At 42.7% G+C, this 70173-nt stretch overlaps 3 protein-coding genes and 1 long non-coding RNA gene across 6 annotated transcripts; all 4 read left to right on the top strand.

The window, feature by feature from the left end:
* The first annotated feature begins 4441 nt into the window (after positions 1-4441).
* On the top strand, positions 4442-12778 carry LOC113143896 (syncytin-A-like). 2 transcript variants are annotated; one of them, XM_026329527.2, is made up of 4 exons: positions 4442-5277; positions 5558-5685; positions 5814-7650; positions 9197-12778. In XM_026329527.2, the coding sequence occupies exon 4, from the start codon at positions 10298-10300 to the stop codon at positions 11591-11593; it is 1296 nt and encodes a 431-aa protein (XP_026185312.1). In that variant the 5' UTR covers positions 4442-5277; positions 5558-5685; positions 5814-7650; positions 9197-10297; the 3' UTR covers positions 11594-12778. The 2 variants fall into 2 exon arrangements, with proteins under 2 accessions (XP_026185312.1, XP_026185311.1); XM_026329526.2 differs by having other exon boundaries at positions 5814-12778.
* A 19517-nt stretch (positions 12779-32295) lies between these two features.
* On the top strand, positions 32296-37365 carry LOC113143903 (leukocyte surface antigen CD53-like). Of its 2 annotated transcripts, XM_026329541.2 has the most exons (8): positions 32415-32652; positions 33045-33129; positions 33744-33932; positions 35271-35345; positions 35429-35530; positions 35623-35724; positions 35855-35944; positions 37279-37365. In XM_026329541.2, the coding sequence occupies exons 2-8, from the start codon at positions 33067-33069 to the stop codon at positions 37348-37350; spliced, it is 693 nt and encodes a 230-aa protein (XP_026185326.1). In that variant the 5' UTR covers positions 32415-32652; positions 33045-33066; the 3' UTR covers positions 37351-37365. The 2 variants fall into 2 exon arrangements, with proteins under 2 accessions (XP_026185327.1, XP_026185326.1); XM_026329542.2 differs by lacking the exons at positions 32415-32652; positions 33045-33129 and adding an exon at positions 32296-32403.
* A 5370-nt stretch (positions 37366-42735) lies between these two features.
* On the top strand, positions 42736-44466 carry LOC113143917 (uncharacterized). Its single transcript, XR_003297100.2, has 3 exons — positions 42736-43571; positions 43852-43979; positions 44108-44466. It is a non-coding gene; the product is annotated as an uncharacterized LOC113143917 (long non-coding RNA).
* A 10907-nt stretch (positions 44467-55373) lies between these two features.
* On the top strand, positions 55374-59133 carry LOC113143907 (leukocyte surface antigen CD53-like). Its single transcript, XM_026329547.1, has 5 exons — positions 55374-55407; positions 58386-58460; positions 58543-58644; positions 58737-58838; positions 58969-59133. The coding sequence occupies exons 2-5, from the start codon at positions 58410-58412 to the stop codon at positions 59101-59103; spliced, it is 390 nt and encodes a 129-aa protein (XP_026185332.1). The 5' UTR covers positions 55374-55407; positions 58386-58409; the 3' UTR covers positions 59104-59133.
* The last annotated feature ends 11040 nt before the right edge of the window (positions 59134-70173 follow it).

Below are 70173 nucleotides of genomic sequence, written 5' to 3' on the forward strand. Positions count from 1 at the left end.
TGTACAGCCTGCCAGAAGGAAGCGGAGCACCCGGGAGGAAATCGATGGGGCAATCGTAGGGTCGGTGTGGGGGGTAACGATAAGGCCCTTTCCTTACTAAGACCTGCGACAGGTCGTAGTAACCACTCCGGCACGCCGGTTAAATCTATGGCCGTCTCAACAGGGTTACTCTGGGTAATAGTGGGGGTCAACGCCGCCCGGAGGCAAGTACCATGGCAGCGCTGACTCCACTCAGTGATCCTACCGGTAGCCCAGTTATGTGAGGGTTGTGGGTGTTGAAGCCACGGAAGACCTAGTACCAGGGCTGATCGCGGTGCTGGAATAATTTTAAATGTGATCTCCTCGCGGTGATTACCTGAGAGGATCAGGGTCAAGGGAACGGTAACATGTGTGACGTGGGCAAGGAGACGACCGTCTAGGGCGTTGGCTCTCAAAGGGGAGGGCAGGGGGCGTAAGGACACCCTATCCGCTGCGCCAATTCTGCATCTAAAAAGTTGTCGTCCGCCCCGAGTCGACCAGGACGGACACGGGAAATGTCCGCCGATCGACCAAGAGGACGGCCGACAAATTTACCCTGGGGCATACCGGGCGATCCGACACCCGACTCACCAGCACCCCCAGGCTTACTGATGAGGCGGCCGGTTTTTTGGCCGTTGTGGGCAATTTCTAAGCACGTGACCTGACTCACCACAGTATAGACACAAACCTCCCTGGAACCGCCTCCGCCGCTCTTCCGGGCTCAGACCAGCATGACCCAGCAGCATGGGTTCCTCCAGGTCCGAGGAGGTGGTAGTGGGGTCGGAAAAGCCTTGGGAGCTGGCGGTCGTGCCGCGGATTCCTGGGCAGATGGCCCCGCGGGCAACCGTTCCCACTTGGCTCTCTCTCGTCGCCTCTCCCGGATGCGACCATCCAGGAGGATCACCTGGTCTATAAAAGATGGAAAATCGGGAGCTTGGTCCCTGCAAGTTAGTTCATCTTTGAGCTGTTCGGAAAGTCCACGTTTGAACAACTCCCGTAGGACTGGTCCTGCCCACCCCGTGCATGCTGCCACCGTCCTAAACTCGATGGCGTAATCCACCACGCTCCTATTTCCCTGGCGTATGGTGAGGAGCCGTGTAGCGGCGTCCCCGGCATAATCAGGTCGGTCAAACACTTGCCTGAAAGCCTCAAGAAACTGGAGTAGTGTCAGGTTAGTTAATGGCCTGGACGAGGACGAGGGCCAGGTGGCGGGCCCGTCTGTGGCGTGTCAACCGACACCACAGGAGCTGCGGGAGAGAGCTGCGTGGTTAGAATCCGTACCTGATCCATCAGCTGGGTCATGTGCGTAGCCATTTCCTGGTTCATCTTAACCAGGCTGCGTAGAGTATGATCGTGCTCTCCTAGCAAGGCCCCTTGCCGGGAGAGCGCCTCGTGCAGAGCGCTACTGCTCAGGTGTTTGCCGGGCTGGGAATCCGCTGGGTCCATTTGGCCAGTTCTTTCTGTTACGTCACTAATGACGGAAACGGAGAGGACCCAAAGGCAGATTCAAAAACAGAGTCAGTTTATTATAACACAAATTCACTGGAGGTTAATCCACACATAAAACTCTCCAGGTGCTCAGGACAGTCTTTCCTGAAAGTACAGGGCGACGAATGCCTGGATCAGACTGCGTGGCTCCCAGGCGACAGGGGAAGGCACACCCCAGGAACTGCTGACATGCAGGGACCTGGAGAAATAGAGAACAGGTAAGTTTTTGGCTGAGCTGATCCTTTCACTGAGTGAAGCTGGCGAGAGGCTACCGCGTGTAGATAACGGGAAGAACTGGCGACGCTGGAGAGGTGAACCGGAGCCTTTATTGACGATGGTGAGTAATTGGGACCAGGTGATGCTCATCAGCAGCAACTGTCTCTTGTGGCACACCTGCAGACAACACACCCTGAGGTAGAAAGGAGACAAGGGTAATTAGAGGACTGGTACTGCCGCCTCCTGACAAGTAAAGGTTTGATTACTGCAGTCTTAAAGGCCTGTGGTACGTAGCCTGATACTAGAGATAAATTTACCAAGTCTAATAAAGATGAGTTCATTAATGACAGGGTGCCTTTAACCAGTCTAGTCGGGATGGGGTCTAAGAGACACGTTGATGATTTCGATGAAGCAACTACTGATGTAAATTCAGAGAGATCTATGGGAGAGAAGCAGTCTAAACATAACTGAGGTCCTACAGATGATTCAAGAGCTACTGTAGTAGAAGATTCATTTATTGCAGGTATAGGAAGCATCTGCTGAATTTTATCTCTAATAGTTGTGATTTTATTTGTAAATAAACATAAATTCATCACTGCTGAGAGCTAAGGGAACACTGGGCTCAACAGAGCTGTGACTTTTTGGGGGGCCACAGAATCAAGCGTTTCATGCAGTGAGGTTACAGCGCTGTCAACAACATGATCAATTTGGTAGGGAGTAGGATTGAAGCAGCTGCCCTCCACTATGTTTATACTTGGCATAGATGTAAATAAAGATGGAATCATTTTCTTAAATTTATTAACAGCGTTGTCGGATAAACATCTGCTGTAGTGGAATTTTCTTCCAGACGCTGCATGATCCATCATTTTAAATTCAAAAGTTATTAAAGAATGATCTGACAAAACAGGATTTGGGGGAAAAACTATTAGATGTTCAATTTCGATGCCATAGGTCAGAACAAGATCAAGGGTGTGATCGAAACAGTGGGTGGGTTTATTAACATTTTGAGTGAAACCAATTGAATCTAATATAGAATTAAATGCAATGCTGAGGCCGTTATTTCCAACATCTACATGAATGTTAAAATCTCCCACTATAATAACTTTATCTGATCTAAGCACTAAATCAGACAGGAAGTCAGGGAATTCAGTTAAAAACTCTGAGTAAGGGACAGGTGGACGGTACACAATGACAAGTAGAACTGGTTTTTGTGTTTTCCAGTTTGTATGTGAGAGACTAAGAGTGAGGTTCTCAAATGAGTTAAAATTGTTCTGAGGATGAAAGTTTAATAATAAGTTTGAGTGGAAGATTGCAGCTACTCCTCCACCTCGACCTGTGCTTCGAGGAACATGATAATTTTTATGACTGAGGGGGGTTGATTCATTCAGACTGACATATTCATCCTGCTGTAACCAGGTTTCAGTAAGATAAAGTAGGTCAATTTGGTGATCAGTTATCAAATCATTTACTAACAGAGATTTAGATGAAAGGGACCTGATATTTATTAATCCACGTCTGACTGTTCTGTTTTTCTGTTCAATAAGAGGAGTGGTCTTAATTTTTATTAAGTTTTTATGAATAACTCCTCTTCTGTTAACTTCTAATTTATTTGATTTATATGTTCGAGGGGCAGACACAGTCTCTATGTGGTTTGAGGGGGGCGGCGGCTCTAAGGAAACTGCAGAAAAGCGTTTTAGACTGAGTCTCTGCATCCCGGTCCCCACCCTGGATTGTCAGGCTTTAGGTCGGCTAATAAACTCGGCCAAATTCCTAGAGATGAGAGCTGCACCATTCAAAGTGGGATGGATGCCGTCTCTCGCTACCAGACCGGGTTTTCCCCAGAAAGTGGCCCAATTGTCTATGAAGCCCACATCGTTTGCTGGACACCACCTAGACAGCCAGCGACGGAACGACGACATGCGGCTAAACATGTCATCGCTGGTCAGATTGGGGAGGGGTCCAGAGAAAACTACGGAGTCCGACATTAATTTAGCAAAGTTACACACCGACTCAACATTAATTTTAGTGACCTCCGATTGGCGTAATCGGGTGTCATTGCTGCCGACGTGAATAATAATTTTCCCATATTTACGATTAGCCTTAGCCAGCAGCTTCAGATTTGACTTGATGTCGCCCGCTCTGGCCCCAGGAATACATTTGACTATGGTCGCTGGTGTCTCTAGCTTCACGTTCCTGACTATGGAATCGCCAATTATCAGAGTCGGTTTCTCAGCGGGTGTGTCGCTGAGCGGAAAAAATCTATTAGAAACGTGAACAGGCAGGTGATGAGCCGTGGGCTTCTGCTTAGGAGTACGTTTCCGTCGGACCGTCGCCCAGGCTAATTCTCCGGGCTGCTCCGGAGCTGCCCTTGGACCGCTAACAGACCCTGAGCTCGGTGGCTCCACACCAGCTAACGGGGCTGGGCTAGCTGGCTTTTGTTCGAAGGTGCGGAGCCGCGCTTCCAAATCAGTGATCCTCGCCTCCAAGGCTATCAGAACCTTACACTTAATACAGGTATCATTATCGCTAAAGGAGGCAGAGGAATAACTAAACATGTGGCACACCGAGCAAGAAAGAGAGAGAGAGAGGGAGAGGCCATGTTAGCTAAGCTAACTAGCTAGCTAAGCTAACCGGTAGGCTAACGAGCGCTAAGTCAGGAAATAGCAATAAATACCGGTCAAAATAGAAAGGTACTTGACTAGTACGGGAATGTAGCAGTTAATGAATTGTTTAGAGTTTAGTTAGTTTTTAGGTGTGTTAAACTATAGCTAGTCTGTTGCTAGTCTGTAGACGAACTATGCAACACACACAACACGACACGCTTTCTCTGACAGTATGCTTACACAGTTGTCAGGAAAAGTAATGACACTGCAGTTTCTTGGGATTCTGCATAAAATGGTCATGAAATATGATCTAATCTTCACCAAAGCCAGAAATATCAACAAAATCAATATGAAGAAGCTGATAAAACACCTGTCATGATCTTTCATGTCTTTATTTACTGGCTATATGGGCCATCTCTCTCTCTCTCTCTCTCGCTCTGTTACAAACACGATGGCTGTCAGTAATTAGACATACAGTCGAATTACGTGCATGAATTTCATGCATCAGAGATGGGTGTCACATGTGCGCCTAATCAGCTGGCTGTGGTAGCCAGATGCTCTGGACCTTGGAGTGCATTGCAGGGTTTTGTCAGATTGCCGAGTTGGTGCAATACTAAGATGTTTTACCTCTATACTGTTTGCTGCACCTGGGACCTACGGGGCACCTTTAATTGTATTGCTGTTACACTTCAGATCTCCATCAGACATATCTAGTGGTTACATGTGATACACAAAATGCTATAGCTTGCACTAAGAAATTGTTCGCATATACTGTACTGTGTATAATTAGAATCACGTCGACTGTGAATCAACTACAAAGAAGCTGAACTAAAGCCTTCTCTTATATGATGTGTTGCATCTCTCAGGTGGTCAACCTGTCCAAATGCCTCCTTTACCGACTTGGCTGAAATTGTGTCAAGAATCGAACCTGTGACGAGCACTTTAATCAATGGTTAGTAACATTGAAATCATAAGCTAATAATTAGCATGCGCTTATCATTATTAGCTAATATTCAAGCATGCTTTTGATTTACAGTTATAGCCCAGACTTGTATGTGATTATATCAAATCTCTAATAAAGATAAGAACCTGATGGTCCTGATGATATTGGCAAGTGTCTTTTTGTCCAAAAATACTCAAATGCTCTCCTTTGACAAGTTACATAAATAATAATAATAATAGATTGTGATTTAAAATGGGACAAAATGATAATGTCCCTTGACTGTCTTCAGAGGAACCGTCTGATGAATACCAGACAGACTATGATGAGGAGGCAGTGGAAAGTGCGCTGTCTGACTTTGAGGCAGTCAATGCTGGCAGCCAGCAAACTGAGGGAGAGGAGACAGCAGACAATGAAACAGTATGTTATTACGTGTTTTAAGTTAATGTAATGAAGTCTGTGTGGAAGTAAAGCTATATCATAACCATCATAACCCATAACCTGACAGCCACAGAGATGCTAATTTTAACCTTTTGTCTTTTGCACAGGATGAAGAAATTCCAGTACATATTCAGCACCGAACAAAGAACGTGCCACATAATGCAAGATCATGACTGCTTATCAGGGCTTCTGACCATGGTCCACAACACAACACACACACACATATATGTGTATATATATATATATACACACACACACAAACACGATTGCAGTATTTATGTACCCTTTGAACAATGCACTGAGTTTGCATTATCTAACATGTAGCTGATACTCTTATCTAAGGAACAGTCAGATAGCATGTTCAGTGTCTCAATCCAGGACACATGAACAGAGCACCAAACTGGTACGGATGCAGTAACTGACTCAAACCTACTAAAGAGTAGGTGTGTTTTGTTTTGTTTTTTCCCACTTCATATGGAAAATGTGCTTTGAAATGTTTGACAGTTTTATTCGTAGTTGCTTCCTGATATAGATTCAAAAAACACTATTGTGTGTTTCATAATGTTTACATAAAAGAAAAACAGCATATATATGTTTTGTGCATGCAATGCACTTCAAGTACAGCGTTGCCCACTGTACTTACCAACATGCAGTTAATAATCAATGAATGATGTTGGGAAATAAATTTTACACATTTACTAACCTCATTTAATAAATCTTACACATTTACTAACTTCATTTATAACTGTTTGGAAATAAAATCTTACTAATTTCACTTATAATATTGGGAAATAAATTCACATATTTACTTCTTTCATTTATTATATCATTACTCTTATAGACGCTTATACATTGTTACAAAGAGTATAAGACCAAATTGTGAGGATCAAGGGTTACAAACCTTGCCCACTGTGTGAAGAAGCAATCAGATGTGAAGGAGTCTAACACGTACACTCACACATGCACACACACATACGCTTACCCCACACATATACCCAACAACACACACGCACACACATACACAGGTGCTTACACATATACTCACCCACATAAGTAGTTTAGGAGAATGACTAACTGAAATACTATATTTACATGTGTGTTGTGCAATGCCATAGAGATGCTAGAGAATAAATGTAAACAACTTGATGCTGGGTTAACCATCTAACTTTGTAATTACTAACATATGTGTTGTTCAGGGAAAGGTCACAGGGAGAGAAAGGTCACAGGAATAGTTTCTACAGTGTGTATGCATGATACTACAGATAAGATCAGCCTGCAGAAAGAGAGGCCCCATATGATACACTGTTGCTGAGGGGAGGCAAGGTGAAGTTGCCAGGCTGAGAGAGGCCCTGTATGATACACTGTTACAGAGGGAGAGGCAAGGTGTAGTCAGGGATGAGAGAATCACAAACTTCAAGGATGAGTTACCAAATAAGGGGGGGTTATGAAAAAGGGATACAGAGGTACTAGGTACTGTGTCACAGAATGTTTTGTAGGATGAGGAGCAGCTCTGGACAAGAAGATAAGAAGAGGAGGATGGCAAAGTGCTGAGGGGTTGGGACCAACCCAGGGCACCAACAAGGGAAGGTGAAAGTCTAAACCAAAGCCCTCCCCACCTGTAGTCAACCAATGAGATGTGATTTTTGGCAGCCTTATAATGTCATGTTTGTCCTTTGTTCAGCATCTTTCTTCCTGTGAAGTTGGTTACAGCTAACTGCTTGCAGACTGTGATTTTCTGACCAGGAAGTGGGTCCTTGTACAAGCTTTGGAATTTCAATTAAATACTTTTAAGATCAATTACCCTCTCCTCCACTAATTCAGATAAACGAACACGCTGACAAACTTGGTGACCCCGACGTGATCTGGGAAACGGGAGGTCGAGGGGAGTCTCCTGGCTGGTGGGCCAAGTCCTCAGACAAGGCACGACCCGGGTCTAAAACAAAGGTAAGCAGAGCCTGTTGTTTTACAACCAAAATCTGCATATTGGTTTTTCCAAATTGAGTGTACTGTCTGAGGGTAAGGACACCTGTGACCCAAATTCTTAAACCACGGCATTACGTGTTGAATTGTATTGTTAAAAGTTTGATGTGTTCTAAATACTTATTTTGATATTGATAATTGAAATTCCAACCTAAGAATTTTTATATAAATATATTATTTAAGGGGGGTTTAAAGTCCCTTGGGGTGAAAAAGACCCATAAAAGTTGTGAAAAGTGAGTTTAAGAGTGGGTTTAAAGTCCCTTGGGGTGAAAAAGACCCATAAAAGTTGTGAAAAGTGAGTTTAAGAGTGGGTTTAAAGTCCCTTGGGGTGAAAAAGACCCAAAAAAGCTGTTAAGAGTGAGTTTAAGACTGGGTTTAGAGTCCCTGGCCAAAAATAATGTAGAAAAGTATAGATATCCATATTACTGCGTGTCTGTCTGTGTCTGTCTTTTGTGTTTCTCGTGTGAATCAGCGGGAGGGTGGAAACCTGACGGTGATAACATAAGCCCTCTGTCTGTTGAAGTAGCACGTAGAAGTGTGTGTCCTGAAATTGCTGATTGAATGTGTTTATTTGAAATGTTCTAAATTGATAAACAATATTAATTCATAAGCCTGCCATAGAGAATTAAGAGTGTATGCGTGTGTGTGTCCTGACAGGGAACAATAGGAAGAGTGAGAAGTATAGCTGAAAAAGTTGATATTGGGCGTTGGCTTAGCATTTGCTGAGAAAAGCAGATAAGGAATTGTAACACAGCAGAGACAGAGCTAGAGGAGTGAGAACTGAGTGTGCCTGAGTGATTGATTGTGCCCACGTCAAGGAGGTGCCTGTGGAAGGAGGGAGAGAGGCAACGCCACCCACTGTAAGTGCCTTGTTTTACATTGTATACAGCAGGACACTGGTGAAGCACTAGGATCAGACACACACTAGTTGCACCCATACAACACGCATAATAGACATTGCTTAAGAATATTCTAATTACCCTTTACTTAAAGCAGCATAAAAATAAATAAATAAATAACAATTAGATAGTAAACAGTTGCATGCCCATACGACACACCCATTAGACACTGGTATACATTGGGGTATTCTAATACTCCTCGTTATGGTGTCCCCAAAGTCATTAGATCAGATAATGGCACACACTTCACTAACAAACAGTTGGGTGAGGTAGAGAAAGCATTGGGCATCACACACAAGTTTGGTTCAGTGTATCATCCACAATCACAAGGCATAGTGGAAAGGGCTAATCAGACATTGAAGAGGAAGATAGCTAAGATATGTCATGGCACTAAGCTAAACTGGGTAGAAGCCTTGCCTGCCGCCCTCATGTCTATGCGCACCTCTCCAGGGTCGAAGACTCACTTGAGCCCACATGAGTTGCTGACTGGTCGCCAGATGCCTGGCCCTCCCAGGGATCTTCCGGGGGTTCCTGGGCTGGATATGTGGCAAATTAGCTGTGATGAATACATGAAAGCACTAACTAGTGTCCTAAAAAGTCTGTCTGTGCAGGTTGAGAGAGCTGAACGGGACCAGCCGGCAACTCCTGAGAAGACTCCAGCTGTGCAGGTAGGGGATTGGGTACGAGTGAAGGTCCACAAGAGAAAGTGGGCTGAACCCAGGTGGACTGGACCATTCGAAGTGGTGGAGGCTACCTCCCACTCGGTTCAGGTAAAAGGTAAAGCTGGAGCAAATTGGCACCACCTGACACATTGTGTACCTGCCCCTTCTCCCTCACGAACTTTGAGTGAGGCTAGAACTGATTTGACTGATATTCAGGAGGGCTCCAAAAGGATAGGTCAAAATTGACTCCTAATTAAACTAAGTAAACAAAGCCGAACCTGTTGCCATGATATCAAAACCCAGACCATGGCATCCATTTAGACATCCTGGGTTCTGTGGGGCCCGGGGGACTACATGTTGTTTGCTTGTTCTTGCTATTTTGGTAGTAGGGCCATGGATATGGCTGAAATGTCAAACAAACAAAAATCAGACTCAAACCAACCACTCCATAGGGAAGCGAGAGATTGGTAACACTCCTGTGGTTATTGACTGTGTAGAAGGGAGCACATGTGTTGTCCAGTTAGATTTTTGCAGTGTGGTTAATTGTGGGCCTGGGAGACAGGTCCAATGGAGTTGGTCAGATAAGTACATTTGTGTAATAACCTCTTCAGTCTACAAGGGATATCCAGGGGGTCATGGGCCTGCAGCCGCATTAAATAGTAATTATGGCCAATGGTGTGAAAGCTGGAATTTTGTAGTTGCTAACACTGGACTTCATGATTGGGGCTATAACCCAAAACCAAATCTGAAAAATAGGTTAACAATTGTTAAATCATCTCAGCCTAGTAATTGCGGCAGGCGGACCTGTAACCCCTTGATTCTCACCCTCAAAGACCCCAAGATCACTGATTCTGGGACCTACATATTGGGAGCTCACGTCGATGGGAGGGATCCAATGGGGAAGTTTAAATATCGAGTGACATCTGGACCTAAGCCCACTTCTGTATTCTACGTTACAGCTAGCACACCAGGGGACGCTAGTCCAGTAAGATACTTACAGAACCTCACGCAGGAGGATACCCTGGCCTTAGAAACTGGATACACAGAGAAATGAGTGGTTGGAGTGGGTTTGGTATACGGCAAAACAAACTAATGTCAGTAATTGTATTGCTTGTGGCCTCTGCAAGGCCTCATCTCACCACAATACCTTATCCATTAGATTTGCAGAACAGCCCAGAGGGACTTAGATGTGCGGTTACCTTGTTCCACAACTCCACCGGAGGAGCAGGTCCATGTCAGCCTTTCCAGTACTTATATCCATCTGTAAGTAAGGTCAAACCCTCAATCCCACACTCTGTGGAGGTTTACAAAGCTAATTACACCTGTTTCAATCTCACCGGTGATGGTATTTCTGTAGGTTACCTTCCCCGAGGTTACTGTGCCTCCTACGTAGATCTGAGTAATAATCCTGCTAACCTAACTAGATCTGATTTCCTAGAACAAACGACTGGAAGGGCTGACCTCTGGTGGTTGTGTGGACCCAAGAAGTTGTATGCATCATTACCAAGGAACTTCTCTGGACAATGTGCTTTGGTACAATTAGTTATGCCATTTAAGATGTTTGCCCCAGGGGACTATAGTAAACTAGATGCTAAATTAATTCAACACTCCCGATCCAACAGGAGTATGGGAAATCCGGGAGGTTCATTTGATGGTGGGGTATACATAGATGCAATTGGGGTACCTAGGGGGGTTCCAGATGAGTTCAAGGCCAGAAATCAGATTGGAGCAGGCTTTGAGTCCTTCCTTTTCTGGTGGAGCACTATTAAAAAAAATGTGGATTGGATAAATTACCTGTACTATAACCAACAAAGATTTGTCAATTATACCAGAGATGCTGTGCGCGGAATTGCAGAACAGTTGGGCCCCACATCACTGATGGCCTGGCAGAATCGCATGGCTTTAGATATGCTCCTGGCTGAAAAAGGTGGAGTATGCAAAATGTTTGGTACATTCTGTTGCACATTCATCCCAAATAACACTGCTCCAGATGGTAGTATCACCAAGGCATTGGAGGGACTCACCGCCCTGTCTGAGGAACTGGCTGAGAATTCAGGTATAGATGATCCATTTACCAATTGGCTGCAAAGTATGTTTGGAAAATATTCAAGTTGGATTATATCTGTTTTAATGTCATTTGCTGTTTTTGCTGCTGTGCTTGTTTGCTGTGGGTGTTGCTGTATTCCTTGTCTCCGCAGTCTGGTGAGCCGGTTGATAGAGACTGCATTGACCAAGGGAGAGGGCCATGCCCCGGCAGTGCAAATGCCACTGCTCAATGCTTTACACTTTGATGATATAGAATCTGATGTTGAAGATGATTACCTGAAGGTTGTGTTTACACCTTAAAAGGTGTAAAAGGGGGGAATTGTTGGGAAATTAATTTTACACATTTACTAACCTCATTTAATAAATCTTACACATTTACTAACTTCATTTATAACTGTTTGGAAATAAAATCTTACTAATTTCACTTATAATATTGGGAAATAAATTCACATATTTACTTCTTTCATTTATTATATCATTACTCTTATAGACGCTTATACATTGTTACAAAGAGTATAAGACCAAATTGTGAGGATCAAGGGTTACAAACCTTGCCCACTGTGTGAAGAAGCAATCAGATGTGAAGGAGTCTAACACGTACACTCACACATGCACACACACATACGCTTACCCCACACATATACCCAACAACACACACGCACACACATACACAGGTGCTTACACATATACTCACCCACATAAGTAGTTTAGGAGAATGACTAACTGAAATACTATATTTACATGTGTGTTGTGCAATGCCATAGAGATGCTAGAGAATAAATGTAAACAACTTGATGCTGGGTTAACCATCTAACTTTGTAATTACTAACATATGTGTTGTTCAGGGAAAGGTCACAGGGAGAGAAAGGTCACAGGAATAGTTTCTACAGTGTGTATGCATGATACTACAGATAAGATCAGCCTGCAGAAAGAGAGGCCCCATATGATACACTGTTGCTGAGGGGAGGCAAGGTGAAGTTGCCAGGCTGAGAGAGGCCCTGTATGATACACTGTTACAGAGGGAGAGGCAAGGTGTAGTCAGGGATGAGAGAATCACAAACTTCAAGGATGAGTTACCAAATAAGGGGGGCTTATGAAAAAGGGATACAGAGGTACTAGGTACTGTGTCACAGAATGTTTTGTAGGATGAGGAGCAGCTCTGGACAAGAAGATAAGAAGAGGAGGATGGCAAAGTGCTGAGGGGTTGGGACCAACCCAGGGCACCAACAAGGGAAGGTGAAAGTCTAAACCAAAGCCCTCCCCACCTGTAGTCAACCAATGAGATGTGATTTTTGGCAGCCTTATAATGTCATGTTTGTCCTTTGTTCAGCATCTTTCTTCCTGTGAAGTTGGTTACAGCTAACTGCTTGCAGACTGTGATTTTCTGACCAGGAAGTGGGTCCTTGTACAAGCTTTGGAATTTCAATTAAATACTTTTAAGATCAATTACCCTCTCCTCCACTAATTCAGATAAACGAACACGCTGACAATGACAATGAAAGAATTTCTTTGGGTTCAGAGCAGGGGTATCTGAACACTACATGTGTGAACATGATAATGTGAACAGTTACTCTAATAAGCTTTTTCTTACATGCAAATCATGCACATTAGAGATATATCTTGAGTGTATTGCTTACATGAAGGCTGACTAGTTAGGCAAGTATTTCAATAATAACATAAATACTGCAGTGCAGTTTTTTTGGTATTTTCTTTTCACCTTAACCTGTGCCTTTTCTCACTGAGCTTGTCAAACATGCTAACCAGGGCAGGAGGAGGAACCAGGAATATTCTTTATGGCAGCTATTTTAGCTGTTTCAATGTTACACTAGCTTTCATACTATACTAAACACTTTTTAAATGGATATGGTTACATCATATACAGTTAATATGTAGTATGGAATCGGGATGCAGCATAGGTTTAATTAAGATTTAAATAATGACCTGTAGCCACAGTTCAATCAGGAAGACTAATTTTGTGTCTGTCAGTCAGAGAGTAATGACTATGTGATGAGGTGCTGAGCTTGATTATTACAGAAGACACAAGAGGTTCTAGGCTCATCTGACTTTTGACAATAGGAGTTTTCTGAAGTCTGGAGTTCTCCTCTTGCTTTATAAACTGGAATAAAGTAGTTGTTAAAGTTGACTTTGTAGACCTTCCTGGCCTGTGACTTGGAATTTCTTGCTTGACTATTTGTTTACTTTAAGAGCCATACTTTGACACGCCATCTCTTCCTCCAGCCAATTTGCAAAATTAATGAGATTATAAGGGTCGCAGTTCTGGCATGTCTGGAAAAGTTGTCCACATGTCCACCTAAAAGTTTACTGAGCAGTTGATGGACATGTAATGCACATGCACACTCCTTGGCTCATTCATTATGACCCCAAGACTAATGCATACCAACCAGAGCTCTGATCAATACAGCAAACTGGCTGACCCCCCAAGAGTACCCTGTAACTATAGTTGGAATGTTCTAGATGGAAGCAGTTGTTCTTAATATCCACAGATCGGGCTTGGCCACATTTCTTCTGGAGAGCCTTCACAAGACCTAATAGCGTAAGGCTGAGGATGATGAGCATATGCTAAGGCCAAATGACAGTTTCAAATGGTCCAACAGAATGCGATTATTTTGCTCAGTTTCATTTGGTGGTAGCAGGTTTTCCAGGGCCATGTTAAGCTTTGCAAACTCCGAGGGGTCATCTCTTTTAAAGTAAAGGAAGGACAGTTGTTAGAATAAGGACATTGTAAATTGCTAACTGTGTTATGAGAATTGTCATTTTGCAGACAGATTTATGTAAAGGGTGCAACCAGGCATATCACAGTCAAGGATGTTCTCTGTTTTTCTGTGTAAATCACCAAGACATGTAAAGATATGGATGTGAACTCTGTATGAACTTTGAAGTTAACCTATGTTTCAACTCTCCCCTATTGTGTAAAGTGAGACGGTGCCTGGAAGTCATGTAACCACCTCCAGATATAAATTAAAGTGTTCTGAGCGGGCTCGTGGCTGCAGCCGGGGATAGCACCAAGTGTGCATCTCCTAAAAGTCACGAGCTCAACCTAGAAAAGAAAGTCTCTGTGTAGATGTTTGATTAGAACCAACATTTATTGGTGTTTCCGCCCGGTTTCCAATACAGCATCAACGGTGAAGAGGAGGACGAGGACGCTGGAAAACTGTGCACAGTCGGTCCCATAGGGGATCGAGGAAAATCCACCCTCGTGAATTCGACGCGAGGTCGGTGTCTACTCGCCTGAAAAGATCCTCTTCACTTCTGCTGCTTGACGGAAGCCGGACAAGAGACGTATCTGCAGAAATAGGTGAGCTGCGTTGACTTCTATGTCTGGGACATAGCAGTGTCAGGGACACTAGATAGCAGCTGTAAGTTCGTCAGGGACGAAACCTATGTCAGGGACACAGCAGTGTCAGGGACACTAGAAAGCAGCTGTAAGTTCGTCAGGGACGAAACCTATGTCAGGGACATAGCAGTGTCAGGGACACTTGAAAAGTAAAAGCGCTATTCGTCAGGGACGAAAAGAAAGTATCAGGGATACTGAAACACGTGTGAGTGAATGAGAGCGTGTGAGTGAATGAGAACGTGTGATTGATGGTAGTTGACGGACTATTGTCGGCTGAATAGAGCAGCGTCACTAAACTATTTAAACTGTGTATTTTGTTGGGCACAAGTAAAAATTGAAAAGTTGAGTGTGGTGGACGGCTGTATCCGCAGGTAATTAGTACCTGTAGAAGCTTGATACAGTGGACGATCCCCGCGCTGTTGTGACTGATCGTTTGCTTGTGCCAAAGTTGCAACTATGGGAAAGGGGAACAGTAAACCCCAATTAATGGGGGATCCTAAATTTATGAACACTTATTCTCCTGGATCAGCGAGATATTTAGGAGAATGGAGGGAAAAAGTATGAGTTTCCTGGAAAATTGGAAACCTGCGCATGCGATAAATTGGTAACTCAGTTAAAAGCAGAAATGGCCATAGCAGAACCTAGGAAAATTGATAAATTTAAATTGCAGCTCATTGAGGCAGTAAAGTGGCAAGAGCAAGCTGAGAAGAGAAGAGATAAAAGTCCCTCATAGCAGCCCTCCAGGAGGAGCCAGCTGATTTTGTAGGGTGCCCACAAGCGTTAATTCAACAAGAAGAAGCAGCGGCTGCTGCACCTGTGACGGGGGCAGCGAAGGCAGCCGCGATCCCGCCTCCTACGGCTGGACCTGCCCTAACCAGTCCTAGCCACACTAGATCAGGAAATCTGTATGGTCCTTTAGTTGATGAGGTCCAGGGACTGGCAGAGGCTATGTCAAAATTAAGTCCGTTTAGGGACCTCCAGGGCGATGGGTCAAGGATGGGGCCCCGTCCTGATCCGCCGCCCTGGCCACCATTGACTGACCCAGCCAGCATCTTTCCAGCCATAGAGGTGCCTAACCCTCATTTTGGAGTAGGGAATGATAACAGGCCACTTCTCCTGGTAAGGAGACCGTGGTCTTGTAAGGAGCTAGAGGATGCAGTAAAAGGGCTAGGGGACCCCCTCGCTAATGTTCGTTAATGGCTAGAAAATCAGCAACAACTTAGACAAACTTACAATTTGGACGGGCAGGAGATTGACTCAGCGTGCAGGAAAGCTTTAGGACACAGATATGGAGGAGTGAGGGGAGGATATACAGGGCAGACTCCAGGGGGGGAAGTTTTGGCCCCCGGAGTCCCAGCCTTAGACAACCAAGTTACATTGCTGACAGATAGAGTAAAAAATGCATTTGTTAAACCTCCTGATTACCAAGCTATTGCCCAATGTAAACAAAAAGAAGGTGAGGATGTGCAGGACTATAGAGGACGGCTAGAGGAAGTGTTTAAAGCAAACAGTGGTTTGGATCCCTCTGACACTGTCGCTTCCCCCTATCAGCAACAACTGAAGCAGGCCTTGCTGAGTGGGTTTCTTCCGTCCGTCACTCACCACATCCGAAAGCTAAATATTAATACACCCACAGATGGAGTGACTCAAATAATGAATTATGCACAGCATGCCCAAGACTTACAGAAACATAAATCAGAACAACAATCAAAAGCTGCAGTGTTTGCACTACTGGATGTCATGGGTGACAGGGGGAGAGGAGGTCCTTCACAGTACAACAGGAGAGGATTCAGAGGAAGAGGCAGAGGTAGAGGGAGCTCAGGAAGAGGTTCTGGAAATAGGAAATGGAAGGATGATGTATACTATAATTGCGGTAGACCAGGACACTTTGCCCGTGATTGTGATGAGCAGAACCAGAGCTCAGGGAGAGATGAAGGCAGACGATCAGAAGAGTATAGGAGACCGGGACCCTTTAACCCCCAAGCATGACTAGGCCCTACTGTAGATGAAATGCTGGACCTTGAAGAAATTGTAGACACTTATTATAGTGCAGAAGGGAATAAGGTAATGCCCATTAGAATGCTAAAAATTAATGGAGTGAAAATAAAGTTTTTGTGTGACACAGGAGCAGACAGAACAGTTTTGAGGGATAGAATTCCTGGAGTGACAAGAGGTGATAAAAATATTTTTGTAAAATCAGCGAATGGACAGGTCACCCCTTGCAGTTTCTCCCAAAGTTTTATGATTGAGGATGAGGCATCTGGCTTTCAGGTAAAGGTAATGGCAGTTTTGTGTCCTAACTGTCCTGTGAACTTATTGGGCAGAGATTTGTTGAGTAAGTTAAAAATATCTCTAGTACCTACTACAAACGGGATGGCAGCCATAGGCCCGGGGGAGGAGATCCCCTCTTATGTAGTGCTGAAACAAGGGGCACCATATTACTGGTGGTCCCTAGATCTGCCCATGCCTGACCCTGGACGCACAGGAGAGCAGCTACTGCGCCTGCTGCCTGATCCTCAACCACCACGCTCAGAAAGCCTCTCCCCAGAGCAGATGCATGTCACCCTCTATTATAAACATACCCCAGGTCCAGATTTTGACTATGTACGGAAGTTTGAGAAGTTAGGGCCACAGAGAATAACGCTTAAGACCCTTTATACTGATAGGAAAGGAAAGGCAGTCTGCTCTGTTAGTCTTCCTCCAGAAGCTAAGCGCCTCTTGATGGGATGGTCACCTAATCCTCACTTGTCAGTGTCTAAGACGAATGACATGTATTGGGAGGAGTTAAAGCAGTTTTTGAATAAAGCTGAGAGTATTTGTGATTGGCATGAAGAAGAAGGAGGCTGGGTTTAGTAATAGTGTGGGAAGCTGTTTTTACAAAAACTTAAATTGGGTTGTAACGGCCACTCCCCGTGCTCACATGGGGGAGGATGACCGAGAATGAGTGTTACTTCTGGAGGAGTTAGATCCGTGTTTGGCTGAGGTGCCTGACAGTTTCCGGTCTCGAAGCAAAACTGATGTAGGCCTAATGACCACAGCTCCAGAAGTTATTATTAAGGCCAAATCTGATTATAGACCTAGGATAAAGCAGTATCCCCTTAAACCAGACGCCCTTCAGGGAATCAGGCCTGTGGTACAAGAGATGCTTGATGCAGGGATCCTGGTGAGGGCACCAGAGGCTCAGTGTAACACCCCTATATTTCCAGTGAAAAAAGCTGATGGGAGGAGTTGGAGGATGATCCAAGACTTAAGGGAAGTAAATAAAGCAGTTGAAAGTAGGGCCCCGTGTGTCCCAGATCCTCACACTTTGCTGAACCATATAAAACCTGAAATGAAGTGGTTCACGGTTGTGGATCTCAGTAATGCTTTTTTCTCTATCCCAGTACATCCAGACTCACAGGGATGGTTTGGGTTCACCTTTGAGGGAAAGAAACTTACCTACACCAGGTTGCCACAGGGTTATGTTGATAGCCCCACTATATTTGTATTAGAATTGGAAAATTGCCTATCTACATTCCATGTGCCTTCACATAGCCAGATTTTGACCTATGTGGATGATATTTTAATTACATCAGACACTCAGCAGCATAACAAAGACACGGCGATAGCACTGTTCAAACATTTAGAAAGAACAGGTAACAAAGCATCTCCAAAAAAGCTACAGTGGGCTACTTCTGAAGTTGTATTCCTGGGTCATAAGCTAACACCAGAAGGCAGAGCCCTGACTGAATCCAGGAAAGCAGCTATTCAACAAGCCTGTAAGCCTATCACTAAGCAACAGATGATGCAATTCTTAGGGCTGTGTAACTACTGTCGACAGTGGATTCCAGATTATGCTCAAGTAACACAACCGCTGTTAGACTTGATTTATGAAACACCGATGGCCATGAAGCAGGAAATACAATGGGCTCGCAGAGGAATGAAGACAGCTGGAGGACAGTCAGTTAGACATGCCCCACTCTTAAAAGAGTTATTACAAGCTGTCATGTTACCAAAACGACTCGCTGTCTGTATATGTGCCGCACATACGAGGAAATTAGATCCAGTATCCAAAGGAAACAATAGAGTAGATGCTATAGCAAAAGCAGCAGCGCAGGGACAGTTTGGGAAATGTAACCTATACCTCATGGAAGAAGTGAAACAGCCTATAGATCATGAAGTACTTTCAGACATGCAGAAAAGAGCCCCACCGGCTGAACAGCAACTCTGGCTCAAAGAAGGAGCCATAATTGAGCAAGACCTTTTTAAAATTAAAGACAAACTTTGCCTACCTAGAAGTCTCTATCATACGGCAGCTATTTTGACGCATGGGCCTTGCCATGTGTCAACAGGAGGGATGGTATATGCAGTGGAAAGTATTTTCATGCACCAGGTTTTAATAACTACTCAAAAAATTTTTGTAAATCCTGTTTGACTTGCTGTAAGCATAACCCACAGGGAAATCTCAGACCAAAGAGAGGGAGATTCCCCAATCCGGACTATCCATTCCAAGTTATTCACATGGATTTCATAGAGTTGTCACAATGTCAGACATACAAGTATTGTCTTGTTCTGATAGATGCATACTCTAAGTGGGTTGAGATTGTGCCTAGCAAAACTGCTGATGCACTGACAGTGGCCAAAGCGCTGTGCAAAAGTATAATCCCAGATCATGGGATTCCACAGCGAGTCTACAGTGGATAATGGTCCACATTTTGTAAATGAAGTAGTTACGCAGATGTCTAAATATCTGTGGGTTTTGAGTTGAAGAACCACTGTTCATACCATCCCCAAAGTGCAGGCCTGGTAGAAAGAACTAATGGCACTATAAAGATGAGACTGAGGAAAACTATGGAGCAAACGGGAAGGACATGGGTGGAATGTCTCCCCCTGGTAAAAATGTATATGAGGGTCACGCCAACAGACAGAGGCCTGACCCCGTTTGAAATCCTTTATGGAAGATCTTTTACACTTCCCATTTGTGACAATGTGTGTGAAAAACCTCAAGGAGAAACTACTCTAGCTGAATGGATGAGCAAGATGTTGCAAACTAGAGAAGTCATGAGTGCAAATAATCTGCCAAGAGATGTTTTGTCTCCACAGGTGCAGAGAGTCAAACCTGGTGACCGAGTCCTGATAAAGGTCATCAAGAGGAAGACTTGGTCCACTCCCAAGTGGGAGGGGCCCTATACAGTGATCCTGACCACTCCCACTGCAGTAAAGATTCAGGAGAGACCCACGTGGATTCACCAGAGCCACTGCAAGATACTACAGCCACTAGGAGCCGAGTAAGGTGGAAGTCGGCCGGTATCAAAACCCTTGGCTGCTGAAGAGACCATCTGATCCTTACTCCCAGCTATGGCTCTCCATCGGCTGATTCTGTGTCTAGGGACACTAAGTATTGTCTGTTATGTAAGCACAGAGGTGACTGTAAATACCACTTGCTCCCTGGTCGAACGCCTAATACAGCGAGCGTTGGGCCCGGTGGAGCAACAGGTGGATCAGCTGTACCCTCTCCTCACAGCCTTGGACCACTCTGATGAAGATGATAATGAACAGTTTGTGTAAATACTGACTATGTGTAACTGATTGTGCTCTGATAGAGGACCAGAGGTGGTCGCCCAGGAGCCTGGGGGCCGGTTGGGAATTTTTCCTTTACAGAAGGTTTTCGCCCAACCCCTCACAGAGCCTTGCTTCTCCAAATCTTGTTTGGTCATAATGACGAGTTTCCAGAAAATCCTACAAGGAAGATGGAAAACTCTGATACTATGTTGAAAATGACAAACAGGAGGGAAATGTTAGAATAAGGGCATTGTAAATTGCTAACTGTGTTATGAGAATTGTCATTTTGCAGACAGATTTATGTAAAGGGTGCAACCAGGCATATCACAGTCAAGGATGTTCTCTGTTTTTCTGTGTAAATCACCAAGACATGTAAAGATATGGATGTGAACTCTGTATGAACTTTGAAGTTAACCTATGTTTCAACTCTCCCCTATTGTGTAAAGTGAGACGGTGCCTGGAAGTCATGTAACCACCTCCAGATATAAATTAAAGTGTTCTGAGCGGGCTCGTGGCTGCAGCCGGGGATAGCACCAAGTGTGCATCTCCTAAAAGTCACGAGCTCAACCTAGAAAAGAAAGTCTCTGTAGATGTTTGATTAGAACCAACAACAGTCTTTCAATGTGAGCTGACCTAGAGAGCTGCACAGGCGTTGAGGATGGAGCAGGCATCTGAGAGCCAGTAGCATTACAGTATGGAAGCATGAGTCATAACTGGGATATATGAGGCCACCTGATTATCTTCTGCCTGTGAATACCAGGAGACTAGGACAAAAATTGAGAGCATGCGACATGTAGGTTACCATAGCGTTTCAACAGAGAAAGCTTAAGTGAAGATAAATATGAATTATAGCAATGGTGGAGTAAAAAATAATAATTAATTCAACAATATGGTAAAGCAATAAACTTACAGATTCTCAAAGCAACAATCCACTCAGGAATCCAGTGCAATGAGAGGGGTACCAGCCATGCGCACACACAGACCAGAGGACATGTGGCAACGTGATCACTAGTAATGTACAGGTGAAGCAAAATATTTCCTAAGACATGTTTTCTTAAAATAATACTCCATTTCTCAAAACCCTAAATTCAAACTTCTATGTCCAGTTAAAACCATGTAATGCTTCATCTAAACCAGACTTTGGCTTCAGACATCACACAAAGGCCTTTAAATACACAGACACTATAGAACAGCCAAGGCACCTTGCTGAGACTGATTCAAAACACTACTACAAAAACCTTACTGTATCAAGTTATGGCACTTTTCCCCCAGACCAGCATCTTTACATGACCCCAATATAAAAACACAAGACAGTTTTTTATTCCTCCTAGTTAAAATGAAATTGAGTGAAATACATATACCGCAGCTGAAAAGAACATAGACAAAGATAGACATAGATAAAGACAAAAATATGTATTTACCCAGTTTGTACGTAAAGCTCTCATCTCTGGTCTGGTCCAGACTATGTCGGAATTCCTTCTAATAAACCTGATTCATCACCAACCTTTTCCACTGAAAGATGTGGTCAATTGTTGAAATGCTGACTGCATCAGTGCCTCAGAATATTGATTGACATGTCTTCAGCCTCCATTAGCTGGTCTTTGCTCTGTTCTGCAAAATAGCCATGAGATTACTGTAACCCATCCATTTCACAAAATAAGAGCGTACAGTAGTATGTAGTCTACAGTATGAGAGAGGAAACATGTATAGGGACACATAAGTGCTGTAACAGTGCAGAGTACAGCACTTCAAAGTTACAGTAGTGCACAGTATGTAAACTATCTACCTATTTTCATCTCTGAAGGTCCAGATTATAGACGTATATAGTATAGAAGTTACTTTGAAGCAGCTCACATTTGGCTGCACACTTTGCCCAACTTCCCTAATGGGCAAGGACAAGGTCAACTGGAGTTGCATAAATTATTCAGAAAGTATTTGTTTTCATTGCCTTTCCTCTACCATGTGTGTCCTCCTTATGGGCTTACTGTTTCACGACAAGTGAACTGACCCACTGGCCTTTGTCTATCTCATGGCGTTTCCAACGGGGAATTGTGTGTTAATGATTGAGTGTGATGACTTGAATTAATCATACCAATGCCAGTGCTTTTTAAATGCAGACACTGACATGTGAAACAATTTTGTGTGTAGTTGTTCACACAATGTTCAACAAATCTCATGTGAAAATGGGAACTGTGTGTTTTTAGTTGTAGGAAATTAGTCTGTCTTTTGGTAGATGGCATTATAGTTTGGGATCTTTAATTAACAAACCTGGTTATAGTGTGTAAGCGTTCGAGAAAGACTATAATAGAAAGGATTTATTGTGACGTGGGGAAAAGGCAGTGCTGTAGTAGATGGAAGTGGAAAGGCAGGATAGTATCAGGAGTTCTTAATAGAAAAAGATTTGGGGGGGTATCTTCCTCATTCTGCTTGCCAGAATTAAATTATCTGCCAGTTAAGGTAACATCATGCTTTACAGAGCTGCTTTTTGTCCTTTTCAGTCATAATGGTTAAATGACTTCTTTGTGATTCATTGTTCATTATTTATTTTATGATTGGAAGGCAAAGAGTATAGTGACTTTTTAAATACAGAAAATGCTGATGCTAACCATTTTTGAATTATATGGAAGACGTTACAGCCGTGTTACAGTAGTATAAACTTTACCTTTGTAAAATTGAATTCCTCATTTTCAGCTGTTATGACTTACCTGTTAAATTGTTAAACAAGACCCTATAATGATTTGGAATATTAATAGTGAGCAAATTGGTGATAACTGTAAGTTTTCTTTAATTTATACTTTGTTTGCTGAAAATGTGGAGAAACAAGTGTTCAGCTGAATGTCAAATTGTTTATTGCCATGTTTCAAATAAAATAGGTTCTTTCAGTTGTCAGTGGTTCAAGCAGTTTGTATATTAGTTTGTATATTCATCCAGTTTTCAAGTGGTCTACAACAAAAAGGTGCAGAACGAACAGAAATAGATACAAGAACTCTAAATAGCTACAGAGAATCAAATCAAGAACGTTATATTCTGCAAATTAAATGCACCACAAATGCGATACGATTATGTGACTACGGGTTCTAAAAAGTCGTGCTACAAAAAAAATGGATTCCTCATCAATCGACGATGACCTTGTGTTGATCAAATAAGAAAATGTGAGGTGCACCCAATACAATGCACCAGAACAGTCGCTATGTTGCAACCAATCACACTCATCAGGCAGTGTATAATGCCAAGTATCTCTATTTTAGCAGGATAATAACAGAACAGATTCTCAGATAAATAGTAAGAAACTTTAACATTATGTTTTACAATGCTCAGCATGGTATACTAATGATGATATAAAATGTTGTAAAGGTTATGCCATAAGATAACTGGCAAAGGAATTCACAGTCACTGTTCATAAACTGCTAAGTAGGACATAAACACAGCACTGTCATAACAAAGCTCTTCAATTATCTTTCTCAATGCATTGGCCTCATACTCACTGTGTTTGTAATTTTTGTCCTTTTTATCATAAAGAACTGGATGTTCCAACAAGCTGCAATTTGATTGGTCCGAGGTGTTTCTGTCGCTGGTGAAAGTTGATAAACTCGACCTGTGGGTGCAAAAAACAAATGCTGCTTTAAACACAGTGACATTCCATCAGTGGTCTATTGACAAGTTGACAAGAATGACCCTTTTAAATCTGCATATGAATATCTTTACACAGACAGATCTGCACACAACATGAAATCACACCACAATCCATTTTACAGATTTTACGTACATCTGTCGGTGACACAGAGTTGTGCTGAATATTCAAAAATGTTTGAACTTTGACCGCTTTTGCACTGACTGCCCTGCACTATTGAACTGTCAACAGCACAAGCACAGAACTCAGCAGGGCAAAGGCTTAGGATAAAACAGGATTCAATCGGTCACCTATGGCACTGCTTAAAGGAAATGAAGAAAATTATTGATTTATGCAGTGAAAATTCATATTTTGCTCGCAGAAAAAACTACAAAACAAATGAAAAATGTGACCAGTAGTTATTTTAAATGCTTTTGAAGGACACTAGGTTCCTGCTTCAGGTGCTCATGTACAGTATAAGTTGCATCAGGGATATGCTGAAGGAAGATGAGTCAAAGTAAATAATTTTATCAGTCGCACACAAGTTCAGCATCCAAAGGGTGGTATTTATGTCCCACTGAAAAATGATCAATATTGGCTCCGTTTTTGCTTTGGTTTGGTTAAAACTCCCAAGAAAAATCTCTTTATTCCTTGTAACACTCAGGGCAAAAAATGATTTGTCTCTATGGTATCTGAATATTCCATCCATCCATTATTCCTAGCCATTATTTCTGCAGGGGGACTGGAGTCAATCTCAGCTCACATTGTGTAAGAGGCAGTGTGTAGTCTGTCACAGGGTTGGCACATAGACACAGACAAACACTCACACTTGCTTTCACACCAATGGGCAATTTAGAGTCACCAATTAACCCAAGTCCAATCTGCATGTGTGGGAGGAAAACCCACACAGACATAGGGAGGATATACAAACTCCATTGAGCAAGGCCCCAGGCCAACTGAATTATCCAATAAATAAGACAACTATTATTGCTGTCTCCCCCCCCGGGGTATTTAAACCAGATCTCTTTTTCAAAACTTTGATTCATTCCATCACATTTTCTCACATGTCACATTTTCCTGCCATGAAGGCAAATGGTTCTTTATAGCCAGTCCTGAGGTGTAAGCTGGTCCTTGACAAAGCCTGTTGAAGCTCACTGAGAAAAGAATTATTATTAATATGATTCTACTGAACAAACTCAGATTTCAGATTATTCATTAAAGATGTCTTCTAAAAATTGAATTTAAATAAAATAATAAACTCTTTGAGTAGGTAACAGCAGACACTGTCACACGTCGGTGTGTAGTGCAGACCAGAGAACAAGATGAGGACCCAAGTGCAGACAACAGGGCAAGCTTTTATTCCAAGGCTCAGGCAGTGAAACCAAAATTCTCCGCCGCACGATGGGCAAGCAGGCAAGGGCAGATACGAGACACTCACACACAGGTACGGTAAACTTAACTCAGTGCAGTGCAATGATCCAGCGGGGAACAAAGGAAATGAAAGTTACGCATGTAACTACGGTTCTATGAATCCTGAATGACCGCCAGAGGGCGGTGCTGTAAGCACTGAATGTTCCCTTCGCGCATGCACAGTTCGAGTATTTATACCAACAGTCACGTGTGACCCTGGATGACCCCCGGAGGTGATATATTCCGGCGTCATCCAAGGCTCTTTTCCTACAGAGTCTTCTCATAGGCCCTTGTCACCAGGTCGTCCGTGACCCAGCATTGGGGCCACAGGCACCGGACAGTGGGGCGCAGGGCCTCCTCAGGTGTCACAATGAGGGAGGCCACCGCTGGCTCTACCGCTGGCATGTGTGCCAAGCCAGCCTCCGCTGCGTTGTGCATGGATGCTAGGACTCGACCATCTGCTGAAAGCCGAGACCTGGCTCTTGGGTCCCTCCAGCAGGTATGTAGCTCCTCCAGATATTCTCTGGAAGGGGGAACAACAAAGGCCGTAGGAGGCCGCCCACGCCTGAAGAAGGCACTCTGGGGGTTCGGGTCCACCTGCTGTGGGATCTCCTGAGGGGAGGGGGGGGTCACCCTCCTCCCCCGGTGTCAGCAGTGCCCGAGGCAAGTAGCTGCAGTTCATGCACGGGTTGTCGGACAACCCTTCCCTCAGGTGATCCGGGCCGAGACAGGCCGGGCAGAGGTCGTGCCCATCGTCCGGTAGAAGCCTGTCACCACAGGTCACACAGCAGTGAGCCGCCTCCATGCTGAGAGGTTTTTGCTGTCTGCCCCAGTACCAAATGGCCAGTACGCCCCTGGCGCTGCAACCGCCGCCCAGGGGAATAATCCAACTGCCAGAAACTGGGAGCGGGGAGCGCGAACGCTGCCGTCACTAGTAGAGGCTGAGAGTGCTGGCTGTATGTCCCCCCCCTCTTTTTTTTTTTTTTTTTTGTTGTTGTTATTATTTCAAAGAAAAGCCGACACAGCGTCCCACCCGCAAGGTAGAGACGATGCAGCAACCCAATTGGGAGCGGGGAGCGCGAACGCTGCCATCACCAATGGCGGCTGAAGGTGAGTGCACTTCCCTCCTTTTCTTGTTATTTTCACAGAGAAGGCAGGTACAACAACTCACCTGCAGGGGAGAAATGATGCTGCAAAGCCGATGTGGGAGCGGGGAGCGCGAACGCTGCCGTCACCAGCAGAGGTCCGTTTCTTCCTTTTTTTCTTGTTATATTATTATATAATTAGGAAGCCAGCTACATCGTCCCGACCGCAGTGGAGACACGATGAAGCAAAAGGAAAAAGTGGGAGCGGGGAGCGCGAACGCTGCCGTCACCAGCAGAGGCTACAGGCGTAGCGCCGTCAAAGAAAAACAACCGCAGCAGAAAACACAAGTAAATGTCTGTGATATTGGCAAGTCGAAACACCGCTATGGCGGCGGAGCAATCAAACCATGCAGCCGACAACCAGTGGGAGAGGGGAGCGGAGACGCTACCGTCACCACCAGCACTGCAATAGCACTAACGAAAAACAACCACGGCGTTTTCACCGAGGCGGACACACAATGCGTCCGATGCCGAGAGAAAAGGAGACAATGGGAGAGGGGAGCGCGAACGCCACCGTCACCAACAAATTCGGCACTCCAAACAGAAAACAACTTTTGCCGCTGCGGTGCACCCACAGCGAAAACGCGTACAAGTATTATCTCCAGGGTAATGTAACAACGGGAAGATCCCGAAGCCACAGTCGCAGCCCCTGGAGGGCGAATCCGCTTCTCCGACCCCTCGGGTCACGGGGCTCCCAGCAACTGGTAAGGAATGTACCATGCGAACCGCGCGCGAGGAGAAAAGAGGAAAAGAGCCTTGGATGACGCCGGAATATATCACCTCCGGGGGTCATCCGGGGTCACACGTGACTTTGTTGGTATAAATACTCGAACTGCGCATGCGCGAAGGGAACATTCAGCGTTCAGAAACAGGAAGCTAACCAAAATAAGACGCCAGGCAGGGCTCAAAACCGGAAACCAGGTTCAGACCCTGACAGACACCTTGAAAGTGCCTGGCCAACAATCACACTATACATCAGCACAATCTTGGCCTGTGTTTTTCATAGATCAGATTCATTTGCCTTGATGATGATGTCACCTTTGAAGTATGACATAATGATGATGTCAGAATTGAAAGGGTACAGCTTCAGTGTAGTAGTAGTACGTTGAAACTTCTCTTCAAATACAGTTTCTATACAGAGAAAGACACTAAAGACACTGACAGAGTGATAAACACAATGGAACCTATAGAGGACAGTAGATTTGACAGAATGGATGTTTTTCAACTTAGGTGGGAACTACGCAGGACAAAGAAAAATGAGCAATGGCTCCTGGACGAAAACAGTAAGATGCAAAAACAGCTTTCAGAACTTTCTGTAGCTGAAATGATTTTAAGACAAGAACAGAGTGAGATTCATGAACCAAAGAACCAAGCCGAGGAATATGAGTTGCAAATTGCCAAACTACAAAAAGAACTAGATACGGCCAGAACTGACCTTAGGCTTGAAGAGGAAAAGAGAGCTCTTTCAGTGTCAGTTTCAGAGCAGAGACTTCTGGATCTTGAGAAGCAATGCCAGGAGCTCGAGCAAAAATACTCCTTGGAGAAGATGCAGAGGGAGAATACGGAGAAAGAGTTAGAGACATCCAATTTAACTAAAGAGGAAAACAAAAATCTGACCCTGCTGGTCCAGCAAATGGATGATAAGGTGCAAGAACTGGAAATGTTAAAAAAGGATTACCTAAATCAAATAGAGGAACTGAAAGATCAGCTGAAATGGAGCGAAGCTAAAATTGACTCGAGAAATCAGGTGATTATTGAAATGAAAAAAGAGGCACAAAATTTCCAAATCGAGGAGGCTCAGCTGAAAATGTGTCAAAGGAAATTAAAATCCATGGAAGAAATAGCTGAGAGACGGGCAAATGAAAACTATAACTACAAAAAACAAGCGAATGCTGATAAGATCAAAATATATAAGTTGACCCAGGAGACAGCAACCTTAACGAAGAAAAACAAGAACTTAGTAATTTTACAGACAACAGCAGAACGTGAACTGGCCAAAACACAAGAATATACTAATTCTTTAATAAAGGAATTAGAAATCCGGAAAAAAGAGGCTGAGAAGCAGATTGACCTCGTAGTAGCCATGGAAAGACAAATTAACAAGTACAATGCACTAAAACGTTCGGTAAAACATAGTCAGGAATTAGAGGAAAGGGAAAGAAAGATCAGAAAACAGGAGCTAGTCCAGATGACAAATTCACTTAGTAAATCACAACAGAACTACAGAATGCAAGAAATACAGAAGGAAGCTGCCATTACTGAGAGAAAACTCTGTGCTCGAAATTTGTTCATGGCTCAGATAAAAATCACTGAGATGGCTGAAACAATTGAACAACTGAAGGCTAAACTCCACAGCGAGCATTGTGACTTCAATGCAAAGGACACAGAGTTGGTGAAGATTACAAAAAAATATGATTCTGTAAAGAGGCAGCTACAAGCAGCAACGATCAAGCTGAAACAAACAAAGGAAGCACTGGAGCAGCATTTAGCCTCGGCTGACAAACAGAAGCTCCTGGTAGAGAAGGAGCTGTCCAGAATTGAAGAAGACAATAGGAAACTGGACAAAGAGGTTGGGCACTATAATCACGTGGTAGCACATCTGCAACAGAAGCTCAACATCCAGGAAACTGCGAAGATCATGCAAGAGAAGACTCTGAAAAACATGGAGGAGGAAGTCATTTCTCTCAAGCAGCACATCAAGAACCTTAACAATGAGCTCAGTATCAGGCACGTGGCATTAGTGAGGCACAAGTCACGCCGACAGACAACTAGGGATAAGACAAAAAAAAATCTTTACCCCCGTCTTGAGATGATAAAGGACCAGCTCCGTCAATACCAGTTATATGGGAGAAAAAAGCTTCAGGATATGAAAGACAGGGAGGCCCAGGACCTGAAGCAAATGCAAAAATACAATGAGACACTACAGAAGCTCCAGAGATGTCAAAGGCATAACAGCAGCCTCATCAAAAAGTCCATGGCATCACAAGGGCTCCTTGTGGCATACAAGGAAAATTACATGCATTTGCAAGAGGAGAACGAGAAGCTTAAAGATGAGTTGAAGAAGCATAAATTAGAGTGTATATGCAAATCAAGGTGCACTCTGTTGCCCCCTATTCCCAATAAGTCCCACTCAGAGCTCAAAAAAAAGGAACAGAGTGAATCTGGTCACATGTCAGGGCACACATGTTTAGCACCCATCTCCACCAAGTCCTACTGTCAGTCTGCAGCCCAAACTAAGGTTTGCCGCCTCCCTCCCATCTCAAATGAGATCATAGTTAGTGGAAAACAGATATGTCCGCGCCTTCCTCACCTTTAAGCTTGTAGTGGCATCATCAGAATAAGATGTTGTTACTGTGTGGTAGGTTTGACTGTATGTGTGTGAATGGCTTCCATTTTATGCTTATACTTAAAGTGTATATAAAAGTTATGTTAAAATATTTATTTGAAATAAATTTGCTGTACATATTTGATTTTGGCTCCTTCTTAAAAATATTTTTCATATACATTAAATATATTCAAGTCTACTTTTATCTGAAATATTTGCATACAGTACACAGTATTGTCATATTCCTGTCAAGGAAAGGATGTGTTGTCAGGGCATTGAGCTTTTAACTTATGTTCCCAGAGAGTTCAGTCATATTAGGTGGCGGTGGGTATCTGCTTTAGTTTTTGAAAATGAAGATCACCATCGAGGGATAACACAGATTTCTAAATTTCTGAAGATTATTTCATTCTCTTTCAGATTGTGTTTGTGGCCACTTGAACTTCTTGCACATTTATCTAAAATCCTGAGATTTGGGGAAAACTTGGTCTGATAGTGAGGAATGGTATCCATCCCACTTTGGATAGTGTGGCTCATGTCCTTTAACTCACACATAAAACAAATCTCTAGAACTGCCTTCTTTCACCTGCGCAACATTTCCAAAATTAGCAACATCCTGTCTCAGAATGATGCAGAAAAACTAGTCCATGCATTTGTTACCTCAAGGCTAGATTACTGTAACTCATTACTTTATTGTTGCTGTTCTTTTCTCTCTGCTCTATCCACTCACCCCAACCGGTCGAGGCAGATGGCCGCCCAAACTGAGCCCGGTTCTGCTGGAGGCTTTTTCTTCCGTTAAAGGGAGTTTTTCCTCTCCACTGTCACCAAGTGCTGCTCATAAGGGATTTGTTGGGTTTTTTTGTTTTTTGTAAAGTGCCTTGAGATGATTGTATTGTGATTTGGAGCTATACAAATAAAATTGAATTGAATTGAATTGAATTGAATTGAATTGAATTGAATACATAGCGAGCAGGTCTCCTTTCACAGAGGCAGCCAGGTTGTGCAGCCATGTTTCTACAGTAGCCCAGAACAGACAAACCAAACACTGGCTCTAGACAGGGAAATTTTGTTTTATTTCAATGGTCACTGTACTCTCCCTTGTGCCTGGAAACAGGAAGAATAGTGAAGGGCGATCATAAAAGTTGCATTCTGCAATATTACCACTAGATGCTGCTAAATCATTCACATTTTACACATTGTACCATTAATCACCTTTAATCTATTCACGTGGTTATTTTTATTTATGGTTAGACACCAGAGGGGTGACTCATCTAACCCACTAACTCAACCCATGCCATTCTCCCCTAAAAGTGTCTAGGAATACATATCAACATGTAATGAGTTTCTGTGGCTGTTTTATATTGTAGGTAAAGATCTTGCTTATTAAGATTGTCTCACTGTTCCTAAAATAGGTCTTAAACTCATGTCTGAACCAGAGGACACACAGGCCAGTGGGGTAGGGAGGAGTGATTTCAGACTGGTCACCAGACTCTGCATTTCATTTAACATTCAACATCCATACTGCTGTATCATTCAGCTGCTCTTGAGACATTAAGCTTTGTATTATTCAAATCGGAGACAACAGAACTACTGTACTGAAAACCTGTCCTGCCTGTCAACTCAGTCTCAGATCAGCAGAGCCACAAAGTGAGGAGGGGGAACATGACTTCTTTAATTGAACATCATTGGATTAACATAAAAACAATTAGTTTATGACTAAAGTGTGATGTCTTTCAACCAAACAGCAACAACCCAGTCTGAATAAACAGCTAGTCTAAAGACAGCGGGGTGTTACATTTGCATCTTTGCTGCAGTTACTTTGCTTTGTTCCCCACTACACTTTCTTAGTCATAGATTTTCTGCATCGACAATGAGGAAGTGCGAGAGGAGGCTGAAAGTCCTGTAAAGAACAGCACAGTCCACAGCATTATGAGAAGGGGATGTGTATGCAGCTGCAAAGTTCACAAAACACAAGTCTGAAGACAGACTGAAAACAAACCTGATTCCATATTTATTTGTTTCTTATTGATATTTAAATAAGAACTTTCAGAGTGTTGTAAAAATCCAGTACAGGAGACCTTTTTTATTGTATAGAAATATGTTGATATTAAATGTTCGGGTGACCCAATAAAGATGCTGAAAAACAAAGCAAAAAAAGTAAAAATAATCCAACATAGTTTGTCAACTACCTGTTGTTACCATGTAAAAATACTGACTTAACTGGAAATGAATTCATCCAAAACATGGTACCTGCTGTTTTGTAATTTCAACAACACAATCAGCAAATATTAGCAGAATTACAGATAGTTCAGACATCTATCTTTATATATAGAACAAAGATCAGTCACAAATAATCGACATTTTGATATGTTTGTGTGTGTGTGTGTATATATATATATATATATACACAAATCAGAGGTGTGAAACTGTCACGGTTTGGTAATGGAGGAAACTTCATCCACAAACGAAACCACAGGACTGAAAGGAAAGGGGCTTTATTTCACACAGACAGTTACCATACAATGACCAGTAGATGTCCACGAAGAGCTAGGTCAGACATGAGTGAACAAACATCCGGCAACATGCAGAAGTGAAACCACACAACACTCCTGTGAACGGGATCTCCGTTGTTCACCTCGTCATGTCTCATGAGAGCCCGAGTTCAGCCGGGACGAAAAGGCACTGAGCACCTCTGCTCAGTGGAAAACAAGCTACCGGTCGGTGTCGGTAAGCAGGAGAACACCAAGGCACAACAAAAGAACTTCCCTGGTCCCCTTTAGTGTCTGTGAGTAGATGGCGGCAAAATGAAAATCCTAGTCGTGGTCCATCGACGACTAGGGAGACAATAGTTCATTCTGGATGTGCGCTGGGTAAGGAAGAACCATAGGTGCTGGGGAGGTTGGTCAACAGACAACCTGGCAACTGCCAGGGGAACAAACAGGAGTATAAGAAGCCCTGGGGAAAAACGAGGCGCAGGTGAAAATAATCACTAATCCTGGGAACAGAAAATAACCAAACCAGTTCCCGTCATGATCCACCAAAGTAAAAGCAAACAGGAAGTCCAGACTGCGGATCATGACAGAAACTATATACATCCTATTTTTAAATTGGGGAAGTTTCACAGCTGACTAGGTCCCTGTGATGCCATCAGCAACTGTAATCTGTTAAATTTGTGCTTAATAAACATCTGAAATGCCCTTTCTGTTTGTAAACTGGGGGGAACCACACAAAGTGAGCTACGTCACTAGTGTGATTGTGGTGTTTTATCTGCCTATGTATTGTGAACATGGTTTAGATTCACTTTGGCTTCTTCTGTTCATATTAGATGAAATGTGTAATTACAAACCTGTGTTTGTTTGGTGTTGCAGGTCCAATCAGGGGTGTTAAAAAATGGCTCAAGGCTGCCTCAAGTGTTTAAAGTACACCATGTGTGTTGCCAACTTCCTTTGTTTTGTACGTATGTTTCCATCATCCAGTATCACAGTCAGATGGCACATGGTAGCACCTATTTTAGTCAAACAGGTTTTCCACTTGTCCAGTGCTATGATGAACTATTTGAGCTCAGCTAATTTCTGAGAATATCCATACATTACAATACCTGAACACTTTTTGCATTTGTTGAGTGTTTGGAAACTAGTTAGGGCAGTCTCAGAAAAACCTAAATGACCTAAAATAGCTGAATATAACAGATTAAAAGCCCAGATTTTAAATGGTTGTGTTAAAAAATTTAATCGTGATTGAAGCTACCAGGAAGAAGTCAGTGGTCTGTAATAATATTATTGGCTGTGCTCTGTCAAAAATAGAAGTACTCATCATTTCAGTGGTCATCATATTATTGTATATATGTTATTTTATTGAATTGTTTTTATGAGGCATTCATTGGAATTTAATGTAAATATGTTTTGTTAAGTATCTACAGCTGTAAAAAGTAAAATATTTCAGGCAGAAATCTGTTGGTGCTCAGTGTAACTGTTGATACGATATATCTGTGAAGCTGTACTCAGGTAACTGAGGTGTAGGGAGTGTGTAACATGAACCTGGCTGTGCTGTGCATTTGTTGCTGTCAGCTGTGTGGTGTGGCAGTGCTGGGCTTTGGCGTATACATAATGGTGAACTTTGAAATGGCAGCACTCACCCCTACATTGGCCACCTTCAAAGTGGCCAACGCACTGCTGATCAGCGGCATCATCATCACCTGCGTGTCCTTCCTGGGATTCGTGGGGGCTCTGAAGGAAAACCGCTGTCTCCTTTTGACGGTAGGACACACAAACACAAATTTTCTTAAGTTAAGCTGTCCAAGGCTGCATCTATTTCAGGTAACAGGGATCTGCTGGAGCCTATCCCAGCTCTCTGTGGGTGAAAGGCAGGGGTCCACCCTGGACAGGTCCCCAGTCCATCACAGGGCCACATAGAGACAGACAACCTCACACACTCACACTCACTCCTATGGGCAATTTAGAGTCACCAATCAACCTGACATACATGTTTTTGGACTGTGGGAGGAAACCAGAGTACCTGGAGAAAACCCACACAAGCACAGGGAGAACATGCAGACTCCACACAGAGAGGCCCCTGATGGGTTTCAAACCAGGAACCTTCCTGCTGTGAGGCAACAGTTTACAAGATTTTTTGATTTGACATAGCTCCAGAATACAATGTACTATAAACTGTGGTGGGGAAAAACTGCTGTGTGACTTATACAGACTTCCATATGCAGATTGTATATGAGTCAGGACACCACTGACCTTGATCTATGGAAAGTTGCCCTGTTTACAACAGCTGACAGTAGGTTCTGTGGATTATTGAGAGGTGATTGAATGAATAGTCAAGCAGATTTTCTTATGTAATCTTTCACTGTGGTCACCACAAATGAAGATCTGTTCCTATTATTTGAACTAGAAAACATGTGTCTGAAAACTGGGACCAATAGAACCAAATACTCAAATAGTACGTGTAGGGCTAGATACTGCTAAAAAAAAACCTTCTTTTACGAAAACCTGCATTTGTCACAGTGTTTTAAAAAAAACTTTGTCAAGACCTGTGTCACCATGAAGTAATAGTGAAAGAAACATTTCACACATGCTTCGCAGCATGCTGCTGCCCTATAGATCCAGGAGCTCTAAAGTGCAAAAACACACCATTTCACAAAACACAACAACATTTCACAAAGGACAACAGCAAAGGCGAAATCATGACTGTGTAGCGTTTAGGTCACGTTTGAGTTTACGTCATGTAGAGGATGTGCTGGAGAAACAAGATCTGCTGCTGGCATCTTGGTGTCAGATAGCAGAGGAACCTTCAGAGCTGTTTTAGTGATATACAGGGGGCGTAGTGGTTGTAATGTCGTGGCTGATCAAATTCAATTTGTTGAAGTGAGGAAGAAAACATATGTCCTAAGTGGAACAGCAGGAAAATGTAGTTGGATATGTTAAGATGTGTAATCAGTCGTGAACTGTGCTCCTAATGACCACTGAATTTTCCTCTGGTCCCACCATGAGGTTGATATTCCTGTGGTTTTGAGTGACATGACTACAGTTATTGGATTCCTTAGCATAATCAAAGAATCTCCACTCATGTGAAGTCTCTGTGTACAGTTCTTCCTGCTGCTGTTCCTACTGATGCTGGTGGAGCTGACTGCAGCATGTTTGCTGCTCATGTATGAGGCAAAGGTAGGATCACATCAGTCACCATTCACAACCGTGTTTTCTGCTGAGACACTAAACCCAGTATGTGATCTCACCTTACAATATAGATTTCTGAGCTGGTGCAGACAGATCTGAAAAAGGGATTGGATCAAGTCAAGCAAAAGCCTGGAAATTCATCAGATGTGATGTGGGATCTGGTTCAGCAGCGGGTAAGAGGTCCAGTTCCTGGATGACTGTGGATGTGGCTTGGCAAAATACTGGGCGTGATCTCAGTCCATTTTCTATTCTATTTTTCCTTCAGCTTGATTGCTGCGGAGTCGAGAATGTGACAGACTGGGGAGAAAAAGTGCCGGAATCTTGTTGCAAGAACAACTGTACCACCAACCGTGTGTACAGAAACAAGGTGGACACAGTGTAACCCTCGGAACATCTCAATGCACACCTTATTTTGATGTACTGTAGAAGTCAGGAGCATGGTCTTACTATTGCATTGGACTGCTGGTAGCAGTTCATCTGAAATGTGTGTTCTTTAGTTGCAGGGCTGTTTACCGGTGATGAAGAACATATTTGAGGAACATTTCCTTATCACTGGGATTTCTGTCATTGTCCTCTGCATTATCGAGGTAAACCACCAGGCTGCTAATAAAGCATTTCTCCATTCCAAATGAATGCTAATGCTGCTCTGAGTCTGCTGCATGTGTGAACATGCACATTTCTGCTATTGAGGTGTCCAAAATCCCTCATTCACCAATTCACTACTCACTAGCCCTTACACAAAGACGTTTATTCAAGTGTGGCAATAGTACTTTAAAATAAAATAGAATAGTATACTTTCAGGTTACAGACAAGTATACAGAAACATCTTAATGTACTTGTCCTATACTTGTATTAGTTGTAAATATCTGCCATTCTGAGATTGACATATACTTACGGTAAGTATAATTAGTATTCCTCACAAATATAAGTATTTGTTTTGTAGTGTCAAGTGGAATAGCTTGGAGAAAACGGTACATTGGTGGAACTGAACCTTTAGCAGCATAAGGAAACACTGGATTTGTTTATGACTGATGTTTGACCTCTACTATTGAGTTCACACTGAGCAGTTACGTTCCTCTTGTGTGTTTTTGTAACAGTGTACGCGTTTCTTAATTCATCCTGTGTAACTAGTGTAACTACACAAATGAATCATGTCATTTATGGTCCTTTTAATTAAGAGACAGTTCTTAAAACTGCAGAATTGTACACAACATAGTTACGGTACAAAATACAAATTAAAGGTAAATTATTTGTGTACTCACAGTTTACTAGTCTTATAAGTTAAAAAAGTACACTTAACGTATACTTTTATAAACTACCAAGGGGGTGAGTGTTACATGACTAGCAAACAGTACATATAGAAGTTTTGTTGCTTTGTACTTTCATAAAAACAAAAGTGGTCTGGAATTGTATAACTATGACCTGGTACATTCAATACACAGTAGAGTTGCAGTACAAAATTAAACTGTACTGCACCTGCACAATGTTCTTGTGTTTCAAATACATGGGCCAGACGTGGGCATCATCAAACAGGCTGGGGGGGGTCTGGCACCGCGTAGTTTTAACTTGGCATTGGGGGAGTGTGGAATTTTGTTCCACTGTGGGGAATTTTGACCAAATGTGCATAAGCTTCCTGTGATGTTGCCAAGTATCCACAAAAACAAAGAACAATTTAACACAGCTTTTCCAGCTTTGCTCACTTTCAGTTTCAGTAAATAATATTTCAGTATATTTCTATAATCAAAATCTTTTCCTCAAGAAACTGTTGTGTTGCTCTTGAAACAACCGTTAATGTCTGAAAAACCTGGCACTTTTGGAATGTTTTAAAATTTAAAATATGATCTATAAGGAACAAGACCTATTAGAATATTTCCATGTTGAATCAAATATCTTATTTGACTTTTTTCTTGTTTGTTGACAGGTTTGGGGAATGTGTTTCGCCATGACACTCTACTGCCACATTAGTAGATCTGGACTGGGCTACAAGTTATAGACCCATGTGTCTTACATGAATGAATGTTGACAAATCGGATGATAAATGATGCTTCCTTTCTTCTGCCAGGACCTGTGGCTACCATACTTCAACATTACAACTGATATCACTGCTTCCTCCATGAGAGTTCACACTGACGGTCTGTCATACCTTCATTCATGTTCTGCTCACCTGTATTTTTTGTATCTTGTATCTCGTACATCTGTGTGATCCATAATAGATGTACAGCCTGGGCAGTACATCAATAACCTGCCTGGTGAGGAATGCTAAAAGAAAGGTGTATTTATTTTTGCCGTTTCATGTGAGCAAGACTAAATACTCAGTGTGTGAACCAAGGTCTTAGACCTTTCATTTAATACCTAGAGCCCCCAGATTTGGGGGATCTTACAAAAGGAGCAGTTTATTTATTTTATGTTTGTCTGTGCTGTTAATGGTATTTCAGTGTTGAAAGTTACATCTGATAGCAATGATGAGTCAGATCCTGGTATGGATACAGGAGCCACCCCAGCAAATTAATACAAAATTATAAATACAGACTGGTGAACACACAATAAAACGCCTTCAACAGTCTTTTACTGCATATTTACTGCAAATGTGATTGGGTTTATTTTTTTATTATATATTGTTACGTCCCTGCCCGAGTGGGACCCAACATACTATAAAAGGAAAGGGGAAGTGGATGGGAGAAGGCGAATAAAACAGCTCACGTAATGAATTGACTATGTTTGACATTTATTTTAACACTGACAATGAAATTACAACGAGACCATTTGCAAACGTACAAACAGTCGAACACCAAGACTAACACGACAAAACATAAGACATTACCTAAACGAACTAACGTGCAAACAATATTCACACACACGAGTACGCTCTGACTAACAGATCTGAACCTCACTACTGAGTTTGTAACAAGACAAGTGATCAAAAGGTTTCACGAAATGGTGAACTGTCCACGTGAAATCCCAGTTTACGCCTGAGTAAGGCTTTTCCGGTCCTTATAAACCGGACGAAGTGATTGGCTGACGCGTCTCAGCTGGTGCACACCATACGTCATCAGCCAACATCTAGGGATCACCTAGGGAGTGTCAAACGGCACCTCAGGGCCGTAACATATATAGAAGACATATTTAAGACCTAGAACGTTATTGAAATGGATTTGTGCTGTTTTGGTGTCTAGCTGACGTGGCTCGGTCCATGGGGGCCAAAGTTGTGATCGCAATTGATGTTGGAAGCTCAGTGCACCGATGGTCCTCGGGCAGTCTAGACCAATAGAGTATAACTAAGGGATGGTTCAGGGTTACCTGAAGCCAGCCCTAACTATATGCTTTGTCAAAGAGGAAGGTTTTAAGTCTAGCCTTAAAAGTACAGAGAGTGGCTGCCTCCTGAACCCAGACTGGGAGCTGGTTCCACAGGAGAGGAGCTTGATAACTAAAGGCTCTGCCTCCCAGTCTGCTTTTGGAAACTCTGGGAACCACAAGTAGACCTGCACTCTGAGAGCGAAGTGGTCTATTGGGATAATATGGTACTATGAGGTCTTTAAGGTATGAAGGAGCTTGATTATGAAGGGATTTGTATGTGAGAAGAAGGATTTTAAATTCTATTCTATATTTTACAGGGAGCCAATGAAGATAAGCCAATATAGGAGAAATATGATCTCTCTTGCTAGTTCCTGTCAGGACTCTGGCAGTGGCATTCTGGATTAATTGGAGGCTTTTTATGGAGATATTGGGACATCCAGATAGTAATGAGTTACAGTAATCTAGCCTTGAGGTAACAAATGAATGGACTAGTTTTTCTGCATCATTTTGAGACAGGATGTTCCTAATTTTGGAAATGTTGCGCAGGTGAAAGAATGCAGTTCTAGAGATTTGTTTGATGTGTGAGTTAAAGGATATGTCCTGGTCAAAAATAACTCCAAGGTTTTTTACAGTAGTGCTGGAGGCCAGGGCTATGCCATCTAGAGTAGCTATAATTTTAGAAAAGTTATTTCTGAGATTTTTTGGCCCAAATATAATGACTTCTGTTTTCTCTGAGTTTAAAAGTAAAAAGTTACTGGTCATCCAGGCCTTGATGTCAGTTAGACAGGCTTGAAGTCTGGTTAACTGGTTTGTGTTAACAGGTTTAATAGATAGATATAACTGAGTGTCATCTGCATAGCAGTGGTAATTAATAGAGTGCTTCCTAATGACATATCCTAAAGGAAGCATGTACAGGGTGAACAGAATCGGTCCTAGCACGGAGCCTTGTGGAACTCCATAACTAACTTTTGTTCGTGTGGAAGGTTCATCATGGACATGAACAAACTGGAATCTGTCCGATAAATAGGATTGGAACCACTTTAACACTGTTCCTCTGATACCAATCACATGCTCCAGTCTCTGTAATAAGATGTTGTGGTCAATGGTGTCGAATGCAGCACTAAGGTCTAGGAGGACAAGTATAGAAACAAGTCCATTATCTGAGGCTAAGAGAAGATCGTTGGTAACTTTCAACAGTGCTGTTTCTGTACTATGATGTGCTCTAAATCCTGATTGAAAATCTTCAAATAGTTCATTCCTGTGTAAGTGGTCTGATAGCTGCTTAGCAACAGCTTTTCTAGGATTTTAGAAATAAATGGCAGGTTGGATATTGGTCTATAATTAGCCAAGACTCCTGGATAAAGACTAGGCTTTTTGAGTAAAGGTTTGATTACTGCAGTCTTAAAGGCCTGTGGTAAGTAGCCTGATACTAGAGATAAATTTACCAAGTCCAATAAAGATGAGTTCATTAATGGCAGGGTGCCTTTAAGCAGTCTAGTCGGGATGGGGTCTAAGAGACACGTTGATGATTTCGATGAAGCAACTACTGACGTAAATTCAGAGAGATCTATGGGAGAGAAGCAGTCTAAACATAACTGAGGTCCTACAGATGATTCAAGAGCTACTGTAGTAGAAGATTCATTTATTGCAGTTATAGGAAGCATCTGCTGAATTTTACCTCTAATAGTTGTGATTTTATTTGTAAAGAAACTCATAAATTCATCACTGCTGAGAGCTAAGGGAACACTGGGCTCAACAGAGCTGTGACTTTTTGTCAGCCTGGCTACAGTGCTGAAAAGAAACCTGGGATTGTTCTTATTTTCCTCTATTAGTGATGAATAGTACGCAGTTCTGGCTTTACGGAGAGCTTTTTTATATGTTAGTAGATGTTTTTCCAGGCTAGAAAAATTTCCTCTAAGTTTGTGGAACGCCACTTCCTTTCCAGCCTTCGTGATGCCTGCTTTAAGGTACGAATATGTAAATTATACCATGGGGCTAGTCTTCTCTGACTCACTAACTTCTTTTTCAGAGGGGCTACAGAATCAAGCGTTTCACGCAGTGAGGTTACAGCGCTGTCAACAACATGATCAATTTGGTAGGGAGTAGGATTAAGGCAGCTGCCCTCCACTGTGTTTATACTTGGCACAGATGTAAATAAAAATGGAATCAGTTTCTTAAATTTATTAACAGCGTTGTCGGATAAACATCTGCTGTAGTGGAATTTTCTTCCTAACGCTGCATGATCCATCATTTTAAATTCGAAAGTTATTAAAGAATGATCTGACAAAACAGGATTTGGGGGAAAAATTATTAGATGCCATAGGTCAGAACAAGATCAAGGGTGTGATTAAAACAGTGGGTGGGTTTATTAACGTTTTGAATGAAACCAATTGAATCTAATATAGAATTAAATGCAATGCTGAGGCTGTTATTTCCAACATCTACATGAATGTTAAAATCTCCCACTATAATGACTTTATCTGATCTAAGCACTAGATCAGACAGAAAGTCAGGGAATTCAGTTAAAAACTCTGAGTAAGGAACAGGTGGACGGTACAAAATGACAAGTAGAACTGGTTTTTGTGTTTTCCAGTTTGGATGAGAGAGACTAAGAGTGAGGCTCTCAAATGAGTTATAACTGTTCTGAGGATGAAAGTTTAATAATAAGTTTGACTGGAAGATTGCAGCTACTCCTCCACCTCGACCTGTGCTTCGAGGAACATGATAATTTTTATGACTGAGGGGGGTTGATTCATTCAGACTGACATATTCATCCTGCTGTAACCAGGTTTCAGTAAGATAAAGTAGGTCAATTTGGTGATCAGTTATCAAATCATTTACTAACAGAGATTTAGATGAAAGGGACCTGATATTTATTAATCCACGTCTGACTGTTCTGTTTTTCTGTTCAATAAGAGGAGTGGTCTTAATTTTTATTAAGTTTTTATGAATAACTCCTCTTCTGTTAACTTCTGATTTATTTGATTTATATGTTCGAGGGGCAGACTCTATGTGGTTTGAAGGGGGCGGCGGCTCTAAGGAAACTGCAGAAAAGCGTTTTAGACTGAGTCTCTGCATCCCGGTCCCCACCCTGGATTGTCAGGCTTTAGGTCGGCTAATAAACTCGGCCAAATTCCTAGAGATGAGAGCTGCACCATTCAAAGTGGGATGGATGCCGTCTCTCGCTACCAGACCGGGTTTTCCCCAGAAAGTGGCCCAATTGTCTATGAAGCCCACATCGTTTGCTGGACACCACCTAGACAGCCAGCGACGGAACGACGACATGCGGCTAAACATGTCATCGCTGGTCAGATTGGGGAGGGGTCCAGAGAAAACTACGGAGTCCGACATTAATTTAGCAAAGTTACACACCGACTCAACATTAATTTTAGTGACCTCCGATTGGCGTAATCGGGTGTCATTGCTGCCGACGTGAATAACAATTTTCCCATATTTACGATTAGCCTTAGCCAGCAGCTTCAGATTTGACTTGATGTCGCCCGCTCTGGCCCCAGGAAACATTTGACTATGGTCGCTGGTGTCTCTATTTTCACGTTCCTGACTATGGAATCGCCAATTATCAGAGTCGGTTTCTCAGCGGGTGTGTCGCTGAGAGGAAAAAATCTATTAGAAACGTGAACAGGCAGGTGATGAGCCGTGGGCTTCTGCTTAGGAGTATGTTTCCGTCGGACCGTCACCCAGGCTAATTCTCCGGGCTGCTCCGGAGCTGCCCTTGGACCGCTAACAGACCCTGAGCTCGGTGGCTCCACACCAGCTAACGGGGCTGGGCTAGCTGGCTTTTGTTCGAAGGTGCGGAGCCGCGCTTCCAAATCAGTGATCCTCGCCTCCAAGGCTATCAGAACCTTACACTTATTACAGGTATCATTATCGCTAAAGGAGGCAGAGGAATAACTAAACATGTGGCACACCGAGCAAGAAAGAGAGAGAGAGAGGGAGAGGCCATGTTAGCTAAGCTAACTAGCTAGCTAAGCTAACCGGTAGGCTAACGAGCGCTAAGTCAGGAAATAGCAATAAATACCGGTCAAAATAGAAAGGTACTTGACTAGTACGGGAATGTAGCAGTTAATGAATTGTTTAGAGTTTAGTTAGTTTTTAGGTGTGTTAAACTATAGCTAGTCTGTTGCTAGTCTGTAGACGAACTATGCAACACACACAACACGACACGCTTTCTCTGACAGTATGCTTACACAGTTGTCAGGAAAAGTAATGACACTGCAGTTTCTTGGGATTCTGCATAAAATGGTCATGAAATATGATCTAATCTTCACCAAAGCCAGAAATATCAACAAAATCAATATGAAGAAGCTGATAAAACACCTGTCATGATCTTTCATGTCTTTATTTACTGGCTATATGGGCCATCTCTCTCTCTCTCTCTCTCGCTCTGTTACAAACACGATGGCTGTCAGTAATTAGACATACAGTCGAATTACGTGCATGAATTTCATGCATCAGAGATGGGTGTCACATGTGCGCCTAATCAGCTGGCTGTGGTAGCCAGATGCTCTGGACCTTGGAGTGCATTGCAGGGTTTTGTCAGATTGCCGAGTTGGTGCAATACTAAGATGTTTTACCTCTATACTGTTTGCTGCACCTGGGACCTACGGGGCACCTTTAATTGTATTGCTGTTACACTTCAGATCTCCATCAGACATATCTAGTGGTTACATGTGATACACAAAATGCTATAGCTTGCACTAAGAAATTGTTCGCATATACTGTACTGTGTATAATTAGAATCACGTCGACTGTGAATCAACTACAAAGAAGCTGAACTAAAGCCTTCTCTTATATGATGTGTTGCATCTCTCAGGTGGTCAACCTGTCCAAATGCCTCCTTTACCGACTTGGCTGAAATTGTGTCAAGAATCGAACCTGTGACGAGCACTTTAATCAATGGTTAGTAACATTGAAATCATAAGCTAATAATTAGCATGCGCTTATCATTATTAGCTAATATTCAAGCATGCTTTTGATTTACAGTTATAGCCCAGACTTGTATGTGATTATATCAAATCTCTAATAAAGATAAGAACCTGATGGTCCTGATGATATTGGCAAGTGTCTTTTTGTCCAAAAATACTCAAATGCTCTCCTTTGACAAGTTACATAAATAATAATAATAATAGATTGTGATTTAAAATGGGACAAAATGATAATGTCCCTTGACTGTCTTCAGAGGAACCGTCTGATGAATACCAGACAGACTATGATGAGGAGGCAGTGGAAAGTGCGCTGTCTGACTTTGAGGCAGTCAATGCTGGCAGCCAGCAAACTGAGGGAGAGGAGACAGCAGACAATGAAACAGTATGTTATTACGTGTTTTAAGTTAATGTAATGAAGTCTGTGTGGAAGTAAAGCTATATCATAACCATCATAACCCATAACCTGACAGCCACAGAGATGCTAATTTTAACCTTTTGTCTTTTGCACAGGATGAAGAAATTCCAGTACATATTCAGCACCGAACAAAGAACGCGCCACATAATGCAAGATCATGACTGCTTATCAGGGCTTCTGACCATGGTCCACAACACAACACACACATATATGTATATATATATGTATATATATATATATATATATATATATATATATATATACACATATACACACACACACACACACGATTGCAGTATTTATGTACCCTTTGAACAATGCACTGAGTTTGCATTATCTAACCATGTAGCTGATACTCTTATCTAAGGAACAGTCAGATAGCATGTTCAGTGTCTCAATCCAGGACACATGAACAGAGCACCAAACTGGTACGGATGCAGTAACTGACTCAAACCTACTAAAGAGTATGTGTTTTTTGTTTTTTGTTTTTCCACTTCATATGGAAAATGTGCTTTGAAATGTTTGACAGTTTTATTCGTAGTTGCTTCCTGATATAGATTCAGAAAACACTATTGTGTGTTTCATAATGTTTACATAAAAGAAAAACAGCATATATATGTTTTGTGCATGCAATGCACTTCAAGTACAGCGTTGCCCACTGTACTTACCAACATGCAGTTAATTCTGAATGACAATGAAAGAATTTCTTTGGGTTCAGAGCAGGGGTATCTGAACACTACATGTGTGAACATGATAATGTGAACAGTTACTCTAATAAGCTTTTTCTTACATGCAAATCATGCACATTAGAGATATATCTTGAGTGTATTGCTTACATGAAGGCTGACTAGTTAGGCAAGTATTTCAATAATAACATAAATACTGCAGTACAGTTTTTTTGGTATTTTCTTTTCACCTTAACCTGTGCCTTTTCTCACTGAGCTTGTCAAACATGCTAACCAGGGCAGGAGGAGGAACCAGGAATATTCTTTATGGCAGCTATTTTAGCTGTTTCAATGTTACACTAGCTTTCATACTATACTAAACACTTTTTAAATGGATATGGTTACATCATATACAGTTAATATGTAGTATGGAATCGGGATGCAGCATAGGTTTAATTAAGATTTAAATAATGACTTGTAGCCACAGTTCAATCAGGAAGACTAATTTTGTGTCTGTCAGTCAGAGAGTAATGACTATGTGATGAGGTGCTGAGCTTGATTATTACAGAAGACACAAGAGGTTCTAGGCTCATCTGACTTTTGACAATAGGAGTTTTCTGAAGTCTGGAGTTCTCCTCTTGCTTTATAAACTGGAATAAAGTAGTTGTTAAAGTTGACTTTGTAGACCTTCCTGGCCTGTGACTTGGAATTTCTTGCTTGACTATTTGTTTACTTTAAGAGCCATACTTTGACACGCCATCTCTTCCTCCAGCCAATTTGCAAAATTAATGAGATTATAAGGGTCGCAATTCTGGCATGTCTGGAAAAGTTGTCCACATGTCCACCTAAAAGTTTACTGAGCAGCTGATGGACATGTAATGCACATGCACACTCCTTGGCTCATTCATTATGACCCCAAGACTAATGCATACCAACCAGAGCTCTGATCAATACAGCAAACTGGCTGAACCCCCAAGAGTACCCTGTAACTATAGTTGGAACGCTCTAGATGGAAGCAGTTGTTCTTAATATCCACAGATCGGGCTTGGCCACATTTCTTCTGGAGAGCCTTCACAAGACCTAATAGCGTAAGGCTGAGGATGATGAGCATATGCTAAGGCCAAATGACAGTTTCAAATGGTCCAACAGAATGCGATTATTTTGCTCAGTTTCATTTGGTGGTAGCAGGTTTTCCAGGGCCATGTTAAGCTTTGCAAACTCCGAGGGGTCATCTCTTTTAAAGTAAAGGAAGGACAGTCTTTCAATGTGAGCTGACCTAGAGAGCTGCACAGGCGTTGAGGATGGAGCAGGCATCTGAGAGCCAGTAGCATTACAGTATGGAAGCATGAGTCATAACTGGGATATATGAGGCCACCTGATTATCTTCTGCCTGTGAATACCAGGAGACTAGGACAAAAATTGAGAGCATGCGACATGTAGGTTACCATAGCGTTTCAACAGAGAAAGCTTAAGTGAAGATAAATATGAATTATAGCAATGGTGGAGTAAAAAATAATAATTAATTCAACAATATGGTAAAGCAATAAACTTACAAATTCTCAAAGCAACAATCCACTCAGGAATCCAGTGCAATGAGAGGGGTACCAGCCATGCGCACACACAGACCAGAGGACATGTGGCAACGTGATCACTAGTAATGTACAGGTGAAGCAAAATATTTCCTAAGACATGTTTTCTTAAAATAATACTCCATTTCTCAAAACCCTAAATTCAAACTTCTATGTCCAGTTAAAACCATGTAATGCTTCATCTAAACCAGACTTTGGCTTCAGACATCACACAAAGGCCTTTAAATACACAGACACTATAGAACAGCCAAGGCACCTTGCTGAGACTGATTCAAAACACTACTACAAAAACCTTACTGTATCAAGTTATGGCACTTTTCCCCCAGACCAGCATCTTTACATGACCCCAATATAAAAACACAAGACAGTTTTTTATTCCTCCTAGTTAAAATGAAATTGAGTGAAATACATATACCGCAGCTGAAAAGAACATAGACAAAGATAGACATAGATAAAGACAAAAATATGTATTTACCCAGTTTGTACATAAAGCTCTCATCTCTGGTCTGGTCCAGACTATGTCGGAATTCCTTCTAATAAACCTGATTCATCACCAACCTGTTCCACTGAAAGATGTGGTCAATTGTTGAAATGCTGACTGCATCAGTGCCTCAGAATATTGATTGACATGTCTTCAGCCTCCATTAGCTGGTCTTTGCTCTGTTCTGCAAAATAGCCATGAGATTACTGTAACCCATCCATTTCACAAAATAAGAGCGTACAGTAGTATGTAGTCTACAGTATGAGAGAGGAAACATGTATAGGGACACATAAGTGCTGTAACAGTGCAGAGTACAGCACTTCAAAGTTACAGTAGTGCACAGTATGTAAACTATCTACCTATTTTCATCTCTGAAGGTCCAGATTATAGACTCATATAGTATAGAAGTTACTTTGAAGCAGCTCACATTTGGCTGCACACTTTGCCCAACTTCCCTAATGGGCAAGGACAAGGTCAACTGGAGTTGCATGAATTATTCAGAAAGTATTTGTTTTCATTGCCTTTCCTCTACCATGTGTGTCCTCCTTATGGGCTTACTGTTTCACGACAAGTGAACTGACCCACTGGCCTTTGTCTATCTCATGGCGTTTCCAACGGGGAATTGTGTGTTAATGATTGAGTGTGATGACTTGAATTAATCATACCAATGCCAGTGCTTTTTAAATGCAGACACTGACATGTGAAACAATTTTGTGTGTAGTTGTTCACACAATGTTCAACAAATCTCATGTGAAAATGGGAACTGTGTGTTTTTAGTTGTAGGAAATTAGTCTGTCTTTTGGTAGATGGCATTATAGTTTGGGATCTTTAATTAACAAACCTGGTTATAGTGTGTAAGCGTTCGAGAAAGACTATAATAGAAAGGATTTATTGTGACGTGGGGAAAAGGCAGTGCTGTAGTAGATGGAAGTGGAAAGGCAGGATAGTATCAGGAGTTCTTAATAGAAAAAGATTTGGGGGGGTATCTTCCTCATTCTGCTTGCCAGAATTAAATTATCTGCCAGTTAAGGTAACATCATGCTTTACAGAGCTGCTTTTTGTCCTTTTCAGTCATAATGGTTAAATGACTTCTTTGTGATTCATTGTTCATTATTTATTTCATGATTGGAAGGCAAAGAGTATAGTGACTTTTTAAATACAGAAAATGCTGATGCTAACCATTTTTGAATTATATGGAAGACGTTACAGCCGTGTTACAGTAGTATAAACTTTACCTTTGTAAAATTGAATTCCTCATTTTCAGCTGTTATGACTTACCTGTTAAATAGTTAAACAAGACCCTATAATGATTTGGAATATTAATAGTGAGCAAATTGGTGATAACTGTAAGTTTTCTTTAATGTATACTTTGTTTGCTGAAAATGTGGAGAAACAAGTGTTCAGCTGAATGTGAAATTGTTTATTGCCATGTTTCAAATAAAATAGGTTCTTTCAGTTGTCAGTGGTTCAAGCAGTTTGTATATTAGTTTGTATATTCATCCAGTTTTCAAGTGGTCTACAACAAAAAGGTGCAGAACGAACAGAAATAGATACAAGAACTCTAAATAGCTACAGAGAATCAAATCAAGAACGTTATATTCTGCTAATTAAATGCACCACAAATGCGATACGATTATGTGACTACGGGTTCTAAAAAGTCGTGCTACAAAAAAATGGATTCCTCATCAATCGACGATGACCTTGTGTTGATCAAATAAGAAAATGTGAGGTGCACCCAATACAATGCACCAGAACAGTCGCTATGTTGCAACCAATCACACTCATCAGGCAGTGTATAATGCCAAGTATCTCTATTTTAGCAGGATAATAACAGAACAGATTCTCAGATAAATAGTAAGAAACTTTAACATTATGTTTTACAATGCTCAGCATGGTATACTAATGATGATATAAAATGTTGTGAAGGTTATGCCATAAGATAACTGGCAAAGGAATTCACAGTCACTGTTCATAAACTGCTAAGTAGGACATAAACACAGCACTGTCATAACAAAGCTCTTCAATTATCTTTCTCAATGCATTGGCCTCATACTCACTGTGTTTGTAATTTTTGTCCTTTTTATCATAAAGAACTGTATTAAGTGAAACAAAGTTGATGTTCCAACAAGCTGCATTTTGATTGGTCCGAGGTGTTTCTGTCGCTGGTGAAAGTTGATAAACTCGACCTGTGGGTGCAAAAAACAAATGCTGCTTTACACACAGTGACATTCCATCAGTGGTCTATTGACAAGTTGACAAGAATGACCCTTTTAAATCTGCATATGAATATCTTTACACAGACAGGTCTCCACACAACATGAAATCACACCACAATCCATTTTACAGATTTTACGTACATCTGTCGGTGACACAGAGTTGTGCTGAATATTCAAAAATGTTTGAACTTTGACCGCTTTTGCACTGACTGCCCTGCACTATTGAACTGTCAACAGCACAAGCACAGAACTCAGCAGGGCAAAGGCTTAGGATAAAACAGTCGGTTTCAATCGGTCACCTAAGGCACTGCTTAAAGGAAATGAAGAAAATTATTGATTTATGCAGTGAAAACTCATTTTGCTCACAGAAAAAACTACAAAACAAATGAAAAATGTGACCAGTAGTTATTTTAAATGCTTTTGAAGGACACTAGGTTCCTGCTCCAGGTGCTCATGTACAGTATAAGTTGCATCAGGGATATGCTGAAGGAAGATGAGTCAAAGTAAATAATTTGATCAGTCGCACACAAGTTCAGCATCCAAAGGGTGGTATTTATGTCCCACTGAAAAATGATCAATATTGGCTCCGTTTTTGCTTTGGTTTGGTTAAAACTCCCAAGAAAAATCTCTTTATTCCTTGTAACACTCAGGGCAAAAAATGATTGGTCTCTATGGTATCTGAATATTCCATCCATCCATTATTCCTGGCCATTATTTCTGCAGGGGGACTGGAGTCGATCTCAGCTCACATTGTGTAAGAGGCAGTGTGTAGTCTGTCACAGGGTTGGCACATAGACACAGACAAACACTCACACTTGCTTTCACACCAATGGGCAATTTAGAGTCACCAATTAACCCAAGTCCAATCTGCATGTGTGGGAGGAAAACCCACACAGACATAGGGAGGATATACAAACTCCATTGAGCAAGGCCCCAGGCCAACTGAATTATCCAATAAATAAGACAACTATTATTGCTGTCTCCCCCCCGGGGAATTTAAACCAGATCTCTTTTTCAAAACTTTGACTCATTCCATCACATTTTCTCACATGTCACATTTTCCTGCCATGAAGGCAAATGGTTCTTTATAGCCAGTCCTGAGGTGTAAGCTGGTCCTTGACAAAGCCTGTTGAAGCTCACTGAGAAAAGAATTATTATTAATATGATTCTATTGAACAAACTCAGATTTCAGATTATTCATTAAAGATGTCTTCTAAAAATTGAATTTAAATAAAATAATAAACTCTTTGAGTAGGTAACAGCAGACACTGTCACGCGTCGGTGTGTAGTGCAGACCAGAGAACAAGATGAGGACCCAAGTGCAGACAACAGGGCAAGCTTTTATTCCAAGGCTCAGGCAGTGAAACCAAAATTCTCCGCCGCACGATGGGCAAGAGGCACGCATGGGCAAGCGGCAACGGGCAGAGATTACGGAGGGACACTCACACAAGTACGGTAAACTTAACTTCAGTGCAGTGCAAGATCCAGGGGTGGGGGAACAAAGGAAATGAAAGTTACGCATGTAAACTACGGTTCTATGAATCCTGAATACCGCCAGAGGGGCGGTGCTGTAAGCACTGAATGTTCCTTCGCGCATGCACAGTTCGAGTATTATACCAACAGTCACGTGTGGACCCTGGATGACCCCCGGAGGTGATATATTCCGGCGTCATCCAAGGCTCTTTTCCTACAGAGTCTTCTCATAGGCCCTTGTCACCAGGTCGTCCGTGACCCAGCATTGGGGCCACGGGCACCGGACAGTGGGGCGCAGGGCCTCTCAGGTGTCACAATGAGGGAGGCCGCCACCGTACCAAACAAATTCGGCACTCCAAACAGAAACAACTTTTGCCGCTGCGGTGCACCCACAGCGAAAACGCGTACAAGTATTATCTCCAGGGTAATGTAACAACGGGAAGATCCCGAAGCCACAGTCGCAGCCCCTGGAGGGCGAATCCGCTTCTCCGACCCCTCGGGTCACGGGGCTCCCAGCAACCGGTGAGGAATGTGCCGCTTGCGAAGCAGCCGGCCACCATGCGAACCGCGCGCGAGGAGAAAAGAGGAAAAGAGCCTTGGATGACGCCGGAATATATCACCTCCGGGGTCATCCGGGGTCACACGTGACTTTGTTGGTATAAATACTCGAACTGCGCATGCGCGAAGGGAACATTCAGCGTTCAGAAACAGGAAGCTAACCAAAATAAGACGCCAGGCAGGGCTCAAAACCGGAAACCAGGTTCAGACCCTGATGTCACCTTTGAAGTATGACATAATGATGATGTCAGAATTGAAAGGCTACAGCTTCAGTGTAGTAGTAGTACGTTGAAACTTCTCTTCAAATACAGTTTCTATACAGAGAAAGACACTAACGACACTGACAGAGTGAGAAACACAATGGAACCTACAGAGGACAGTAGATTTGACAGAATGGATGTTTTTCAACTTAGGTGGGAACTACGCAGGACAAAGAAAAATGAGCAATGGCTCCTGGACGAAAACAGTAAGATGCAAAAACAGCTTTCAGAACTTTCTGTAGCTGAAATGATTTTAAGAGAAGAACAGAGTGAGATTCATGAACCAAAGAACCAAGCCGCGGAATACGAGTTGCAAATTGCCAAACTACAAAATGAACTAGATACGGCCAGAACTGACCTTAGGCTTGAAGAGGAAAAGAGAGCTCTTTCAGTGTCAGTTTCAGAGCAGAGAGTTCTGGATCTTGAGAAGCAATGCCAGGAGCTCGAGCAAAAATACTCCTTGGAGAAGATGCAGAGGGAGAATACGGAGAAAGAGTTAGAGACATCCAATTTAACTAAAGAGGAAAACAAAAATCTGACCCTGCTGGTCCAGCAAATGGATGATAAGGTGCAAGAACTGGAAATGTTAAAAAAGGATTACCTAAATCAAATAGAGGAACTGAAATATCAGCTGAAATGGAGCGAAGCTAAAATTGACTCGAGAAATCAGGTGATTATTGAAATGAAAAAAGAGGCACAAAATTTCCAAATCGAGGAGGCTCAGCTGAAAATGTGTCAAAGGAAATTAAAATCCATGGAAGAAATAGCTGAGAGACGGGCAAATGAAAACTATAACTACAAAAAACAGGCGAATGCTGATAAGATCAAAATATATAAGTTGACCCAGGAGACAGCAACCTTAACGAAGAAAAACAAGAACTTAGTAATTTTACAGACAACAGCAGAACGTGAACTGGCCAAAACACAAGAATATACTAATTCTTTAATAAAGGAATTAGAAATCCGGAAAAAAGAGGCTGAGAAGCAGATTGACCTCGTAGTAGCCATGGAAAGACAAATTAACAAGTACAGTGCACTAAAACGTTCGGTAAAACATAGTCAGGAATTAGAGGAAAGGGAAAGAAAGATCAGAAAACAGGAGCTAGTCCAGATGACAAATTCACTTAGTAAATCCCAACAGAACTACAGAATGCAAGAAATCCAGAAGGAAGCTGCCATTACTGAGAGAAAACTCTGTGCTCAAAATTTGTTCATGGCTCAGATAAAAATCACTAAGATGGCTGAAACAATTGAACAACTGAAGGCTAAACTCCACAGCGAGCATTGTGACTTCAATGCAAAGGACACAGAGTTGGTGAAGATGACAAAGAAATATGATTCTGTAAAGAAGCAGCTACAAGCAGCAACGATCAAGCTGAAAGAAACAAAGGAAGCACTGGAGCAGCATTTAGCCTCGGCTGACAAACAGAAGCTCCTGGTAGAGAAGGAGCTGTCCAGAATTGAAGAAGACAATAGGAAACTGGACAAAGAGGTTGGGCACTATAATCACGTGGTAGCACATCTGCAACAGAAGCTCAACATCCAGGAAACTGCGAAGACCATGCAGGAGAAGACACTGAAAAACATGGAGGAGGAAGTCATTTCTCTCAAGCAGTACATCAAGAACCTTAACAATGAGCTCAGTATCAGGCACGTGGCATTAGTGAGGCACAAGTCACGCCGACAGACAACTAGGGATAAAACAAAAAAAAATCTTTACCCCCGTCTTGAGATGATAAAGGACCAGCTCCGTCAATACCAGTTATATGGGAGAAAAAAGCTTCAGGATATGAAAGACAGGGAGGCCCAGGACCTGAAGCAAATGCAAAAGTACAGTGAGACACTACAGAAGCTCCAGAGATGTCAAAGGCATAACAGCAGCCTCATCAAAAAGTCCATGGCATCACAAGGGCTCCTTGTGGCATACAAGGAAAATTACATGCATTTGCAAGAGGAGAACGAGAAGCTTAAAGATGAGTTGAAGAAGCATAAATTAGAGTGTAGATGCAAATCAAGGTGCACTCTGTTGCCCCCTATTCCCAATAAGTCCCACTCAGAGCTCAAAAAAAAGGAACAGAGTGAATCTGGTCACATGTCAGGGCACGCATGTTTAGCACCCATCTCCACCAAGTCCTACTGTCAGTCTGCAGCCCAAACTAAGGTTTGCCGCCTCCCTCCCATCTCAAATGAGATCATAGTTAGTGGAAAACAGATATGTCCACGCCTTCCTCACCTTTAAGCTTGTAGTGGCATCATCAGAATAAGATGTTGTTACTGTGTGGTAGGTTTGACTGTATGTGTGTGAATGGCTTCCATTTTATGCCTATACTTAAAATGTATATAAAAGTTATGTTAAAATATTTATTTGAAATAAATTTGCTGTACATATTTGATTTTGTCTCCTTCTTAAAAATATTTTTCATATACATTAAATATATTCAAGTCTACTTTTATCTGAAATATTTGCATACAGTACACAGTATTGTCATATTCCTGTCAAGGAAAGGATGTGTTGTCAGGGCATTGAGCTTTTAACTTATGTTCCCAGAGAGTTCAGTCATATTAGGTGGCGGTGGGTATCTGCTTTAGTTTTTGAAAATGAAGACCACCACTGAGGGATAACACAGATTTCTAAATTTCTGAAGATTATTTCATTCTCTTTCAGATTGTGTTTGTGGCCACTTGAACTTCTTGCACATTTATCTAAAATCCTGAGATTTGGGGAAAACTTGGTCTGGTAGTGAGGAATGGTATCCATCCCACTTTGGATAGTGCGGCTCATGTCCTTTAACTCACACATAAAACAAATCTCTAGAACTGCCTTCTTTCACCTGCGCAACATTTCCAAAATTAGGAACATCCTGTCTCAGAATGATGCAGAAAAACTAGTCCATGCATTTGTTACCTCAAGGCTAGATTACTGTAACTCATTACTTTATTGTTGCTGTTCTTTTCTCTCTGCTCTATCCACTCACCCCAACCGGTCGAGGCAGATGGCCGCCCAAACTGAGCCCGGTTCTGCTGGAGGTTTTTTCTTCCGTTAAAGGGAGTTTTTCCTCTCCACTGTCACCAAGTGCTGCTCATAAGGGATTTGTTGGGTTTTTTTGTTTTTTGTAAAGTGCCTTGAGATGATTGTATTGTGATTTGGCACTATACAAATAAAATTGAATTGAATTGAATTGAATTGAATAGAATAGAATAGAATAGAATACATAGCGAGCAGGTCTCCTTTCACAGAGGCAGCCAGGTTGTGCAGCCATGTTTCTACAGTAGCCCAGAACAGACAAACCAAACACTGGCTCTAGACAGGGAAATTTTGTTTTATTTCAATGGTCACTGTACTCTCCCTTGTGCCTGGAAACAGGAAGAATAGTGAAGGGCGATCATAAAAGTTGCATTCTGCAATATTACCACTAGATGCTGCTAAATCATTCACATTTTACACATTGTACCATTAATCACCTTTAATCTATTCACGTGGTTATTTTTATTTATGGTTAGACACCAGAGGGGTGACTCATCTAACCCACTAACTCAACCCATGCCATTCTCCCCTAAAAGTGTCTAGGAATACATATCAACATGTAATGAGTTTCTGTGGCTATATATATATATATATATATATATATAAATCAGAGGTGTGAAACTGTCACGGTTTGGTAATGGAGGAAACTTCATCCACAAACGAAACCACAGGACTGAAAGGAAAGGGGCTTTATTTCACACAGACAGTTACCATACAATGACCAGTAGATGTCCACGAAGAGCTAGGTCAGACATGAGTGAACAAACATCCGGCAACATGCAGAAGTGAAACCACACAACACTCCTGTGAACGGGATCTCCGTTGTTCACCTCGTCATGTCTCATGAGAGCCCGAGTTCAGCCGGGACGAAAAGGCACTGAGCACCTCTGCTCAGTGGAAAACAAGCTACCGGTCGGTGTCGGTAAGCAGGAGAACACCAAGGCACAACAAAAGAACTTCCCTGGTCCCCTTTAGTGTCTGTGAGTAGATGGCGGCAAAATGAAAATCCTAGTCGTGGTCCATCGACGACTAGGGAGACAATAGTTCATTCTGGATGTGCGCTGGGTAAGGAAGAACCATAGGTGCTGCGTGGGGGCTCTGAAGGAAAACCGCTGTCTCCTTTTGACGGTAGGACACACATACACAAATTTTCTTAAGTTAAGCTGTCCAAGGCTGCATCTATTTCAGGTAACAGGGATCTGCTGGAGCCTATCCCAGCTCTCTGTGGGTGAAAGGCAGGGGTCCACCCTGGACAGGTCCCCAGTCCATCACAGGGCCACATAGAGACAGACAACCTCACACACTCACACTCACTCCTATGGGCAATTTAGAGTCACCAATCAACCTGACATACATGTTTTTGGACTGTGGGAGGAAACCAGAGTACCTGGAGAAAACCCACACAAGCACAGGGAGAACATGCAGACTCCACAAAGAGAGGCCCCTGATGGGTTTCAGACCAGGAACCTTCCTGCTGTGAGGCAACAGTTTACAAGATTTTTTGAGTTGACATAGCTCCAGAATACAATGTACTATAAACTGTGGTGGGGAAAAACTGCTGTGTGACTTATACAGACTTCCATATGCAGATTGTATATGAGTCAGGACACCACTGACCTTGATCTATGGAAAGTTGCCCTGTTTACAACAGCTGACAGTAGGTTCTGTGGATTATTGAGAGGTGATTGAATGAATAGTCAAGCAGATTTTCTTATGTAATCTTTCACTGTGGTCACCACAAATGAAGATCTGTTCCTATTATTTGAACTAGAAAACATGTGTCTGAAAACTGGGACCAATAGAACCAAATACTCAAATAATACGTGTAGGGCTAGATACTGCTAAAAAAAAAACCTTCTTTTACGAAAACCTGCATTTGTCACAGTGTTTTAAAAAAAACTTTGTCAAGACCTGTGTCACCATGAAGTAATAGTGAAAGAAACATTTCACACATGCTTCGCAGCATGCTGCTGCCCTATAGATCCAGGAGCTCTAAAGTGCAAAAACACACCATTTCACAAAACACAACAACATTTCACAAAGGACAACAGCAAAGGCGAAATCATGACTGTGTAGCGTTTATGTGACGTTTGAGTTTACGTCATGTAGAGGATGTGCTGGAGAAACAAGATCTGCTGCTGGCATCTTGGTGTCAGATAGCAGAGGAACCTTCAGAGCTGTTTTAGTGATATACAGGGGGCGTAGTGGTTGTAATGTCGTGGCTGATCAAATTCAGTTTGTTGAAGTGAGGAAGAAAACATACAGTGGGTACGGAAAGTATTCAGACCCCTTTAAATTTTTCACTCTTTGTGTCATTGCAGCCATTTGCCAAAATCAAAAAAGTTCATTTTATTTCTCATTAATGTACACTCAGCACCCCATCTTGACAGAAAAAAACAGAAATGTAGAAATTTTTGCAAATTTATTAAAAAAGAAAAACTGAAATATCACATGGTCATAAGTATTCAGACCCTGTGCTCAGTATTGAGTAGAAGCACCCTTTTGAGCTAGTACAGCCATGAGTCTTCTTGGGAATGATGCAACAAGTTTTTCACACCTGGATTTGGGGATCCTCTGCCATTCTTCCTTGCAGATCCTCTCCAGTTCTGTCAGGCTGGATGGTGAACGTTGGTGGACAGCCATTTTCAGGTCTCTCCAGAGATGCTCAGTTGGGTTTAGGTCAGGGCTCTGGCTGGACCAGTCCAGAACGGTCACAGAGTTGTTCCGAAGCCACTCCTTTGTTATTTTAGCTGTGTGCTTAGGGTCATTGTCCTGTTGAAAGGTGAACCTTCGGCCCAGTCTGAGGTCCTGAGCACTCTGGAAGAGGTTTTCTTCCAGGATATCTCTGTACTTGGCCGCATTCATCTTTCCTTCAATTGCAACCAGTCGTCCTGTCCCTGCAGCTGAAAAACACCCCCACAACATGATGCTCCCACCACCATGTTTCACTGTAGGGATTGTATTGGGCAGGTGATGAGCAGTGCCTGGTTTTCTCCACACATACCGCTTAGAATTAACGCCAAAAAGTTCAATCTTGGTCTCATCAGACCAGAGAATCTTATTTCTCATAGTCTGGGAGTCCTTCATGTGTTTTTTGGCAAACTCTATGCGGGCTTTCATGTGTCTTGCACTGAGGAGAGGCTTCCGTCGGGCCCTTCTGCCATAAAGCCCCGACTGGTGGAGGGCTGCAGTGATAGTTGACTTTGTGAAACTTTCTCCCATCTCCCTACTGCATCTCTGGAGCTCAGCCACAGTGATCTTTGGGTTCTTCTTTACCTCTCTCACCAAGGCTCTTCCCCCACGATTGCTCAGTTTGGCTGGACGGCCAGGTCTAGGAAGAGTTCTGGTCGTCCCAAACTTTTTCCATTTGAGGATTATGGAGGCCACTGCGCTCTTAGTAACCTTGAGTGCTGCAGAAATTCTTTTGTAACCTTGGCCAGATCTGTGCCTTGCCACAATTCTGTCTCTGAGCTCCTTGGGCAGTTCCTTCGACCTCATGATTCTCATTTGCTGTAAGCTGCTTACACTGTGAGCTGTAAGGTCTTATATAGACAGGTGTGTGCCTTTCCTAATCAAGTCCAATCAGTTTAATTAAACACAGCTGGACTCCAATGAAGGAGCAGAACCATCTCAAGGAGGATCAGAAGAAATGGACAGCATGTGAGTTAAATATGAGTGTCACTGCAAAGGGTCTGAATACTTATGACCATGTGATATTTCAGTTTTTCTTTTTTAATAAATTTGCAAAAATTTCTACATTTCTGTTTTTTTCTGTCAAGATGGGGTGCTGAGTGTATATTAATGAGAAATAAAATGAACTTTTTTGATTTTGGCAAATGGCTGCAATGACACAAAGAGTGAAAAATTTAAAGGGGTCTGAATACTTTCCGTACCCACTGTATGTCCTAAGTGGAACAGCAGGAAAATGTAGTTGGATATGTTAAGATGTGTAATCAGTCGTGAACTGTGCTCCTAATGACCACTGAATTTTCCTCTGGTCCCACCATGAGGTTGATATTCCTGTGGTTTTGAGTGACATGACTACAGTTATTGGATTCCTTAGCATAATCAAAGAATCTCCACTCATGTGAAGTCTCTGTGTACAGTTCTTCCTGCTGCTGTTCCTACTGATGCTGGTGGAGCTGACTGCAGCATGTTTGCTGCTCATGTATGAGGCAAAGGTAGGATCACATCAGTCACCATTCACACCGTGTTTTCTGCTGAGACACTAAACCCAGTATGTGATCTCACCTTACAATATAGATTTCTGAGCTGGTGCAGACAGATCTGAAAAAGGGATTGGATCAAGTCAAGCAAAAGCCTGGAAATTCATCAGATGTGATGTGGGATCTGGTTCAGCAGCGGGTAAGAGGTCCAGTTCCTGGATGACTGTGGATGTGGCTTGGCAAAATACTGGGCGTGATCTCAGTCCATTTTCTATTCTATTTTTCCTTCAGCTTGATTGCTGCGGAGTCGAGAATGTGACAGACTGGGGAGAAAAAGTGCCGGAATCTTGTTGCAAGAACAACTGTACCACCAACCGTGTGTACAGAAACAAGGTGGACACAGTGTAACCCTCGGAACATCTCAATGCACACCTTATTTTGATGTGCTGTAGAAGTCAGGAGCATGGTCTTACTATTGCATTGGACTGCTGGTAGCAGTTCATCTGAAATGTGTGTTCTTTAGTTGCAGGGCTGTTTACCGGTGATGAAGAACATATTTGAGGAACATTTCCTTATCACTGGGATTTCCGTCATTGTCCTCTGCATTATCGAGGTAAACCACCAGGCTGCTAATAAAGCATTTCTCCATTCCAAATGAATGCTAATGCTGCTCTGAGTCTGCTGCATGTGTGAACATGCACATTTCTGCTATTGAGGTGTCCAAAATCCCTCATTCACCAATTCACTACTCACTAGCCCTTACACAAAGACGTTTATTCAAGTGTGGCAATAGTACTTTAAAATAAAATAGAATAGTATACTTTCAGGTTACAGACAAGTATACAGAAACATCTTAATGTACTTGTCCTATACTTGTATTAGTTGTAAATATCTGCCATTCTGAGATTGACATATACTTACGGTAAGTATAATTAGTATTCTTCACAAATATAAGTATTTGTTTTGTAGTGTCAAGTGGAATAGCTTGGAGAAAACGGTACATTGGTGGAACTGAATCTTTAGCAGCATAAGGAAACACTGGATTTGTTTATGACTGATGTTTGACCTCTACTATTGAGTTCACACTGAGCAGTTACGTTCCTCTTGTGTGTTTTTGTAACAGTGTACGCGTTTCTTAATTCATCCTGTGTAACTAGTGTAACTACACAAATGACTCGTGTCATTTATCCACATCCGGGTAAGCGAATCACTTTTGTCTTGCAGGCGTGTCGTGTTGTGTGTGTTGTGTGGTTCGTCTGCAGACTGGCGGCAGACTAGCTGTGGTTTGGCACACCTGGGAACCGGCTAGACTTTGAACGGTTCACTGGCTGCTGCATTCCGGTGCTGGTCGGGTACCTTTCTGTTTTGACCGGTATTTATTGCTATTTCCTGACTTAGCGCTCGTTGGCCTACCGGTTAGCTTAGCTAGCTAGTTAGCTTAGCTAACATGGCCTCTCCCTCTCTCTCTCTCGCTCGGTGTGCCACATGTTTAGTTATTCCTCTGCCTCCTTTAGCGATAATGATACCTGTAATAAGTGTAAGGTTCTGTTAGCCTTGGAGGCGAGGATCACTGATTTGGAAGCGCGGCTCCGCACCTTCGAACAAAAGCCAGCTAGCCCAGCCCCGTTAGCTGGTGTGGAGCCACCGAGCTCAGGGTCTGTTAGCGGTCCAAGGGCAGCTCCGGAGCAGCCCGGAGAATTAGCCTGGGTGACGGTCCGACGGAAACGTACTCCTAAGCAGAAGCCCACGGCTCATCACCTGCCTGTTCACGTTTCTAATAGATTTTCCCCGCTCAGCGACACACCCGCTGAGAAACCGACTCTGATAATTGGCGATTCCATAGTCAGGAACGTGAAAATAGAGACACCAGCGACCATAGTCAAATGTTTCCTGGGGCCAGAGCGGGCGACATCGAGTCAAATCTGAAGCTGCTGGCTAAGGCTAATCGGAAATATGGGGAAATTGTTATTCACGTCGGCAGCAATGACACCCGATTACGCCAATCGGAGGTCACTAAAATTAATGTTGAGTCGGTGTGTAACTTTGCTAAATTAATGTCGGACTCCGTAGTTTTCTCTGGATCCCTCCCCAATCTGACCAGCGATGACATGTTTAGCCGCATGTCGTCGTTCCGTCGCTGGCTGTCTAGGTGGTGTCCAGCAAACGATGTGGGCTTCATAGACAATTGGGCCACTTTCTGGGGAAAACCCGGTCTGATAGCGAGAGATGGCATCCATCCCACTTTGAATGGTGCAGCTCTCATCTCTAGGAATTTGGCCGAGTTTATTAGCCGACCTAAAGCCTGACAATCCAGGGTGGGGACCGGGATGCAGAGACTCAGTCTAAAACGCCTCTCTGCAGTTTCCTTAGAGCCGCCGCCCCCTTCAAACCACATAGAGACTGTGTCTGCCCCTCGAACATATAAATCAAATAAATCAGAAGTTAACAGAAGAGGAGTTATTCATAAAAACTTAATAAAAATTAAGACCACTCCTCTTATTGAACAGAAAAACAGAACTGTCAAATGTGGATTATTAAATATTAGATCCCTTTCTTCTAAATCTCTGTTAGTAAATGATTTGATAACTGATCACCAAATTGACCTACTTTATCTTACTGAAACCTGGTTACAGCAGGATGAATATGTCAGTCTGAATGAATCAACCCCCCTCAGTCATAAAAATTATCATGTTCCTCGAAGCACAGGTCGAGGTGGAGGAGTAGCTGCAATCTTCCACTCAAACTTATTATTAAACTTTCATCCTCAGAACAGTTATAACTCATTTGAGAGCCTCACTCTTAGTCTCTCACATACAAACTGGAAAACACAAAAACCAGTTCTACTTGTCATTGTGTACCGTCCACCTGTCCCTTACTCAGAGTTTTTAACTGAATTCCCTGACTTCCTGTCTGATTTAGTGCTTAGATCAGATAAAGTCATTATAGTGGGAGATTTTAACATTCATGTAGATGTTGAAAATAACAGCCTCAGCATTGCATTTAATTCTATATTAGATTCAATTGGTTTCATTCAAAATGTTAATAAACCCACCCACTGTTTCAATCACACCCTTGATCTTGTTCTGACCTATGGTGTCGAAATTGAACATCTAATAGTTTTTCCCCCAAATCCTGTTTTGTCAGATCATTCTTTAATAACTTTTGAATTTAAAATGATGGATCATGCAGCGTTTGGAAGAAAATCCACTACAGCAGATGTTTATCTGACAACGCTGTTAATAAATTTAAGAAAATGATTCCATCTTTATTTACATCTATGCCAAGTATAAACATAGTGGAGGGCAGCTGCTTCAATCCCACTCCCTACCAAATTGATCATGTTGTTGACAGCGCTGTAACCTCACTGCATGAAACGCTTGATTCTGTGGCCCCCCAAAAAGTCACAGCTCTGTTGAGCCCAGTGTTCCCTTAGCTCTCAGCAGTGATGAATTTATGAGTTTCTTTACAAATAAAATCACAACTATTAGAGATAAAATTCAGCAGATGCTTCCTATACCTGCAATAAATGAATCTTTTACTACAGTAGCTCTTGAATCATCTGTAGGACCTCAGTTATGTTTAGACTGCTTCTCTCCTATAGATCTCTCTGAATTTACATCAGTAGTTGCTTCATCGAAATCGTCAACGTGTCTCTTAGACCCCATCCCGACTAGACTGCTTAAAGACACCCTGCCATTAATGAACTCATCTTTATTAGACTTGGTAAATTTATCTCTAGTATCAGGCTACGTACCGCAGGCCTTTAAGACTGCAGTAATCAAACCTTTACTCAAAAAGCCTAGTCTTGATCCAGGAGTCTTGGCTAATTATAGACCAATATCCAACCTGCCATTTATTTCTAAAATCCCAGAAAAAGCTGTTGCTAAGCAGCTATCAGACCACTTACACAGGAATGAACTATTTGAAGATTTCCAATCAGGATTTAGAGCACATCATAGTACAGAAACAGGACTGTTGAAAGTTACCAACGATCTTCTCTTAGCCTCAGATAATGGACTTGTTTCAATACTTGTCCTCCTAGACCTTAGTCCAGCATTCAACACCATTGACCACAACATCTTATTACAGAGACTGGAGCATGTGACTGGTATCAGAGGAACAGCGTTAAAGTGGTTCCAATCCTATTTATCGGACAGATTCCAGTTTGTTCATGTCCATGATGAACTTTCCACTCGAACAAAAGTTAGTTATGGAGTTCCACAAGGCTCCGTGCTAGGACCGATTCTGTTCACCCTGTACATGCTTCCTTTAGGCTATGTCATTAGGAAGCACTCTATTAATTACCACTGCTATGCAGATGACACTCAGTTGTATCTATCTATTAAACCTGTTAACACAAACCAGTTAACCAGACTTCAAGCCTGTCTAACTGACATAAAGGCCTGGATGACCAGTAACTTTTTACTTTTAAACTCAGAGAAAACAGAAGTCATTGTATTTGGGCCTAAAAACCTCAGAAATAACGTTTCTAAAATTATAGCTACTTTAGATATAGCCCTGGCAGCACTACTGTGAAAAACCTTGGAGTTATTTTTGACCAGGACATGTCCTTTAACTCGCACATAAAACAAATCTTTCACCTGTGCAACATTTCCAAAATTAGGAACATCCTGTCTCAAAATGATGCATAAAAACTAGTCCATGCATTTGTTACCTCAAGGCTAGATTACTGTAACTCATTACTATCTGGATGTCCCAATATCTCCATAAAACGCCTCCAATTAATCCAGAATGCTGCAGCAGGGGTCCTGACAGGAACTAGCAATAAAGATCATATTTCTCCTATATTGGCTTCTCTTCATTGGCTCTCTGTAAAATATAGAATAGAATTTAAAATCCTTCTTCTCACATACAAATCCCTTCATGATCAAGCTCCTTCATACCTTAAAGACCTCATAGTACCATATTATCCCGATAGACCACTTCGCTCTCAGAGTGCAGGTCTACTTGTGGTTCCCAGAGTTTCCAAAAGCAGACTGGGAGGCAGAGCCTTTAGCTATCAAGCTCCTCTCCTGTGGAACCAGCTCCCAGTCTGGGTTCAGGAGGCAGCCACACTCTGTACTTTTAAGGCTAGACTTAAAACCTTCCTGTTGGTTCTACTCAAACATTTAACAAGAGACACGTTGCATCTTTTCAGGCTGGGATCAGCTCGTGGCTGCAAGAAGACGTCTCTTCTTGGGTTTGTGGCTGCAGCCCCGAGCTTCACACAGACTTCTTTATTTATAGCAAACAAGGTTACACAATAGTTGCACAGAAGACCTTTAACATATATCATGTTCGCTTTAGAAACAAGGAAACTGGCTTTTGTCCCTATAGATTCATGAAGTTCAAACAGGGGGGCACTTGGTGTCACAAGTTCCTTGCCCCTGAGCGGGTCTGTTTCACTTCCTAAACGCATACATTCTTACAACATATGCACAACTGACATGTGTTGGGCGGTCAACATTCAAAGCAGTCAAAAGTTCAATTACTCAACAAGATCACATGTACATTTACTTATAGCAGTGAGTAAATTCTATGATAAACAATTTAGACTTTTGATCCTAACATTCCCTCCTGTTTGACGCTCAATACATCAGTTGTATATGTTTCCCTAAGGGATTTCCCATATTCAACGTCATAAACGTCAAATGAGATGGTGTTAGGTAATGGAGGTTGGGCGAAAACCTTCAAAAAGGGAAAAATTCCCAACCAGCCTACAGCACCGCTGTACGACTCCCTCATGGGTCCATCCTTCTAAAATACTAGTAGTAGTACGATTTTCAGCACAGATGGTAAGAGTGAACCAAGGGTCTGCTCCAGCTGCGTGGAACATGTGGTGTTATTAATGACTTTTGTGTTAACAGGACAGAGAGTACTTGCTGCCCCTAGGCACAAAATCAGCCAGTGGAGAGCCATAGCTGGGAGTAAGGATCAGATGGTCTCTTCGGCAGCCAAGGGTTTTGATACCAGCTGACTTCCACCTTACTCGGCTCCCAAAGGCTGTAATACTTTACAGTGGCTCTGGTGAATCCACGTAGGTCTCTCCTGGATCTTTACTGCAGTGGGAGTGGTCAGGATCACTGTATAGGGCCCCTCCCACTTGGGAGTGGACCAGGCCTTCCTTTTGATGACCTTTATCAGGACTTGGTCACCAGGCTTAACTCTCTGCACCTGTGGAGACAAAACATCTCTTGGCAGATTATTTGCACTCATAACTTCTCTAGTCTGCAACATCTTACTCATCCATTCAGCTAGAGTAGTTTCTCCTTGAGGCTTTTCACACACATTCTCACAAATGGGAAGTGTAAAAGATCTTCCATAAAGGATTTCAAACGGGGTCAGGCCTTTGTCTGTTGGCGTGACCCTCATGTACAGTTTTACCAGAGGGAGACATTCCACCCATGTTCTTCCCGTTTGCTCCATAGTTTTCCTCAGTCTGATTTTTATAGTGCTATTAGTTCTTTCTACCAGGCCTGCACTTTGGGGATGGTATGAACAGTGGTTCTTCAGCTCAAAACCCAGGTGCTTAGACATCTGTGTAACTACTTCATTCACAAAATGTGGACCATTATCACTGCAGACTCGCTGTGGGATTTCATGATCCGGAATAATGTTTTTACACAGAGCTTTAGCCACTGTCAGTGCATCAGCACTTTTGCTGGGCACAATCTCAACCCACTTAGAGTATGCATCTATCAAAACAAGACAATACTTGTATGTCTGACATTGTGACAACTCTATAAAATCCATGTGAATAACTTGGAATGGATAGTCCGGATTAGGGAATCTCCCTCTCTTTGGTCTGAGGTTTCCCTGTGAGTTATGCTTACAACAAGTCAAACAGGATTTACAAAAATGTTTTGAGTAGCTATTAAAACCTGGTGCATAGAAATACTTTTCCACTGCATATACCATCCCTCCTGTTGACACATGGCAGGGCCCATGCGTCAAAATAGCTGCGGTATGAAAGAGACTTCTAGGCCGGCAGAGTTTATCTTTTACCTTAAAAAGATCCTGCTCTATCATGGCCCCTTCTTTGAGCCACAGCTGTTGCTCAGCAGGCGGGGCACGCTTTTGCATATCACAAAGAACTTCAGTATCAATAGGTTGATTGATGTGTGCAAGGAGGTACAAGTTGCATTTGCCAAACTGGCCTTGGGCTGCTGCCTTAGCAGTAGCATCAGCTTTGGCATTACCCAATGAAATAGTATCTGCTCCCCGCGTGTGCGCTGCACATTTACAAACTGCCACTTTGGCCGGCAACTGAATTGCTGCAAGGAGGTCTAGCAACAGCATAGAGTGCTTTACTGATTGCCCACTGGCCGTCTTCATGCCCCTTCGGGCCCACTGTGCAGCAAAGAAGTGCAATGTGGAGAAAGCGTACTGACTGTCTGTATAAATAGTGACACTTTTCCCTTCTGCTAACTGACAGGCTTGTGTTAAGGCAACTATTTCCGCTGCTTGTGCAGAGAAATGAGAAGGGAGCTGACCTGCAACACAGACTTCCTGTTGAGACACCACAGCGAAACCACACATGTTTTCTCCCTTATCATTCTTAAAACAAGAACCGTCTACAAACCACACTTCCCCTTCAGCTAAGGCTACATTCTTCAAATCACTACGAGGTTTACACATCTCCTCAGTGTTTGTGATACAACAGTGTGGTGTGCCTTCCTCAGCTGTGGGCAATAATGTAGATGGATTGAGTGTAGAGCATCTTTTTATAGTCAAATGTGGCTGGGACATTAGGAGCGCCATAACTGACAGATGTCTGGCTGGTGACAAAAATGACTTTTTAGTTTCTGTCAGAAGTAAGTCAACCGAGTGTGGGACTAGCAGTGTGAGTTGATGGAAAAGTACTATTTCCGCTGAGGCTTCTATCGCCATTGCAGCGGCGCACACAGCTCTAACACAGGCAGGCAAAGCACAAGTCACAGGATCTAGCCTCTTAGAGTAATAGGCTACTGGCTTCTGCTTTCCTCCTGACAACTGAGTTAGCACTGAGGTCATGAACCTCCCCTTACAATCTACAGTTTGAACAAAGGGTTTACTATAATCTGGGAGACTCAAGACAGGTGTGGTCACTAACTGCTCTTTTAATTCACAGAAAGCCTTCTCGCCTTCTGGAGTCCACTGTATTTCCTGCTTCATGGCCATCGGTGTTTCATAAATCAGGTCCAACAATGGTTGTGTTACCTGAGCATAATCTGGAATCCACTGTCGACAGTAGTTACACAGCCCTAAGAATTGCATCATCTGCTGCTTAGTGATAGGCTTACAGGCTTGTTGAACAGCTGCTTTCCTGGATTCAGTCAGGGCTCGGCCTTCTGGTGTTAGCTTATGACCCAGGAATACAACTTCAGAAGCAGCCCGCTGTAGTTTTTCTGGAGATGCTTTGTTGCCTGTTCTTTCCAGATGTTTAAACAGTGCTATTGCTGTGTCCTTGTTGTGTTGCTGAGTGTCTGATGTAATTAAAATATTGTCCACATAGGTCAAAATTTGGCTATGTGAAGGCACATGGAATGTAGATAAGCAATTTCCCAATTCTGATGCAAATATAGTAGGGCTATCAACATAACCCTGTGGCAACCTGGTGTAGGTGAGTTTCTTTCCCTCAAAGGTGAACCCAAACCATCCCTGTGAGTCTGGATGTACAGGGATTGAGAAAAAAGCATCACTAAGATCCACAACCGTGAACCACTTCATTTCAGGTTTAATATGGTTCAACAAAGTATGAGGATCTGGGACACACGGGGCCCTACTCTCAACTGCCTTATTTACTTCCCTTAAGTCCTGAATCATCCTCCAACTCCTCCCATCAGCCTTTTTCACTGGGAATATAGGGGTGTTACACTGAGCCTCTGGTGCTCTCACCAGGATCCCTGCATCAAGCATCTCTTGTACCACAGGCCTGATTCCCTGAAGGGCGTCTGGTTTAAGGGGATACTGCTTTATCCTAGGTCTATAATCAGATTTAGGTTTGATAGTAACTTCTGGAGCAGTGGTCATTAGGCCTACATCAGTTTTGCTTCGAGACCAGAAACTGTCAGGCACCTCAGCCAAACAGGGATCCACCTCTTCCAGAAGTAACACTCATTCTCGGTCATCCTCCCCCATATGAGTACGGGGAGTGGCCGTGACAACCCAATTCAAAGTTTTGTAAAAACAGTTTCCCACATTATCACTAAACCAGCCTCCTTCTTCTTCATGCCAATCACAAATACTCTCAGCTTTATTCAAAAACTGTTTTAACTCCTCCCAATGCATGTCATTCGTCTTTGACACTGACAAATGAGGATTAGGTGACCATCCCTTCAAGAGACGCTTAGCTTCTGGAGGAAGACTGACAGAGCAGACTGCCTGCCCTTTCCTATCAGTATAAAGGGTCTTAAGCGTTATCCTCTGTGGCCCTAACTTCTCAAACTTCTGCACATAATCAAAATCTGGCCCTGGAGTGTGTTTATAATAGAGAGTGACATGCATCTGCTCTGGGGGGAGGCTTTCTGAGTGTGGTGGTTGAGGATCAGGCAGCAAGCGCAGGAGTTGCTCTCCTGTGCGCCCAGGGTCAGGCATGGGCAGATCTAGGGACCACCAGTAATGTGGTGCCCCTTGTTTCAGCACTACATAAGAGGGGATTTCCTCCCCCGGGCCTATGGCTGCCATCCCATTTGTAGTAGGCACCAGGGAAATTTTTAATTTGCTCAACAAATCTCTGCCCAATAAATTCACCAGACAGTTAGGACACAAAACTGCCATTGCCTTTTCCTGAAAGCCAGATGCCTCATCCTCAATCACAAAACTTTGGGAAAACCTGCAAGGGGTGACTTGTCCATTTGCTGATTTTACAAAATATTCCTATCACCTTTTGTCACTCCAGGAATTTTATCTCTCAAAACTGTTCTATCTGCTCCTGTATCACACAAAAACTCTATTTTTCCTCCGTTAATTTTTAGCATTCTAATGGGCATTACCTTGTTTTCTTCTGAACTAAAATATGTATCAACAATCTCTTTCAAGTCTAACAACTCATCCTCACTTCCCCTATCCTTGTCGGGCGTCCAGGAAGCTACTGGCAGTCATGCTCGCGGATTGTGTGGGGGGGGCTTTTCATATTCAGCAGGATTGCGCTCTCGGCATTCTCTTGCAAAGTGTCCTGGACGCCCACAATTGTAACAAACATCGTCTCTGAACCTTCCGTACCTTCCTCTACCTCTTCCTCTTCCTCGTCCTCTACCTCTAAAACCCCCCAGGCCTTGCTCTCTGAATCCTCCCTTTCTCTCTTCTGACATCACATCCAACAGGGCAAAGACTGCGGCTTTTGATTGCTGTTCTGATTTATGTTTCTGTAAGTCTTGGGCATGCTGTGCATAATTCATTATTTGAGTCACTCCATCTGTGGGTGTATTAATATTTAACTTTCGGATATGGTGAGTGATGGAGGGGAGGAAGCCACTTAATAAAGCCTGTTTTAATTGTTGCTGATAGGCACTCTTAGAATCATCATCATGATCCAGACCACTATTTGCTTTAAACACTTCCTCTAGCCTTCCCCTATAATCCTGTACATCCTCTCCTTCTTTCTGCTTGCACTGGGCAATGGCCTGGTAATCAGGAGGTTTTACAAACTTTTTCTCTACCCTCTCCATCAGCTCCTCTACTTCTCCTGTAAGCTCCCGTGACCTAGGTGCTAAGGGAGACCCATTCAGATCAGTTCCTGTATAACTGCCTCTGACTCCCCCATACCTATGACCCAAAGCTTTCCTACATACTGAGTCAATTTCCTGTCCATCTAAATTATATGTTTGTCTCAACTGCTGAAGATTAACAATCCACTGGCGGACATTAGCCAGGGGGTCACCCAGGCCTTTAACTGTATCTTCTAACTCTTTACATGACCATGGGCGTCTAACTAAGAGGAGAGGTTTGTTATCTCCACTTACTCCAAAATGAGGATTAGGTACCTCAATTGCAGGAAAAATGCTAGTCGGGTCCGTTGGTGGCCACGGTGGGGGATCAGGTCGTGGTCCCCATGGCTCATCTCGTTTGACCATGGCTGACAGCTCTGTCTGTACCTCACCGTAAGGGCCATACTGCTTTCCCGACCGCAAATGGGAAGGACTCAGCCAACCAAACCCGAACGGGAGAGGTGGAGGAGGAAGAGGGGGAGCAGAGCCTGTAGACGAACCTTGAGACTGCGGTTCCGTCGCCTCCGGCTTGGCCTTTGGTGCTGCAGTCACCTGTGGCCCTCGGGCCGCCAATTCCCCTTGGGCTGGCTTAGGCTTCTTTTTCTTATCCTCCTCCTGCTGGATAAGTGCTAGTGGCCTCCCAACAAAATCAGCAGGGTCCTCTTGGAGCGCTGCTATGAGGGATTTCTTATCTTTCCTTTTCTGTCTGCGCTTCTCGGCTTGTTCCTGCCACTTTACTGCTTCAATAAGCTGAAGTTTAAACTTATCAATTTTCTTAGGTTCTGCTATAGCCACTTCTGCTTTTAACTGAGTTACCAATTTATCGCATGCGCAGGTTTCCAATTTTCCTGGAAACTCATACTTCTTCTCCCATTCCCCTAAATACCTTGCGGATCCAGGGGAGTAAGTGTTCATGAATTTAGAATCCCCAGCCAATTGGGGTTTACTGTTTCCCTTTCCCATAGTTGCAACTTTTGGCACAAGCAAACGATCAGTCACAACAGCGCGGGGATCGTCCACTGTATCAAGCTTCTACAGAT

Source organism: Mastacembelus armatus, unplaced genomic scaffold, assembly GCF_900324485.2.
Source record: "Mastacembelus armatus unplaced genomic scaffold, fMasArm1.2, whole genome shotgun sequence".
NCBI lineage: Eukaryota > Metazoa > Chordata > Actinopteri > Synbranchiformes > Mastacembelidae > Mastacembelus > Mastacembelus armatus.

Excerpts from the sequence above, each read along its gene's own strand:
- LOC113143907 (XM_026329547.1), top strand. The coding sequence starts at position 58,410 with ATGCTGGTGGAGCTGACTGCAGCATGTTTGCTGCTCATGTATGAGGCA. Across the intron at positions 58,461-58,542 it reads TGCTCATGTATGAGGCAAAG|ATTTCTGAGCTGGTGCAGAC; the intron begins GTAGGATCACAT and ends CTTACAATATAG. Across the intron at positions 58,645-58,736 it reads GGGATCTGGTTCAGCAGCGG|CTTGATTGCTGCGGAGTCGA; the intron begins GTAAGAGGTCCA and ends TTTTTCCTTCAG.
- LOC113143896 (XM_026329526.2), top strand. The coding sequence starts at position 10,298 with ATGAGTGGTTGGAGTGGGTTTGGTATACGGCAAAACAAACTAATGTCA.
- LOC113143903 (XM_026329541.2), top strand. The coding sequence starts at position 33,067 with ATGGCTCAAGGCTGCCTCAAGTGTTTAAAGTACACCATGTGTGTTGCC. Across the intron at positions 35,725-35,854 it reads ACCGTGTGTACAGAAACAAG|TTGCAGGGCTGTTTACCGGT; the intron begins GTGGACACAGTG and ends TGTGTTCTTTAG. Across the intron at positions 35,945-37,278 it reads TTGTCCTCTGCATTATCGAG|GTTTGGGGAATGTGTTTCGC; the intron begins GTAAACCACCAG and ends GTTTGTTGACAG.